Below are 72,089 nucleotides of genomic sequence, written 5' to 3' on the forward strand. Positions count from 1 at the left end.
CTACTCAATTTAAACTCAGAAGTCCTAAGTTTGTACAGAGCCTATGGTGCAGATCTAGAAATTAGTGGACAGGTCTGAGAACACATATGTTCTTGGAATGGTCCTGCTTTCACACATATAACTCATCCCTTCAGTAAGACAGCAAGGACTGTGCCATCCTTTTCCACATTTCCTAAATCTTTGATGGAGTTGTTACCCACTAAATTATTAATTTGAGCCTTTGAATGATTGCAGATGTACACAGCACCATCAGGAGACCCAGAGAAATTTGAAAAGAATTCCTGGCCACTGTAAGAGTTTACTTCCATCTCAGCTATTTGTTGCTGCATAAAAATCATCCCCAAAATTTGTGGTTTAAATTAACTACAAACAACTGTTTATTACTTCTCATGATTCTGTGACTGTGTTCAGCTGAGTTGGGAGGAGTGGTTCTGTTGTGTATGTTATGGACTGAGATCACACTGGTATTGATGGACTGCATTCCATCTGTACCAGGATGGAGCTGGAACATCCAAGATGGCCTTTCAGCCTCTAGATAACCTCTTCCCTTGGCCCCACAGTGCTTGGGATTTTAAGAGCCCTGCCCAAATTCCTGATGCTCATAATAATGAGAAATAATAACTCAGGTGGTTTGTTAGCTAGTAATAAATTGAGACAATTCTCCACTTTCCTTTTCTTCTTTTCTATTTTCCACCCTACTCATTCTATCCTCAGGAACTGTGTTTGTTACTATCTCCTCCACCACCCTCCTTGCAAAAGGTTTCAATTCTATTTTCCTTAACTGGCGACTTTACAGATTGCAGAACTGTCAGTATATATTGCTTATTAGATATTTTTAAAAGGTATGTAGAGGACCTGTAGGAATCAGTGGAAATTTGGCATCATGACTCTTAAAAAAGAATGAGAAGCATGATGTCTCTCTGCAGTATCTGCTGATCTTTTTACCATATCACATTGCAGCAATTCCATGGTTTCCTTGTGTTCATCCATTTGTCTGAATTGCCTCCACAACTAGATGGACACTGTTTAAAGTATGGCCCATGGAATCTACAGTTGGAACAGAAGCATGTAGAAATGTCATTTTTTTTCCTTTTAACACTATTTCTATTAAGATATAACTGAAATGCAAGAAACCATATATATTCAAACTGGTTTGATTATTTTCAGATAAATACAGCAGTGAAACTTTTACTGCAATCAAGTAAATAAACACTTAAGTGTCTTCATGCCCTTCTGTAATTCCCCCTCCAGGTATCTACTCATACACTTGCTATCACTCTATATCAGTTGCACTATCTAGGATTCTACAAAAGTGAGTATACATTTTAAAATATGGCTCCTGTCACTCAGCATAGTTGAGATTCATTCATGTGGTAGTTACTCGGAATGAATTAAAATGTTGCTGTGGCTTCTTTAAAGAGATGATAAGTTCTCATCCAGTGACCACATGTAGACAGGTAGTGAGGAGATGGCCTGGCAGCAGATCTGTGAGCCCATGAAGAAGGATTTTTGACAGTATAGAGAAACATCATCACAAAATCAATCTCTCTGGACAAGATGACAGACATGAGTGTTAGCACCCCATGCTTTGTACCCAGTGATTCATGCACCTGCCCAGAGTGATGTGCCAACAGTTCACCTCAGTGTGTGATTTTTCATTCAGAGAAAATCCCTTCTGGATAGTCCATTACTCATTAGGCCATTTCTCAATTTCATCCATCAAACCTGCACTGGAACATCTGTGGACAGTTAATAACGTGTGGATTGTTTCCTTGGAGCCTTTGATGGAGCCTTTTCAAAGTTCCAGCAACTCTAGCAAGGCTTGCTTATTGATTAATATAATATCAGAGATCTGTCTGGCTGACTCAAGGGCATTTTGGCTACATGAGGGAATGTCCATAACTGCCCATGTGACCCCAGAATGTGCTCTTCTTGGGGCCAAAGTAGACTGAGGTAGTTCACTCTATATCAGGGCAGCATTATTATAAACTAGAATCCTATTTAAGTTATCTTTCCAGAGTCATCACAACACTGCTTACTTTATTTTATTTTAATTTTTTGGAGATAAAAATGTTTTATTGTCTGTGACACACATTTCTTCTTGCTATTGTTTTATTTTTAAGAAATACTATAAATATCTTACCCAAATCTTTTTTAGTTTGATTAATTTTTTTAAATGTGTTTTGTTCATTATATGCAAATGGGGTACAACATTCATGTCTCTGGTTGTACAGTAAATAGATGCATACCATTTGCATAATGATACATGTATATAGGGTAATGATGTTTGTCTAATTCTATTATTTTTCCATCCACCCACCATCTCCCCACCACTCATTTTTTTCTAGACAATCCATCCTTCTTCCATTCTTGCTTCCCTCCCACCACCGCCCATTAGGTATCACCAACCACTGATCAGAGATATCATTCGGCCTATGGCTTTTTTGGGAAGAGCTCATTTCACTTAGTATAATATTCTGCAACTGCATCCATTTACTTGCAAATGCTATTATTTTATTTTTCTTTATGCCTGAATAATATTTCACTGTGTATACATAGCACAATTTCTTTATCATTCATCTACTGAAGGGCATCTATGTTGGTTCCACAGTCTAGTTATTGGGAACTGAGCTGCTATAAACATTTATGTAGCTGCATTACTGCAGTATGCTCATTTTAAGTCCTTTAGATATAAATTGAGGAGTGGGATAGCTGGGTCAAATGGTGGTTCCATTCCAAGTTTTCTAAGGAATCTCCACACTGCTTTCCAGAGTGGCTGTACCAATTTGCAACCCCACCATCAATGTATGCATGTACCTTTTTCCCCACATCCTTGCCAACACCTATTGTTGCTTGTATTCTTGGTAGCAGTCATTCTAATTGGGGTGAGACGGAATCTGAGGGTCATTGTGATTTACATTTCTCTTATTACTACAGATGTTGAACATTTTTTCATATATCTGTTGACTGCTTTTAGATCTTCTGTGAAGTGTCTGCTCAATTCCATAGCCAATTTATTGATTGGTTTATCTGTATTCTTGGTGTAAAGTTTTTTGGGTTCTTGAGAGATTCTGGACATTAATGCTGTATCTGAAGTGTGTGTGGCAAAGATTTTCTCCCACTCTGTAGACAATCTCTTCACATTTTTAATAGTTTCCTTTGCTGATAAAAAGCTTTTTAGTTTGACTCCATTCCACTTATTGATTCCTCCTTTTATTTCTTGTGCTTTGGGAGTCATGATAAGGAAGTCTGGTCCTCAACTGACACGATAAAGATTTGGAACTACTTTTTCTTCTATTAGTTGTAGGGTCTCTGCTCTAATTTCTAGGTCCTTAATTCATTTTGAATTGAGGTTTGTGCAGGCTGAGAGATAGGGGTTTAGTATACTCTTGGCAGTTTTGCAGTGTAGGATGCATTTTTATCTGGCAGTCACCCCTCTTGCAATGGATCACCATCCTGTCATTGTTTGTTTTTTCCTAATCTCTACTGTAATGACTCAAACTGATTCCAGCTTAAAAGATAAGCACCAGGGATCATCTCTGTTTTTTAGGATTTCTTTTAATGTTGAGAGGCTTCCAAGTTGGTTAACCTTACCACATTCCCTTGCACTGTTGTCCTATTCACACATAATATCCTGGTGCCAGATTGTCAGTTAATTATGTCACGAGCAATCAGCTAGCAAAGCACAGTCATTCTCGCCTGAAGAATGAACTTTGTTTCAGAGCTACTCCAAGGAAAAAATAGGCCCTTTTCATTAAAGAAATCTGGAGTGAGGGTTTTATTTAACTCTGCATTCCATTTCAGCACTGCTGTTGCCTTGATGTAGGCAGGTCGATTGCTGGTTATTTCTTAGGTAGCTGCATGGGGGAACACCCTGTGTCTCCCTGGAGCCCCTTGCTCATTACAGACTAAGTGGGAAGACACACAACTATTTGGTAAACCTCTATTCTGCAGACTTGTGAAATAAAATCCAGTAAGCTGTCTTCCTCCAAAAGGTCATTTTTTTGGGGTAAATTTCTTTGAAGAGTTATCATAGTTTTCTTCTCTAAAGACCAAATGAAGAATAAAAATATAGCAAATTTTCAGAGATCTGTTTTTAATGATGATGTGATTATCATAGATTGCACATCAAAAAATTACCCTGAGATCATTGAAAGTAGGAAGGTGAATTTGTGACAACAGAAGTGTTGAGCTATCAGAATAGGTTTTCAGTAGTAGGTGAAATGTCTAAGTGCCTCACAGAACTCCACATGGTGTTGGCACTCAATAAAGACTACTTCCCCCTTGTATGCAGGTAAAAAATTCATTCCTAAATTTTGAATACACACCCAGTAAGAGGTGCTAGAAAGAACTAGCCAAGGAAGGTACAGTAGCACAGGCCTGTAATTCCAGTGGATCCTAAGGCTGAGGCAGGAGGATCCCAAGTTCAAAGCCATACTCAACAACCTAGGGAGGCCCTAAGCAACTCAGTGAGATCCTGTGTCGAAACAAAAAATAAAATGGGCTGAGATGTGACTCAGTGGTACCCTGTCCTCTGCAAACAACAACAACAACAACAACAAAAAAAAAAAAAAAAACGCAAAGAGTAGCCACATGATAAGGAAATAAGGCAATGAAGAACCTGCTTGGATAAAGCATTTACTAAGAAGAAATGAGTTACATAGGTACTCTTCATTTGTCTATTAAGGCTTTAATTAGGTATTCATCACCTACTTATATATAATGATCATAACTTTATGATGACTCTATCTTAAACTGATACTGGGGTGGGAGAACTAACACACAGAAAGAAACTGGATGGAACATTACCATACACAATAAAGTAATATATTTTATAGCATGAATAATGAAGGAAACAGGAATTTGGAAAATAGAGAGATTTGCTAATGGTTTCTTCTGAAGTTTCTTGGGTTGTTTCTTAGAGTTGAGAAGCCAGGAAGATCATCAGGCTTCCTGGTGATTTTCAGACTAGACAATAATCTCTTGAAATGTTGATTAGCAAGATATTTTGCTCCAATAATGAGGCTTAAAACTTCAAACCCTGGTAATGAGGATTAGAATAAAAATGGAATTGTTTTAAAAATTTATTTTTATTGTAAAAAAATGGGATAATGTTGTTTCTGTTTGTGCATGGAATAACAGCATGCCATTTGCATAATCATACATTCACATAGGGTAATGAGGTTTGATTCATTCTGTTATTTTTTCCTTCCCCCCACCCCTCCCACCCCTCTTTTGCCTCTATAGAGTCTCTCCTTCCTCCATTCTTGCCCCCATCCCACCCTCCATTATGTGTCATCATCTGCTTATCAGTGAGATCTCTCAATTTTGGATTTTTGAGATTGGCTTATCTCACTTAACATGATATTCTCCAATTTTATCCATTTGCCTGCAAATGCCATAATTTTATTATTCTTCATAGCTGAGTAATATGGAATATTACTCAGCTATGAAGAATAATAAAATTATTATAACTGTGATATATATATATATATATACATATATATATATGTATATATATATATCACAGTTTCTTTATCCATTCATCAATCAAAGGACATCTAGGTTGGTTCCACAGTCTGGCTATTGTGAATTGAGCAGCTATGAACATTGATATGGCTGTATCTCTGCACTATGCTAATTTTAAGTCCTTTGGGTATAGGCCGAGGAGTGGGATAGCTGGGTCAAATGGTGGATCCATTTCAAGTTTTCTAAGGAATCTCTACACTGCTTTCCAGAGTGGCTGCACTAATTTGCAGCCCCACCAGCAAGGTATGAGTGTACATTTTTCCCCACATCCTTGCCAACACCTATCGTTGCTTGTATTCTTGATAATTGCCATTCTAATTGGGGTGAGATGAAATCTTAGTGTAGTTTTGATTTGAATTTCTCTTATTACTAAAGATGGTGAACATTTTTTCATATGTTGGTTGATTGCTTGTAGATCTTTTTCTGTGAAGCATCTGTTCATATCCTTAGTCCATTTGTTGATTGAGTATTAGTATTCTTGGTGTCGAGTTTTTTGAGTTCTTTATATATTCTGGAAATTAGTGCTCTATCTGAAGTATGAGTGGCAAAGATATTCTCCCACTCTGTAGGTTCTCTCCTTGCATTGCTGATAGTTTCCGTTGCTGAGAGAAAGCTATTTAGTTTGAATCTATCCCAGTAGTTGATTCTTGAATTTATTTCTTGTGCTATGGGAGTCCTGTTAAGGAAGTCTGATCCTAAGCCAACAAGTTGAAGGTTTGGACCTACTTTTTCTTCTGTAAGATGCAGGGTCTCTGGTCTGATTTCAAGGTCCTTGATCCATTATCAGTTGATTTTTGTGCAGGGTGAGAGACAGGGGTTTAATTTCATTCTGTTGCATATGGTTTTCCTGTTTTCCCAGCAACATTTGTTGAAGAGGTTATCTTTTCTCCATTGCATATTTTTGGCCCCTTTGTCTAGTATGAGAAAATTGTATTTATTTGGGTTTGTGTCCGTGTCTCTATTCTGTACCATTGATCTACCTGTCTATTTTGGTACCAATACCATGCCATTTTTGTTACTATTGCTTTGTAGTATAGTTGAAGTTCTGGTATTGCAATACCCCCTGTTTCATTCTTCCTGCTAAGGATTGCTTTAGCCATTTTGGGTTTCTTATTCTTCCAGATGAATTTCATGATTGCTTGCTGTATTTCTGTAAGGTATGTCATTGGGATTTTAATTGGAATTGCATTGAAACTGTATAATACTTTTGGTAGTATGGCCATTTTGACAATATTAATTTGACTTATCCAAGAACATGTGAGATTTTTCCATCTTCTAAGGTCTTCCTCACTTTCTTTCTTCAACGTTTTGTAGTTTTCCTTGTAGAGATCATTTACCTCTTTGGTTAGATTGATTCCCAAGTATTTTTTTTTTCTTTCGGCTATTGCAAATGGAGTTGTTTTCCTTATTTCCCTTTCAAATATTTTGTCACTTGCATATAAAAATGCTTTAGATTTATGTGTGTTGATTTTATAGCCTGCTATTTTGCTGAATTCATTGATGAGGCCTAGAAGTTTTCTGGAGGAGATTTTTGGATCCTCTAAATATAGAATCATGTCATCAGTAAATAGTGACAGCTTAAGTTCCTCTTTTCCTACATGTATCCCATTAATTTCTTTGGTCTGCCTAATTACTCTGGCTAGAGTTTTGAGGACAATGTTGGATAGAAGTGGTGAAAGTGGACATCCCTGTCTTGTTCCAGTTTTTAAAGGGAATGGTTTCAGTTTTTCTCCATTAAGAATGATGTTGGCCATGGGCTTAGCATAAATAGCCTTCACAATGTTCAGGTATGTTCCTACTATCCCTATTTTTTCTAGTGTTTTGAGCATGAAGGGGTATTGTATTTTGTTGAATGCTTTTTCTGCATCAATTGAAATAACCATATGATTCTTATACTTAAGCCTATTGACATGATGGATTACGTTTATTGATTTATGGATGTTAAACCATCCTTGCATTCCAGGAATGAACCCCACTTGATTGTGCTGCACAATTTTCTTAATATGTTTTTGGATACGGTTTGCCAATGTTTTGTTAAGGATCTTTGCATCTATATTCATCAATGATATTGGTCTAAAATTTTCTTTCCTTGATGTGTCTTTTCCTGGTTTGGGTGTGAGGGTGATATTAGCTTCACAGAATGAGTTTGGTAGGGTACCCTCAATTTCTATTTCCTGGAATACTTTGAGAAGTATTGGAATGAGTTCTTCTGTGACGGTCTTGTACAACTCGGCTGAGAATTCATCTGGTCCTGGGCTTTTCTTTGATGGTAGGTTTTTAATGACTTCTTCTATTTCATTGCTTGATATTGATCTGTTTTAATTGTGTATGTCGGGGGGTTTCAAGATGGTGGACTAGAGGGTGTCTGCATTTCATGTTCCTCCAGGACTCAAGATTCAAATGAGGAAATATTGAGAGACTTGGGACCAACTCAAAGCCACTGGGTGAGTCTCTCCCATTGGGGAGGCGTCCCAGATGGGGCAGTAGTTCCAGAACGCAGGGAACTTTGTGAAATAGAGTTGCCCAATGAGATGCCCCTCCTCACTGGAGAAGTGAACTTGGACAACTGGGTGCATCATGGAGGAGGCCGCTCAGCACAGCGCTTGGACTCGAAGCAACCCATGGGACTCTGCATGGTTGCCCAGAGGAGGAGCTTCGCTGTGAGCTGTTTGGACTCAGAGCAACCACTCCTGAACACCGGGGAACTGCACGGAAGAGGAGGAGGAGCGCGGTGGGTCGCTTGGACTAGGAGTGACTGCACCAGAGCTACAGGCAGTTGCCAGAAGAGGAGCTGCGCAGTTAACTGTTTGGACTCAGAACGACCACTCCTGAACACTGGGGGGGCTGTGTGGAGGAGTAGCATGGTGGGTCGCTTGGTCTTGGAGTGGCCGCACCACAGCTCCAGGCAGCTCCCCGGTGGAGGCTTGTGGCGGGTCACGTTGACTCAGAGTGACTGCTCCTGAACACCCCGGGGGCTGCCCAGATGAGGAGGAGGAATGGAGTGGGTCACGTGGACTCGGAGAGACTCTCCAGGGCTACAGGTGGTTGGTGGGAGGAGGAGGCATGCAGTGAGTTTCTTGGACTCCTAGTGACTGCACCAGCTCACTGGATGGCTGTCCGGAGGAAGAGGCGTGAGGTGGGTTGCTGGGACTCAGAGCCACTGTACGGCGATCCAGGTTGCTGCTCAGAGGAGGGGCTCCATAGCCAGGTGATTAGATGCAGAGCAGGGTCCCAGGACCTAGGCGGCTTCTTGGTGGAAGAACCGCACAGAGACACGCTTAGGGTGGAGTGAAGGTTCCAGGACTGCGGGCAGATTCTCTGAGGAGAGGAGCCTAAGGAGACTTCTCTGTGAAGGGTGAGGCTCCCAGGCCCAGGAAGTAGGTCCGAGCCCCTGGGAATGTTGAAGAGGAAGGCAGCCCAGCCCAGGTGGTAGTTGTAGGTTGAGGGGAACCTCTAGGAGGAGAACAGACCAGCGATACCACCCCACCGGGTGAGTCTTCCATGCCGGGTGAGTTTTCCCCACAAAGATGGTAAAACCAGAGACACAGGCCCAAACAGGCCTTGCCTCAGCCCACAGCCTAGTTTCCCTTTGAATGACCATTGGTCAACAAGTGGAGACAACTCTGCCCACTAGAAGGGAATATACCCCACCTGAAGGCCAACACCCCTAGAGAGGCAGCTTCCTTGTGGAGCACTGCATTATCAACGTCCTCCAAGACTTCAGGCTACTGAAGGCTAAGAGGGGATATACTAGAAATCTTCAGGGACATTATAAATCAATAGAGGAAATCTGCAATACCTTAGCGGTCCACAGACACCTGAACAATATGAGAAAACAAGAGAAGAAAATGCCCCAAACAAATCTAGATGTTACATCAATAAAATCCAATGACAGCATTGCCAAAGGAATGACAGAAAGGGAATTCAGAATGTACATAATTAAAATGCTCAGGGAAGCAAATGAGGAGATGAAAGAGCAAATGCATGCATTGAAGGAGGAGATGAAAGAGCAAATGCAGGCATTGAATGATAGCATCAATCGACAGTTAAAAGAGCAAATACAGGAAGCAAAAGATCATTTCAATAAAGAGTTAGAGATATTGAAAAAAAAACAGAAATCCTTGAAATGAAGGAAACAATAAACCAAATTAAGAACTCCATAGAAAGCACAACCAATAGGATAGAACACCTGGAAGACAGAACCTCAGATATTGAAGAAAAAATAATTAACCTTGAAAACAAAGTTGACCAAACAGAGAAGATGGTAAGAAATCATGCACAGAATCTGCAAGAACTATGGGATATCATGAAAAGGCCAAATTTAAGAATTATTGGGATTAAGGAAGGCTTAGAGAAACAAACCAAAGGAATGAACAAACTATTTAATGAAATAATATCAGAAAATTTCCCAAATCTGAAGAATGAAATGGAAAATCAATTTCAAGAGGCTTATTGACTCCCAATACACAAAATTACAACAGACCCACACCAAGGCACATTATAATGAAAAAACCTAACATACAAAATAAAGACAGAATTCTAAGGCTGTGAGAGAAAAGAAGAAAACTACATTCAGGGGGAAACCAATATGGATATCAACAGATTTTTCAATCCAGACCCTAAAAGCTAGAAGGGCCTGGAACATTTTTTATGCCCCGAAAGAAAATGGATGCCAACCAAGAATTTTATACCATCAAAACTTACCTTCAAATTTGACGATGAAATAAAATCCTTCCATAATAAACAGAAGCTAAAAGAATTTACTAAAAGAAAGCCAGCATTACAGAACATTCTCAGCAAAATATTCCATGAGGAAGAGATGAAAAACAAAGAAGCAAATCAGCAAAGGGTGGAATTTTCCTAAAGGAATTGTCAAATAAAGGAGGAACCAAATCGTGTTAAAAAATAAATAAATAAATAAAATAAAATAAATGAACCAAATGACTGGGAATACAAATCATATCTCAATAATAACCCTGAATGTTAATGACCTGAATTCATCAATCAAAAGACATAGACTGGCAGATTGGATTAAAAACAAAGATCCAACAATATGTTGCCTGCAAGAGACTCAATGAATAGATAAAGATACCCATAGACTAAAGGTGAAAGAATGGGAAAAACCATACCATCCATATGGACTCAGCAAAAAAACTGGAGTATCCATCCTCATTTCAGATAATGTGGACTTCAAGCCAAAGTTAGTCAGAAGGGATAAAGAAGGACATTTCATACTGCTTAAGGGAAGCATAAATCAGCAAGACATAACAATCATAAACATCTATGCCCCAAACAGTGGCTTATCCATGTATGTCAAACAAATTTCAGAAACCAAATAGACCATAACACAATAATACTAGGTGATTTTAACACGTCTCTCTCACCACTGGACAAATCTTTCAAACAAAAATTGAACAAAGAAATGATAGATCTCAATAACACAATCAATAATTTAGACTTAACAGACATTTATAGAATATACCTTCCAACCAAGAGTGAATACACTTTCGTCTCAGTAGCACATGATCCTTCTCTAAAACAGACCATATATTATGCCACAAAGCTAATGTTAGAAAATACAAGAAGATAGAGACACTACCTTGTATTCTATCAGATCATAATGGATTGAAGTTAGAAATAAATGGAGGAGTAAAAAACAGAAACTACTCCAACACCTGGAGATTAAACAAAATGCTATTATATGATGAATGGATAACAGAAGATATTAGGAAGGAAATTAAAAAATTCTTAGAGGTAAATGAGAACAAAGAAACATCATATCAAAATCTCTGGGACACTATGAAAGCAGTACTTAGAGGAAAATTTATTTCATGGAGCACATTCAATAAAAGAAGTAAAATTCAACAAATAAACGACCTAACACTACAGCTCAAAGCCCTAGAAAAAGAAGAACAGACTAACACCAAAAGTAGTAGAAGACAGGAAATAGTGAAACTCAGAGCTGAAATCAACGAAATTGAAACAAAAGAAACAATACAAAATATTGACAAAATAAATAGTTGGTTATTAAAAAAATAAACAAAATTGATAAACCTTCAGCCACACTAACAAAGAGATGGCAAGAGAAAACCCAAATCACTAAAATTCAGAATGAACAAGGAAATATCACAACAGACACGATTGAAATACAAAACATAATTAGAAGCTATTTTGAAAATCTATGCTCCATCACAATAGAACATTTGGAAGAAATCATTAGGTTTCTAGAGATATATGAATTACCTAAACTGAATGAGGAGTACATACACAATTTAAATAGACTAATTTCAAGTAATGAAATAGAAGAAGTCATCAAAAACCTACCAACAAAGAAAAGTCCAGGACCAGATGCGTTCTCAGCCAAGTTCTACAAAACCATTAAAGAAGAACTCATTCGAAATCTTCCCAAAGTATTCCATGAAATAGAAGAGGAGGTAACCTTCCCAAACTCATTCTATGAAGCCAATATTATCCTAATACCTAAACCAGACAGGGACACATCGAGGAAAGAAAATTTCAGACCAATATCCTTAATGAACATCGATGCAAAAATTCTCAACAAAATTTTAGCAAATCGCATACAAAAATGTATTAAAAAGATAGTGCACTATGATCAAGTGGGTTTTACCCCAGGGATGCAAGGTTGGTTCAACATCAGGAAATCAATAAATGTAATTCACCATATCAATAGACTTAAAGTCAAGAATCACATGATTATTTCAATAGATGCAGAAAAAGCATTTGATAAAATACAGCACCCCTTCATGCTCAACACACTAGAAAAAATAGGGATAGTGGGAACATTCCCTAACATGCCTTTAACACTCCTTAAAGGCCATCTACGCTAAGCCCATGGCTAATATCATTCTAAATGGTGACAAACTGAAAGCATACCCCCTAAAAGCTGGAACAAGGCAGGGATGTCCTCTTTCACCACTTCTATTCAATATCATCCTTAAAACTCTAGCCAGAGCTATTAGACAGACCAAAGAAATTAAAGGGATACGAATAAGAAAAGAACTCAAACTATCCCTATTTGCTGATAATATGAGTATATACTAGAGGAACCAGGAAATTCCACCAGAAAACTATTAGAACTCATAAGTGAATTCAGTAAAGTAGTGGAATATAAGACCAATGCACATAAATCTAATGCATTTTTATACATAAGTGATGAATGTTTGGAAAGAATAATTAGGAAAACTACCCCAATTCACAATAGCCTCGAAAAAATTAAAATATTTGGGAATCAATCTCACAAAAGAGGTGAAAGAACTCTATAATGAGAACTACAGAACATTAATGAAAGAAATTAAAGATAACCTTAGAAGATGGAAAGATCTCCTATGTTCTTCGATAGGAAGAATTAATATTGTCAAAATAGCCATAGTACCTAAAGTGCTGTACAGATTCACTGGAATTCCAATTAAAATCCCAATGACGTACCTTACAGAAATAGAGCAAGCAATTATGAAATTCATCTGGAAGAATAAAAAGCCCAGAATAGCTAAAGCAATCCTTAGCAGAAAGAGTGAAGCAGGGGATATAGCAATACCAGATCTTAATTCTACTACAAAGCAATAGTAACAAAAATGGCATGGTATTGGTACCAAAATGGAAAGGTAGATCAATGGTAAAGAATAGAGGACACAGACACAAACCCAAATAAATACAATTTTCTCCTACTAGACAAAGGGGCCAAAAATATGTAATGGAGGAAAGATAGCCTCTTCAACAAATGGTGCTGGGAGAATTGGAAATCCATATGCAACAGAATGAAACTAAATCCATGCACGAAACTAAAATCAAAATGAATTAAGGACCTCGGAATCAGACCAGAGACCCTGCAGATTATAGAAGAAAAAGTAGGTCCAGATCTTCAACATTTCAGCTTAGGACCAGACTTCCTCAACAGAACTCCCATAGCACAAGAAATAAAAGCAAGAATCAATAACTGGGATAGATTCAAACGAAATAACTTTCTCTCAGGAAAGGAAACTATCATCAATGCGAAGAAAGTGCGTACAGAGTGGGAGAAAATCTTTGCCAATCATACTTCAGATAGAGCTCTAATCTTCAGAATCTATAAAGAACTCAAAAAACTCTACACCAAGAACACAAATAATCCAATCGACAAATGGGCTAAGGAAATGAATAGACACTTCACAGAAGAAGATCTATAAGCAATCAACAAACATATGGAAAAATGTTCAACATCTCTAGTAATAAGAGAAATGCAAATCAAAACCACTCTAAGACTCCATCTCACCCCAATTAGATTGGCGATTATCAAGAATTCAAGCAACAACAGGTGTTGGCGAGGATGTGGGGAGAAAGGTACACTCATACATTGTTGGTGGGTCTGCAAATTAGTACAGCCACTCTGGAAAGCAGCGTGGAGATTCCTTAGAAAACTTAGAATGGAACCACCATTTGACCCAGCTATCCCATTTCTTGGCCTATACCCAAAGGACTTAAAATCAGCATACTACATAATTACAGCTACATCCATGTTCATAGCTGCTCAATTCACAATAGCCAGATTGTAGAACCAACGTAGATGTCCTTCAATTGATGAATGGATAAAGAAACTGTGATATATATATATATATATATATATATATATATACACAATGGAATATTACTCAGCCATAAAGAGTGATAAAATTATGGCATTGCTGGCAAATGGATGAAATTGGAGAATATCATGCTAAGTGAGATAAGCCAATCTCAAATAACCAAAGGACAAATGATATCGCTAATAAGTGGATGATGACACATAATGGGGGGTGGGAGGGATTAGTGTTAGGGTTATAGTTAGGGTTAGGGAGGGGGGCAAGAATGGAGGAAGGAAGGACTGTATAGAGGGAAATGAGGGGTGGTAAGGGTGGGGGCAAGGAAAAAAATAACAGAATGAATCAAACAACATTACCCTATATAAATTTATGATTACACAAATGGTACGCCTTTACGCCATGTACAAACAGAGAAACATGTATCCCATTTGTTCACAATAAAAAAAAAGAGAAAAAAAAAAAAGAAATTCTGCCTCAAGAATGAATAAATGGGAGGGGGGAGGAAAATGAGGCTATAGTGTGAATCTTCCTGGTTCCCAATGAGTCATCTCTACAGAAGGTCATGGCTACTCTTTTTTTTTTTTTTGGTAAAAATATTTTACTCTAGTTATATCAATTTGAAGTACTTTGTAAGCATTGTTAATTTAAAATATCTAATAGAATTATATAATAGTTGATTTGTATATATACTTATATATGCCTATTATATTAAGACATACATACTATAATTATATATTTAGATACATATTAAGACTAGTAGTTATATATAGGCTAATATTTTATAATTATATGTTAAGTCTGATTTAGTTTATATTAAGACATAATAAGTATGTATATACTAAAGATGTTAATAAGTAAAAATCGTCTATGGAGTTGCTAATGACAATGATAAAACAGACTTTTTCAATAAAATCATACATGTTTACTTTAGGCAAGCCCTCTACCACTGAGCTACATTACACCCAGCTTTTTTTTTATTGTAAACAAAAGGGATACATGTTGTTTCTCTGTTTATACATGGAGTAAAGGTGTACCATTTGTGTAATCATAAATTTACATAGAGAAATGTTGCTTGATTCATTCTGTTATTTTTTCACTTCCCCCCACCCCTCCCAACCCTCTTTTCCCTCTATAGGGTCCTTTCTTCCTCCATTCTTGCCCCCCTCCCTAACACTAACTTTAACCCTAACACTAACCCCTCCCACCCCCCATTATGTGTGATCATCCACTTATCAGCGAGATCATTCATCCTTTAGTTTTTTGAGATTGGCTTATCTCGCTTAGCATGATATTCTCCAATTTCATCCATTTGCCTGCAAATGCCATAATTTTATCATTCTTTATGACTGAGTAATATTCCATTGTATATATATACCACAGTTTCTTTATACATTCATCCACTGAAGGGCATCTATGTTGATTCCACAATCTGGCTATTGTGAATTGAGCAGCTATAAACATTGATGCGGCTGTATCTCTGTAATATGCTGATTTTAAGTCCTTTGGGTATAGGCTGAGGAGTGGGATAGCTGGGTCAAATGGTGGGGTTCCATTCCAAGTTTTCCAAGGAGTCTCCACACTGCTTTCCAGAGTGGCTGCACTAATTTGCAGCCCTACCAGCAATGTATGAGTGTACCTTTCTCCCCACATCCTCACAACACCTGTTGTTGCTTGTATTCTTGATAATCACCATTCTAATTGGGGTGAGATGGACTCTTAGGGTGGTTTTGATTTGCATTTCTCTTGTTACTAGAGATGTTGAACATCTTTTCATGTTTGTTGATTGCTTGTAGATCTTCTTCTGTGAAGTGTCTGTTCATTTCCTTAGCCCATTTGTCAATTGGGTTATTTGCATTCTTGGTGTAGAGTTTTTTGAGTTCTTTAGAGATTCTGGAGATTAGTGCTCTATCTGAAGTATGATTGACAAAAATTTTTTCCCACTTTGTAGGCTCTTTCTTCGCATTGCTGATAGTTTCCTTTGCTGAGAGAAAGCTTTTTAGTTTGAATCTATCCCAGTTATTGATTCTTGCTTTTATTTCTTGTGCTATGGGAGTCCTGTTGAGGAAGTCTGGTCCTTAGCCGACATGTTGAAGATCTAGACCTACTTTTTCTTCTATAATCTGCAGGTTCTCTGGTCTGATTCTGAGGTCCTTAATCCATTTTGAGTTTAGTTTCGTGCATGGTGAGAGATATGGGTTTAGTTTCATTTGTTGCATATGGATTTCCAATACTCCCAGCACCATTTGTCGAAGAGGCTATCTTTTCCCCATTGCATATTTTTGGAACCTTTGTCTAGTATGAGAAAATTGTATTTATTTGGGTTTGTGCCCATGTACTCTATTCTGTACCATTGATCTACCTTTCTACTTTGGTACTAATACCATGCCATTTTTGTTACTATTGCTTTGTAGTAGAGTTGAAGATCTGGTATTGCGATACCCCCTACTTCACTCTTTCTGCTAAGGATTGCTTTAGTTATTCTGGGTTTCTTATTCTTCCAGATGTATTTCATAATTGCTTGTTCTATTTCTGTAAGATATGTCATTGGGATTTTAATTGGAATTGCATTGAGTCTGTATAGCACTTTTGGTAGTATGGCCATTTTGACAATATTAATTCTTCTTATCCAAGAACATGGGAGATCTTTCCATCTTCTAAGGTTTTCTTTAATTTCTTTCTTTAGTGTTCTGTAGTTCTCATTGTACAGGTCTTTCACCTCTTTTGTGAGATAGATTCCCAAGTATTTTATTTTTTTGAGGCTATTGTGAATGTGGTAGCTTTCCTAATTATTGTTTCCAAAGATTCATCACTTATGTATAAAAATGCATTAGATTTATGTGCATTGATCTTATATCCTGCTACTTTACTGAATTCACTTATGAGTTCTAAAAGTTTTCTGGTGGAGTTTCCTGGTTCCTCTAAATATATAATCATATCATCAGCAAATAGGGATAGTTTGAGTTCTTCTTTTCCTATTCATATCCCTTTAATTTCTTTGGTCTGTCTAATACCTCTGGCTAGAGTTTCAAGGACAATATTGAATAGAAGTGGTGAAAGAGTGCATCCCTGCCTTGTTCCAGTTTTTAGGGGGAATGCTTTCAATTTTTCACGATTTAGAATGATATTAGCCATCTTAGCATAGATGGCCTTTACAATGTTAAGAGATGTTTCCACTATCCCTATTTTTTCTAGTGTTTTGAGCAGGAAGGGGTACTGAATTTTATCAAATGCTTTTTCTGCATCTATTAAAATAATCACGTGATTCTTGACGTGAGGCCAGAGGGACAAGTGGCAAAATAAGGTATACATGTGACCCGGAAGGCAATGTTATTTTACTAAAATTATATTGTTGAGAACAGGGTGCCATCCGTGCAGCCCTCTTGTATAAATAAGCTATTTCGTGAACTGGGCCCCCAGGAAAAGGGTGTACAAGCACCAGGATGCCAGCAGCTGCAGCGCCGCCTTCGAGGGCCAATACAGGTCAAATGGGATGTGCTGGGCCCCAGGTTTATCAAGGCTGTTCAGAGATATCTATCTGAGGAATGTGCAGCTGTCCAGAGACCCCATCTATCAAGGACAGGGGAACCTAGCTCTGACCCCTCTCCCTCATAATTCACTTCTTCCCTCCTCCCTGCTCCCTCCAGGACCGTTCAGTTTTGGCAGGACCCAATAAGATTCAAATAAAGTGGAGGGACCAAACCAAAAGAGGACAAATATTTAGCTATCTGAATTTTAACCAATAATGTACAGGTCCTTGTGTATGAATGCTGAAAAAGCTCTTAAATAGAGCGCTTTCACGCCACTTGGGGCTGCTTCCTCCCGCAGTCATTGTATTGGTCTGAGGGGCTGGTTGTGGTCCAGGCTCGAGCTTGCTTTAATAAAACCTCATTCTGTGATTTGCATTATTGTGTGTTCACTTTGACTGTCTGGGGATTAGTCAGAACAGGACCCTAACATTTGGGGGCTCGCCCGGGATGGATTCATCCAACTCCAGCCCAGGAGAGACAAACGGCCCATGGTCCCGAAGTTTCTAAGGAAATTTGCCACGCAAGGAGGATTGGCCACCTCCTGGTAGGACGTAAGTCCTGGTTAGAGTTTGGGTGAGAATTCTTATTTGGTGGAAGGAAAGGATTGCAAGTTACTCTGGAGGTTCCACTGTTGAAAGTCATGGGAGACGTCCCCAACAATCAGGAGTCACGCCAACGTCCCCAGTGGATGCTGGTTGGGTGACTGTTTGGTAAGGATCCTTGGTCTGATTCTGGTAGTGTGAATGAGAAGGGCATTGTGCCTGTGAGAGTGGTGTGGCTGACCAGCACACCACTGGTCATGTTGGAGAGTCCTGTGAGAATTTGTTTTACTACGTGTATTGCCTCCCTTGTTCTCTTCGGTCTGCTTGGTCTGTTTCTCCTTACTATGAGACAGGCTCAGGTAACTCCTAAGACTTTCCTCCTGAGTCATTTCTCTGAGGTCTGCGCCAAAGGATGGAACTTTGGTGTGGACCACCTGAAGAAAGGTAAGTTTGCGACACTCTGCTCCACGGAATGGTCAACCTTCAATGTTGGCTGGCCACCTGAGGGCACTTTCTCATTGGAAGTCATCAAAAGAGTCCGGGATGTTATCAATAGGCCCGGCTTGAAGGGGCACCTGGACCAGTATTCCTACATATTAGTATGGCAGGCTCTGGTGGAAGACCCCCATCATGGCTCAGTCCTTTTCTCCATGGGTCACCAAAAGCTCCAGTCAAAGCTTTTACAATGACTACCCAGGTGCCATCGCCACCCACATCCTCTCCTGAGACTCCTGCCTCTTCCCCTGAGAAACCTGGGAAACCAGTCCTCTAAGAAGGGTCTGGTCCCTACCCATCCCTTTTAGATCTGGATTTGGAGGAAAATCCTCCACCTTACACCCAACAGCAGCCCCAGGTCCTACCGCAGGGGGCTAATTCTTCCACTTCCCTGCCAACACCCCGACCTAGGGTTGTAGGGCTTTCGAGGGGACTATGTGCTCGTAGACATCGGGAGGAGAACAATGACGAGGAACCCTCCTCATCTTTGATGGGAACTCTGATTTTACCTGTCCAGACCTTAGGCAGGGGAGGGGAAGGAGGGGAACGCACCTATCAGTACTGGTCCTTCTCCTCCAGTGATTTGTATAACTGGAAGGCCCAGAACCCCCTTTTTTCTGAGGACCCCAGGGGTTTAACTGAATTGCCTAAGTCCATTTTGCATAACCACAGTCCCACCTGGGATGACTGTCAGCAGCTCCTCAGAACTCTATTCACAACCAAGGAACGTGAGAGAATCCAGATGGAAGCCAGAAAGTTGGTCCCAGGGGACGACGGACAACCCACTGTAAACCCTGACTTAATTAATGCTTCTTTCCCCTTGTCCAGGCCTTCATAAGATGAATGGGACTACAATACAGCTGAAGGTAGGGAGAGGCTCTGGGTTTATCACCAGACTCTAATGGGGGGTCTCTGGGCAGCAGCTCTTAAGCCCACTAATTTGGCCAAGGTGTATTCAGTCATGCAAGAAAGGCAGGAATCACCCTCAGCTTATTTAGAAAGATTAATGGAGGCATTTAGACAGTACACTCCTATGAATCCAGAGTCACCTGAGAATCAGGCAGCAGTAGTAATGAGCTTTGTTAACTAGGCAGCACCGGATATAGGGTGTAAGTTACAGAGAATAGAGGAATTAGAAGGGAAAAGTATTCAAGACTTAATGAGAATAGCCCAGCAGGTATTCAATAACAGATGCACCAGAAGAAAAACAGCTTAGGGTTATTAGGGAAATGACTAAAGCATTAGCAGTAGCAGTGCAGGGCGGAAGGACAGAAAAAGAAAGAAACAGACTCCTGGGCAATCGACCACCACCTGGGAACTCCAGGGCACATGATCTGGGTCAGAATCAGTGTGCCTACTGTGAGGAGGAAGGTCATTGGACTAGAGAATGCCCTAAAAATGAAACCATAGATCCAGAGATGGTAAATGGACGACTAGGAGACCATCGGTCCTGGTCACCCAAGATGAAATGCACAATTAGGGGCGACGGGGTTTGGAACCCCTCCCCGAACCTAGGGTAACTCTGAAAGTGGAGGGGACTCCAGTGCAATTTTTGGTGGATACAGGAGCTCAATATTCATCTTTGACTGACCCTCAAGGAAAGATTTCAACAAGCACCTCATGGGTGCAAGGGGCTACAGGGATTAAAAAGTGCCCTTGGACGACCAAAAGAACAATAGACTTGGGAACAGGAAAAGTGTCCCACTAGTTCTTAGTCATACCCGACAGCCCCTATCCCTTGTTGGGAAGAGATTTATTAACCAAAATCGGGGCCCAAATTCATTTTCACCCTGAAAGCACTCAGGTAACAGATGGACAAGGAAAATTGTTACCTATGCTAACTCTTACTTTGGAGGATGAATATCGGCTACACCAGCAGCCCCAATCCCCTGATAAAAACATTGAAGACTGGGTACAGCGGTTCCCAGATGCTTGGGCAGAGACTGGGGGAATTGGTTAACTAAACATTGGCCCGCCCTCTATATAGAAACAAACAAGGAGCTAACCCCGTTAGCTTTAAACAATACCTCATGACCAGGGAGGCTTGAACAGGAATAACCCCCCACATCAGGCTACTGCTGAACCAAGGGGTACTATGACCTTGCAGGTCTGCATGGAACACCCCCCTGCTTCCAATATGGAAGCCCAACTCAGACGAGTACCGCCCAGTACAGGACCTAAGAGAGGTAAACAAAAGGGTGGCGGACATACACCCTACTGTGCCTAATCCATATACACTTCTGAGTGCGCTTCCTCCTTACAGACAATGGTATATGGTGCTGGATTTAAAAGATGCCTTTTTCAGTTTGTCTCTAGTTCCAAAGAGCCAAGAGCTATTTGCCTTTGAATGGGCAGACATTGATAAGGGTATCAATGGACAACTTACCTGGACAAGATTACCAAAGGGATTCAAAAATTCTCCCACCTTGTTTGATGAAGCTCTACATGAGGACTTGGGCACCCTCAGCTCTCAATCCTGCTATGCTGCTACCTGATACTGACCTGGACACACCCATACATGACTGCTCAGAAGTCCTAGCAGGTTCATGGGCTTAGAAGAAGACCTGCAAGATCATCCTCTGCTCGATGCAGATGCAATGTGGTTCACGGATGGGAGCAGCTTTTTACATCAGGATCCATCTCTTTATCATTACTTTGTGTTTGGAGCCTTTGAGATCCTCCGAAAAGAGATTTTTGAGGATTCTCACCAAAACCATGGTCATTTCAGCTAGTCCTCACCAGCCGAGTTCATGGTCCCAGAAACCCATTGTGCTCATAAAGTTCTGGTTTTGTTTTGTTTTCTTCTGTGGTGCTGAGGATTAAACCCAGGCCCTTGCACATGTTAGACCAGTTCTTTACCACTGGGCTACATTCCCCAACACTTTTTAATTTTTGTTTTGAGTTAGGGTCTCACTGAGTTGCTGGGCTGGCATTGAATGTAGAATACTCCAGCTTCAGCCTCCTGAATAGATGTGATTGCAAGCATGTGTCATGGTTGTGAAGTTTTGAACGGTGGCGTGCTTTCATCTCTGACTGCTCATCACCATAAAGTCAGCATGCTATGTCCCTTGCCCCTGTGATGGTTCTCAAATGGCCACAGGAACAGATGTGTCCTAACCATGCCTGCCTCTCCAGATGTGCTTCACCAAGGACTCCAGGCTGAGGGACTATCATCTTTTCTTGCCAGAGGTTATAAGTTCAGTGGAGCATTTGTGTCCAGGGTAGGAGGGGGAAAGTATCTTTGAAGGTCCTTTCCTTTAGACTTCTCTCTCTTTTTTCCATCTGCCAACAGCAATGAAAAAATTTCAGCATCCTGCTAACCCTGTGCCCCTTATAACTGTTTAGGTGTGATTTTCAAAGCGTTGAAAGTATGACTGTCATTAAATACAAAATGAACATGGGGGCTGGGAGATAGTTCAGTCAGTATAGTGCTTGCCTTGTAAGCACAAGGCCCTGGGTTTGATTCCCAGCACCAAAAAACAAACAAACAAACAAACAAGGGTGAGAGATTTTCTCAAGTTCTTTGTTGATAAGGAAACCACTAATATGTTCAGAAGAATTCAAAGGAGAATATGAAGAACAGATATATACACATAAATATGAATATTAGAAGAAATTTATTATAATAGTTATTTCATTTCTGGAACATTGTTTTATAATGTACACAAATTTTACATATACATTCATAGTAATTCAAGAATATTAATCTTCTAATCATATCAGGGGTATCTATATGGGCCCAAGGTTTTGCTATGGACAATAAACACTTCCAAAACTATCAGCTTTCTCCAAGTAGATTTTAAAGTGTTGAGTGGTTTTCATTGTACTCACAGTATATTCATAACACATTTTCCAAAATATTTTTACCACTCCAATATGTAATATATTAAATTATGGATCCCAGGTGAGCATATGCATATTTGTAAATATGGCTAAATCCAATCTTACACTTCACCCTTCTTGGTGGAACACTCTAGAATTCACTCCCCTACCTGGTCCTCAGCTGATTCCCAATATACACAGGTGGGCAAGATCCAAGTGGCTCAGGATATGATCTACTTCTACTTCCCCATCCCCTGGCTACCTTCAATTCTGCTGCTGGGCTCTGCTGGGAGTTCTCTTATGCTGCTCCTGGAGTCAGTGAGGTGCATGGGGGAAGGTCTGGACAATAGGCATTCATGCAAAGTCCCTGGTGAAGCCGCATTACAGATTCCTGTAATAAAGGGAAATTTCCTCCAGTGGCAAAGAGAAGCTACCTTGTAAGCAAAGAAAGCTGAGATTTGGCAGTCCAGCTTTGTCTGCATCTGACCAAATAATCTCTTCACAAATCTAAGGTCCTACTTCTTCCCCATCAGTGTCCCCATCTTTGCAGAGGAACTGCTGAGGTTCAGCATGTCCCCCTTGAAATGATTTTCGGTAGGATCTGAAGAAGTTCTGTGTGTTCTGCGATTATGAAGACAAGGGATTCTTTGAATCTTGCCATTTGGTGACATTCACATGAGAATTAATAGTTCATGTTCACTTGTTTCTCTGTAACACTTCCACGGCACACAGGAACAGCCATCTAACTCCACAATCTTATGTGATGTTCACTGTTGCCACAGAGATCACGCTGAACAGCAACAGGGACCCTGAGGCCTCGTCCTTTCTCCACTGCTCCTCCTGCCATCAGTGCTAACAGGGTCCTCCTGCTGCTGTGAAATTGCATGGGCTACTAGCATTTCTTCTGTTCCCTATACGGGCACAGACAGGTGCAAAACCCAGCCAGAACACCACATTGAGGAACTGTGGTCCCTCTTGCTATCAGCCAGCACCGGGCAGCAAATAGAATCTTTCTCTGAATGTTGGAACTGATGTACTGCTGAACAGCTGTGAGCAGGATTCAGGAAGCATCTGTATACTTTTGCTAGGACAGCCCTATCAACGTCCCACAAACCGGGAGGTTTCAACACAGAAGCAGCATTAGAACAGGCTGGACATCTGAGATCCAGGTTGGTTCCTTGTGAGGGTGCTAGGTAAGAACTGCTCCAGGCCTTTCTCTTAGCTTCTGGCAACCCTTGGCCATATCTCCAATCTGCACGTGGTATTCTTCCTGTAAGGTCTGGCTGTTCAAATGTCCCCTTTTTGTGAGAACCCCTATCATACAGAATTAAAACCCACCCTAATAACCTCATTTTCAACTAATTACATCTGTAATGACTCTGTTTCCATTAGGTCACACTCTGAGGAACTGGGGTTTAGGACTTTCACACATGGATTTTGGGGGACAAAATGCAATTATACCGTCAAGGGGTGGTGAGCTCTTGCAAAGGAGTGACAACAGGAAGTTGTCAGCACCTGTGCTAGATGCTCTCCATCCCCTGCTCCAGCTACCCTCTCCAACACTCTCCACCTTGCTCTGTGCTGGAAGACTGACCTCTGAAAACTGCATCCTGGAGCATCCTGACCTCCCATGAGCTTCTGTCAGACTTGAGTAATGGGAGACATGGGCAGGAGCCTGGTGGGTGGGAAGAGAGGAGTCAGGCTGTACTACCCCAAGCTCCTCTTCCCATCCCCTCCCAACTAATTTTCAAATTCCTGTCTTTCCATGCGTCTTTCCTATTGAATATTTGACAGATAAAACTGAATAATATTGAAAGTAGGGTGAATGTGTATGGATTGCATCAGAAGCACATTCAGGAATATGAGCTGATGTTCATGAGCGCCTTTCCTGCAGCTTAGGTGGTTCACTTGGGAGAGCTTCCCAAATGTGCCTTCAAAGAAATGATGTTTGAGGTGATGGATATGTCAGTTATCCTGAGAGGTTCAGTACCCATCATATAAATGTAGTGGAATGTCATTCATTGCCCCATAAATATGGAAAAGTGTGATGTGTGAATTAAAATAAATCTTTAAGAAAGTGTGCTAACAAGTCCGAACATAATTGTTTTTATTTTTCATGCTATTTTTGGGAGATCTCCAAAATGTTCTTTAAAATCCAAACACACTTGCTTTAGTGGTTTCCATTAGTGCATTCCATCCTTCCTGAGATAAAGGGCTCTGGGCTGGTCAACCCGCAGCTTGAAGAGCAAGAGGTCTCTTCCCCAGGTCCTTTCTCCACCTCTTGGAATGAGGCGTGTGGGGGCGGCTCCCGCCACCCTGAGTTCTTTCCCAGGAGCCGCCAAACCGGGGGTTGGAGCCGCACTGCTGCCCAGGCGCTCCCGGAGATCTGTGCGGGCACGAGAGGGAGGGGACCTGGCAGCGGGATGGGACCTCCTTCCTCCATTTGGGAACCATGAGTCAGGCCGCTGGGACGCAGAAACCCGCCCCCCCCCCAAGGCGCAGCGGGAGTCGGCCTCCGACCGGGCCCCAGCGAGGCTGGGCGGGATAGGGTTGGGGCAGAGCGCGGCTGCAGCGGGGTGCTCAGGGCGAGCTCCTCCCACTGCGCTCCCGGAACTGCCAGCGCTGGGCACCTGCAAGTGTGCAGTTCCCCCGCTACTGCTGCCGGGGCCTCCTGCCCAGCGAAGTGGGCCTGGTGCTGCTGGTGTCCGGGCGATGTGAAGCGGCTCCCCACAGTGCATCCGGATCCCCGAAGCCCGAGGAGGTGCTGGTAAGAACCCTGAAGCTCTGGGTGGCCCAGAGTAGCAGCAGGTACTTCTTGCTACAGCGGCGCCGCGGGCACGGCGAGTGGATGGGTCACCTCACCGGTAAGGGGGTGGCGGGGGTGGGCCGGGCCTGGGGTCTCGCTCCCTGCAGCACCCGCCGTTCCCAGCCCGGGGTTGGGACCCGGAAATCTGGGAGGCGCCTCTGCAGTCGGCGGGGCTGAGAGGGACTCCGGGTTGCTGCGGACGCTGCCTGGGCGGTCGGGCGCGCTGCCCCGGGTGTGCAGGGCTGGCGGGTTCGGGCTGCGCGGGGTTGGCCGGGAGCGCTCCTCCTGCTGAGCTTGCGGAAGTGCAAGCGCTGGGCACTCGCCGGTCTGCGTTTCTCGCGTAGCTGCTGCCGCCGCCTCCTCCTGAGCGAGTTGGGCTACGTGAAGCGGGGCACCAGAAGAAAGGGAAACAAGCCCCACGAGGTGCTGCTGAAGGACGCCCTGAAGCTCTGGGTGAACCAGTGGAACAGCGGCCCCTTCATCCTAGGGCGGCGCGGCGGGCAGGGCGAGGGGGGCGGTGGCCTCAGCGGTAAGGTGCTCTCGGGGGGTGGCCGGCCTCAGCTCCCAACCCTAGGCTGAGTCGCAGGTGGATGGACTTGCCTCGGGTTTGTTCGCCTTTCTTCTGCATTTCTCTGTCTTGTCAATGGTGTCTACAACGCCCCCCCCCCCCCCCCCGCCCAAGTTACAGCTAGCCTTTGCTGGAGTGTTGGAAAGCAATTGACATGTCAGAGCATTCAGCCCTGCAGCTCTGCTATGCTTCTTAGTTCCTTAAGTTTTTCATGATTCTTTCCTTTGTTTTTCTAAAGAAAAGCATGTCATCTTTGAACAAAGTTTTATTTCTTTCTCTCTCTGTATACCTTGTTTCCTCTTTTTGTCTTACCATATTAGCTGGATCTTTCAGTGTGATGTTGAATAGGTGTGATAGGAGAAGTTGTCTTTACCTTGTTCCTGGTTATCAGGAAAGTGTTGAGTTTCTCCAAAAGTATGATGTTAATTGTAGGGTTTTGGGGCGAGAGGGTAATTGATATTATCAAGTTAGACAAGTTCTTGATTCCTCGTTTGCTATATTTTTTTCCCTTTAATCATGAATGGGTGTTCCATTTTTGTCGAATGCTTTGTGTATCAATTGGAATAAGTTTGTGTGTGATTCACACCCCCCCCACTTCTATATTGATGAATTTTCGAATGCTGGACCATTGTTGCATACTTGGAGCAAGTCCCACTTGGTCATGAGGTATAATTTCTTTTATATGTTGGTAGATCCTGTTTGCTGGTGGAATTTTTTGTGGTGTGAACAATTGAAGTCAGGGAATTGGGCATACTAGGCAAACACTCTGCCACTGAGCTACATCCCTAGCCCCACCCCTTTCCTTTTCCTTTGTGTGACTGTGACATGGGTTTCTTGTGGGCCTTGATTTTCTTTTCTTCCTTCTTTTTTTCCTTAAATCCATTCTGAAAATCCCTGGGTGATTTTGGTTGGTGTATTTAGGCCATTCACATGTAAAGTGATTGTTGGCATTGTTAGATGAATCTCTACCAGGTTGGTAACTGTTTTCTATTCCTTGTTCTATTCTTTTTGAACCTCCTTTCCTGACTTCTTTCACAGTTGAATGCTTGGTGATGCCCTTTATCTCTTAGGTTGCCAACAGTAGGTTGAAAAGAATTTGTAGTATATATTTCTGGTTTGGAACATAATTTCTGGATTAGTCTGTGTCTACCTTCAAATATTATGCTGTTTCACATGAAATGTAGATTTTCTTTTTTTTTTTTTCCTGTATTTGGGATTGAACCCAGGGACGCTTAAGCACTGTGCCATATCCCCAGTCCATTTGTAGCTCTATTTTGAGACAAGGTCTCAGAATTGCTGAGGCTGGCCTTAAACTTGTGATCCTCCTGCCTCAGCCTCTTGAGACATTGGGATTGTAGGTGTGCACCACCATGCTTGACCGAGATGCAGATATACTAGTATTCCCAGATCCTGTCTCATCTTTTCTGACATTGTCATCCATTTCACTTATTTATATAGTGTGATCACTCAATAAATTTTTTTTAAACCTTCAAACATTTCTTTTAGATTACTTAGGAATAGGAAAAATAAGAAATTTGAATCTATCCTTATTTATTTCCTGAGACACACTTCTTCTTTTTACATAGCTCAGAACTACTGATCTATGTGTTTTCCTTCTGATGAATTTGATGGTGAGGTCTGCTGGAAATGGACATCCTGTTCTTTTTCAAGAAAATCATTCTTTTTCAATTTTCAAGGATAATTTCACTGGACACAGCCTGGTATGGTGATCCTTGCTGGTAATCCTACCAATTTGGTAAAGGAGGCAGGAGGATCACATCTTTGAGGTCAGCCTCAGCAATTTGTTGAATCCCTGTCTGTAAACAAACAATAAAACAACTGGGGATGTGGTTGAGTGGTAGAGCACCCCTAGATTCAATACAAAGTATCCCCCCCGCAAAAAAAAAATCCTCACTTCATTTAGATATTGGTTTGTGATTCATTTCTTTCAGCACCTTATTTCAACTCCCTTGATTGCATGCTTGGAGAAGTCTGCTATAATTACCGTGTTCTTCCTAGGCTGTCTGCTTCACACGCCAACTTCTTTTTTTTTTTTCTTTCTTTTTTTTATTGTAAACAAATGGGATACATGTTGTTTCTCTGTTTGTACATAGAGTAAAGGCATACCATTTGTGTAATCATAAATTTACATAGGGTAATGTTGGTTGATTCATTCTGTTATTTTTTCCGTTCCACGCACCACTCCCATCCCTCTTTTCCCTCTATACAGTCCTTCCTTCCTCCATTCTTGCCACCCTCCCTAACCCTAACTCTAACCCTAAAATTAACCCCTCCCATGCCCCATTATGTATCATCATCTACATATCAGCGAGATCATTCTTCCTTTGGTTTTTCGAGACTGGCTTATCTCACTTAGCATGATATTCTCCAATTTCATCCATTTGCCTGAAAATGCCATAATTTTATCATTCTTTATGGCTGAGTAATATTCCATTGTATATATATATATATGCCACAGTTTCTTTATCCATTCATCAACTGAAGGGCATCTAGGTTGGTTCCACAATCTGGCTATGGTGAATTGAGCAGCAATGAGCATTGATGTGGCTGTATCTCTGTAGTATGCTGATTGTAAGTCCTTTGGGTATAGGCCAAGGAGTGGGATAGCTGGGTCAAATGGTGTTTCCATTCCAAGTTTTCTAAGGAATCTCCATACTGCTTTCCAGAGTGGCTGCACTAATTTGCAACCCCACCAGCAATGTATGAGTGTACCTTTTTCCCTACATCCTCGCCAACACCTGTTGTTGCTTGTATTCTTGATAATCGCCATTCTAATTGGGGTGACATGGAATCTTAGGGTTGTTTTGATTTGCATTTCTCTTATTACTAGAGATGTTGAACATTTTTCCATATGTTTGTTGATTGCTTGTAGGTCTGCTTCTGTGAAGTGTCTGTTCATTTCCTTAGACCATTTGTCAATTGGGTTATTTGTAGTCTTGGTGTTGAGTTTTTTGAGTTCTTTATAGATTCTGGAGATTAGTGCTCTATCTGAAGTATGATTGGCAAAGATTTTCTCCCACTCTGTAGGCTCTTTCTTCACATTGCTGATAGTTTCCTTTGCTGAGAGAAAGCTTTTTAGTTTGCATCTATCCCAGTTGTTGATTCTTGCTTTTATTTCTTGTGATATGGGAGTCCTGTTGAGGAAGACTGGTCCTAAGCCGACATGTTGAAGCTCTGGACCTACTTTTTCTTCTATAAGATGCAGGGTCTCTGGTCTGATTCCGAGGTCCTTAATCCATTTTGAGTTTAGTTTCGTGCACAGTGAGAGATATGGGTTTAGTTTCATTCTGTTGCATATGGATTTCCAATTCTCCCAGCACCATTTGTTGAAGAGGCTATCTTTTCTCATTGCATATTTTTGGCACCTTTGTCTAGTATGTGAAAATTATATTTATTTGGGTTTGTGTCTGAGTCCTCTATTCTGTACTATTGATCTACCTGTCTATTTTGGTACCAATACTATGCCGTTTTTGTTACTATTGCTTTGTAGTATAGTTGAAGTTGTAGTATTGCAATACCCCCTGCTTCACTCTTTCTGCCAAGGATTGCTTTAGCTATTCTGGGTTTCTTATTCTTCCAGATGAATTTCATAATTACTTGCTCTATTTCAGTAAGTTACATCATTGGGATTTTAATTGGAATTGCATTGAATCTGTATAGCACTTTTGGTAGTATGGCCATGTTGACAATATTAATTCTGCCTATCCAGGAACATGGGAGATCTTTCCATGTTCTAAGGTGTTCTTTAATTTCTTTCTTTAGTGTTCTGTAGTTCTCATTGTAGAGGTCTTTCACCTCTTTTGTGAGATTGATTCCCAAGTATTTTATTTTTTTCGAGGCTATTGTGAATGGGGTAGTTTTCCTAATTTTTCTTTCTGAAGATTCATCACTTACGTATAAAAATGCATTAGATTTATGAGCATTGATCTTATATCCCACTACTTTACTAAATTCACTTATGAGTTCTAAGAGTTTTCTGGCGGAATTTCCTGGTTCCTCTAAGTATATAATCATATCATCAGCAAATAGGGATAGCTTCAGTTCTTCTTTTCCTTTTCATATCCCTTTAATTTCTTTGGTCAGTTTAATTGCTCTGGCTAGAATTTCAAGGACGATATTGAATAGGAGTGGTGAAAGAGGGCATCCCTGCCTTGTTCCAGTTTTTAGGGGGAATGCTTTCAGTTTTTCACCATTTAGAAAGATATTAGCCATGGGCTTAGCATAGATGGCCTTTACAATGTTAAGGAATGTTCCCACTATCCCCATTTTTTCTAGTGTTTGGAGCATGAAGGGGTGCTGTATTTTATCAAATGCTTTTTCTGCATCTATTGAAATAATCAAGTGATTCCTGAATTTAAGTCTGTCGATATGGTGAAGTACATTTATTGATTTCCTGATGTTGAACCAACCTTGCATCCCTGGGATGAAACCCACTTGATCATGGTGCACTATCTTTTTAATATGTTTTTGTATGCGATTTGCTAAAATTTTGTTGAGAATTTTTGCGTCAATGTTCATTAAGGATATTGGTCTAAAATTTTCTTTCCTCGAGGTGTCTCTGTCTAGTTTAGGTATCAGGGTGATATTGGCTTCATAGAATGAGTTTGGGAGATTTCCCTCCTCTTCTATTTCATAGAATACTTTCAAAAGTATTGGAATGAGCTCTTCTTTAAATATTTTGTAGAACTCGACTGAGAACCCATCCGGTCCTGGACTTTTCTTTGTTGGTAGGCTTTTGATGACTTCTTCTATTTCATTACTTGAAATTGGTCTATTTAAATTGTGTATGTCCTCCTCGTTCAGTTTAGGCAATTCATATGTCTCTAGAAACTTGTTGATATCTTTGAAATTTTCTATTTTGTTTGAGTATAGATTTTCAAAATAGCTTCTAATTATGTTTTGTATTTCAATCGTGTCTGTTGTGATATTTCCTTGTTCATTCCGAATTTTGGTGATTTGGGTATTCTCTCGTCTTCTCTTTGTTAGTGTGGCCAAGGGTTTATCAAATTTGTTAATTTTTTCGAAGAACCAACTATTTATTTTGTCAATTTTTTGTATTGTTTCTTTTGTTTCAATTTCATTGATTTCAGCTCTGAGTTTAACTATTTCCTGTCTTCTACTACTTTTGGTGTTGGTCTCTTCTTCTTTTTCTAGGGCTTTGAACTGTAGTGTTATGTTGTTTATTTGTTGAGTTTTACTTCTTTTATTAAATGCGCTCCATGAAATAAATTTTCCTCTAAGTACTGCTTTCATAGTGTCCCAGAGATTTTGATATGATGTTTCTTTGTTCTCATTTACCTGTAAGAATTTTTTAATTTCCTTCCTAATATCTTCTGTTATCCATTTATCATATAATAGCATATTGTTTAATCTCCAGGTGTTGGAGTAATATCTGTTTTTTACTCTTTCATTTATTTCTAATTTCAATCCATTATGATCTGATAGAATACAAGGAATTGTCTCTATCTTCTTGTATTTGCTAACATTAGCTTTGTGGCATAATATATGGTCTATTTTGGAGAAGGATCCATGTGCTGCTGGGAAGAAAGTGTATTCACTCTTTGTTGGATTTTATATTCTACAAATGTCTGTTAAGTCTAAATTATTGATTGTGTTATTGAGTTCTATGGTTTCTTTGTTCAATTTTTGTTTGGAAGATCTGTCCAGTGGTGAAGGAGGCGTGTTAAAATCACCTAGTATTTGGTTTCTGAGATTGAGAAGGATTTGTTTGACATACATGGGTGAGCCACTGTTTGGGGCATAGATATTTATGATTGTTATGTCTTGCTGATTTACATTTCCCTTAAGCAGTATGAAATGTCTTTCTTTATCCCTTCTGACTAACTTTGGCTTGAAGTCCACATTATCTGAAATGAGGATGGATACATCAGCTTTTTTGCTGAGTCCATGTGCATGGTATGTTTTTTCCCATCCTTTCACCTTTAGTCTATGGGTATCTCTTTCTGTGAGGTGAATCTCTTGCAGGCAACATATTGTTGGAATTTTCTTTTTAATCCAATCTGCCAGTCTATGTCTTTTGATTGATGAATTCAGGTCATTAGTATTCAGGGTTATTATTGAGATATGATTTGTATTCCCGGTCATTTGACTCATTTTATTCATTTATTTTTTTATTTTTGACACGACTTGGTTCCTCTTTATTTGAGAGTTCCTTTAGGATAGCTCCTCCCTTTGCTGATTTGCTTCTTTGTTTTTCATCTCTTCCTCATGGAATATTTTGCTGAGAATGTTCTGTAATGCTGGCTTTCTTTTTGTATATTCTTTTAGCTTTTGTTTATCATGGAATGATTTTATTTCATCGTAAATCTGAAGGTAAGTTTTGCTGGGTATAAGATTCTTGGTTGGCATCCATTTTCTTTTAGGGCTTGAAAAATATTATTCCAGGCCCTTTTAGCTTTTAAGGTCTGTATTGAAAACTCTGCTGATATCTGTATTGGTTTCCCCCTGAGTGTAATTTGGTTCTTTTCTCTCACAGCCTTTAAGATTCTGTCTTTATTTTGTATGTCAGGTATTTTCATTATAATGTGCCTTGGTGTGGGTCTGTTGTAATTTTGTGTATTTGGAGTCCTGTAAGCCTCTTGAACTTGATTTTCCATTTCATTCTTCAGATTTGGGAAATTTTCTGATATTATTTCTTCAAATAGATTGTTCATTCCTTTGGTTTGTTTCTCTAAGCCTTTCTCAATCCCAATAATTCTCAAATTTGGCCTTTTCATGATATCCCATAGTTCTTGGAGATTCTGTTCATGATTTCTTACCATCTTCTCTGTTTGTTCAACTTTGTGTTCAAGGTTAAATATTTTGTCTTCAATGTCTGAGGTTCTGTCTTCCAGGTGTTCTATCCTATTGGTTGTGCTTTCTATGGAGTTCTTAATTTGGTTTATTGTTTCCTTCATTTTAAGGATTTCTGTTTGGTTTTTTTTCAATATCTCTAACTCTTTATTGAAATGGACTTTTGCTTCCTGTATTTGCTCTTTCAACTGTAGATTGGTGCGTTCATTCAATGCCTGCATTTGCTCTTTCATTTCATCGTTTGCTTCCCTTATCATGTTAATTATCTACATTCTGAACTCCTTTTATGACATTTCTTCTGCCATGCTGTCATTGGATTTTATTGATGTAGTATCCAGATGTTTGAGACATTTTCTTCTCTTGTTTTCTCATGTCGTTCAGGTATCAGTGGACTGCTGAGATGTTGCAGATTTCCTCTATTGACTTATAATGTCCCTGAAGATTGCTAGTGTATCCCCTGTTATCCTTTAGTAGCCTGAAGTCTTGGAGGAAGTTGATAATGCGGTGCTCTACAAGGAAGCTGCCTCTCTAGGGATGGTGGTCTTCAGGTGGGGTATATTCCCTGGTAGTGGGCAGAGGTGCCTCCACTTGTTGACCAATGGTCATCCAAAGGGGAAGTAGGCTGCGGGCTGAGGCAATGCCTGTTTGGGCCTGTGTCTCTGGTTTTACCGTCCTTGTGGAAAACCTCACCCAGCGGGGAATACTCACCCAATGGGGAGGTCTCGCTGGTCAGTTCCTCTCCTAGAGGTTCCCCTCAGTCCACAACTACTGCCTGGGCAGGGCAGCCTTCCCAGGCAACGTTCCCAGGGGCCCGGACCTACCTCCTGGGTCTGGGAGCCTCACCCTTCGCAGACGAGTCTCCTTAGGTTGCTCCTCCTCAGAGAAGCTGCCCGCAGTCCTGGAACCTTCGCTCTGCCCCTCTGCTTGTCTCTGCAGCTCTTCCACCGAAAAGCCGCCTAGGACCTGGGACCCTGTTCTGCACCTAATCGCCTGCCTATGCAGGCCGTCCTCTGGGCAGCTGCCGAAGCCCGCAGTTTACTCTGAATCCAAGCGCTGTGCTGAGCAGCTTCCTCTGCAAAGTTCCCAGTGGTCCCTGTTTACCACTCCAGCCGGGGGGAGGGTTGTCTCGCTGGGCAACTCTACTTCACAAAGTTCCCTGCGTTCCGGGAACACCGGCCCATCCAGGATGCCTCCCCAACGGGAAAGACTCACCCGGCGGCTTTGAGTTGGTCCCAAGTCACTCACTATCTCCTCTTTTGAATCCTGAGTCCTGGAGCAACATGAAATGCAGCCACCCTCTAGTCCGCCATCTTGAAAAAACACACGCCAACTTCTTTAAAGATTTTCTTTTTGTTTCTGCAATTTGAATATGATATACCTCAGTGTAGATTTGTAAATATTTTTCCTTTGTTTTTTTGTTTATAATTTTCTGTGTAATGTTCTCTGTACTTCTTAGATCTGTGATCTGAAGTGTGATCTTGGAAAATTCTTGGTCATTATTGCTTCACATGTTTGCTTTCATCTTTCCCTGTTTTTGCAGTATGGTGTCCTTGTATCTTTGGGAATTATCCCCAGCAGTCATATATTTTGTACTTCCTGTGTCTCTGTCTCTCTCTCTTGGCTTTTCAGTGGGTTTGGGGGTTTCTGCTGATCTGTCTTCAAGTTCACTGATTGTTTTCTTGACCGTCCCATCTACTGATGAGCCATGAAGGGCAGTCTTCATTTTGTTTATTTCTATTTGTTTTGTTTTTCATTTCTTAGAGTTTCCATCTGTCTCCTTTCATGACCTAGTCTTCCATACTCTCTACATTTTCTTTAGAGCCCTTCATCTATAATTCATACTTATTTTAAAAGTTCTCTCAAAGTACCAAGATCTGTCATACCTGCGTGTCATTCTGATGCATGCTTTATCTTTTAATCCTGTGTATTTTCTTGCTACTGCCATGTTTTTCTATATCTGTAGAGAAAGAAAACATTATGGTATATAAACAACTTATAATTTATACATGTATGTAAATAATAACAAGTGAGGAAATCATCTTCCATGTGTGTTTTGCTACTCTGCTGGGACTTGGCTCTTTGCAGTTTCCTGTAGCTAAAGATACCAGAGGCCTCACATTCCTCCATGTCTCTGGTTGTGTCTCTTCACTGTCCCTGGGTTAAGAACTTCCCAGTCTCGCTGCTCTTTGAGCTGTCACGTACTCTCATTTATCCTGGAGCTTTTGCTGTTGGCAAGAGGGAAGGTCCTAGAATCATCAATCTCAGTCATCAGTGGACGTGTGACCCTAGCCTGTGACCTTCCCAAGTGTTTTCTAGCCACTTCCTCCTACCCCTTTGGGGACAGGAAAGCCAGAGGGGACACAGGAGCCAGAGAAGGCCTTTCCCCAGCTGGAATGATGCCCTGAGGATGCCTCATGGCCTTGTTCTTCCCTTGTCCAGAGAGCTGGGCAGGTGTCCCTGGGGTCTTTCAGTTGGAACTGGTGGGGTTCTGGTGAGAACACCTGTGCTGCCTTGGGGTTCCTTAAGATTGCAGCACCAGGCCTTTCTTATTCTCTTTTAATCAGGATCCCGCACAGTCAGACTCACTACTCAAGTGCCCTGCAGTTCATGACCTCAGCACTGGGGGTGCAGGTCCCAGCTGTGTCCCTCGGATTACCTGTGCCGCTTTAGCTTTGGGGGTTATGTTTCGACCCGTGACCTCAGTTCTCTGATGAGTCCTAGAAAAACCTGTGATTTGCAGTCTGCTTGGCCTCTGCTTGTATTTATGGGACGGGTGCTTCCCAAGCTCTTTGCATGGTGGAACTGAAGATGGAAGTCCCCTTGTAGCTTTTTGATTGCTGCCCTGCCCACCTGCCCGCCAGTTGAAGGGTCCGGGTTGACACAGACCTCCTGACCTTTTCAGAAGCACGTGAGAGAAATCCCCACTCTGCCTCAAAACTCGGCACCCCTCTGTGGCTGTTCAGATGCTGCACACCCTCCCTGTTTTCTTCTTTCCATGTCACCTAGAGTCCCCCAGGCTGCTGTTACAAAGTCTGCATGGGTTCTGTCAGAGATATCTGAGAAGCGCCTCCTGGGATGAGCTCCTTTCTAGTCTTCCTCGGTGTCTCCACCAGGATTTTTTATCTTTGCTAGACAAACATGGCGTTTCACCGGTCTTTTGAAAACACAGCCTTAAGTGCCCTTACCCCAGCCTGCTGTTTTCTTCCACTGAGCTCTGCTAAGCTGCCTGTGGGTTCTGTGTTAAGTGTCAGCTCTCCATCTAGCAGACAGGACAACCTTCCTGTCCCCCGCTCCGTTATCTGACACCAAATAACAAACCCTTAAAGGGTCAGGGTACTAACCAAAGAATAATTGGTGTAAAAAGACACATGTCCTTCCTTCTGCTGGGGAAAGTCATCCCAAAGGGCAGGTGAGGGTGGTGTAGGTGCCGGTCATCTAGGAAGAGGTTGCACAGGGTGAGCAGGGTGTGTCTTGGGTGTGGAGGTTGGCAGCAATAGAGGGTTGATGTGCAAGTAAATATATCAAGGGTGGTGGAGGCTAGGCTTGTCTGTTGGAGAAGAGAGCTGTGAATAAGCAAAGAAGTAAGAATGAACACGGGGAGTGGGTGGCAGGAGGCATCTGTGTGAACTCAGTTTTTCTGTATGTAGATTTTGTATACATACACACATTGCATTAGAAATGTGTATGCCTGTGTGCAAATACACAAGTCATACGTATACACACAGACCCCGTTACCAATGAGCTTCTAGATACCAGCTTTTTATTTTCATTTTATAGCAGGGATGGAACCTAGGGCCACATACCCACTGATCCACATCCCCAGCCCTTTTTATTTTTTAATTTTGAGGCACTGTTGTGGTAAGTTGCATAGGGCCTCACTAAGTTGCTGAGACAGTCGTTGAACTCACAATCCTCCTGCCTTAGCCTCCCAAGCCACCGGAATGCCAAGTGGCTTTTGTGTAGAAATCTTCATGATAAGAAATAGAATTTCTGGGAAAAATGTTCCATTTCAGGGCTGGTGCAGGGAAAGTACAAGACGATGTTGGAATATTTTGTTGTGGCAGAGACTATGAATAACCATGAGTACCTGTCCAAAGGTCACAGAACCCAGCTTGAAGGGATTCCTATCTGCCAAACCTGGGACAATTAAATCATCCGAGTAAATAATAGTGATGAATTCTTACTCTTTGAAGAAAAGCAGGAAAGATGAGACCATACCGTTAAACATGAATAAATTGAAAGTTTGAGGAATGGGAAATTTCCATAAATTCATTATTTGTCTGTAGGAGCCTTGTGAGTTACAAGGGAAAAAGGAATAAGTTCATGGTGCAGAGCCCAAGCAGCCACTAACTTAAGAGACCAAGTGAACATCACCAGGAGTGGAACAAGTTGAAATTGTGTGCACCTGAGAGGATGTGATGCATAGCATTCCTTCTGTGAGGCTGGCCAGAGACTTTAACCTGAATCTAATCAGCTTCAGGCAAGCCAAAACTGGGATTTTCTGCTGAAGAACTGGCCAGGAATCTTTAAAACGGTCAAGCTCACGAAAGTCAAAGGTGTGTTGGGAGATGTGACGGCTCAAGGCAGTGGGTGATTCTGAACAGGTCCAATGTGGTAGAGTCACAAGACAAGCAGTTCTCAACTCCTGTGGGCTGGATTATTGCCTTTGTTTCTACAGTGGTGCAAAAGCAACCTGTGTTCAGTAGAAACCATACAAGCATTTTTTTTTAAATAATTTTTTTGGATGTTAATAGATCTTTATTTGATTTGTTCACTTTCATAGGGTGTTGAGGATGCAACCCAGTGCCTCCGACATGCCAGACAGGTTCTGTGTCACTGATCCCCAGCCCGAGGCCCCATATATGCAGTTTTGAAATTGATCTTTTCCTGGGGATATGCCCTAGTCCTCTCTGATGTGGGGCAGACCCCAACCAGTCTGGGATCATGAGGGCCGCCCAGTGACAGAGTGCCCTGTTGCCAAGGTGGGATGAACAAGTGGATACATCCCATGCATTTCCGAATCTCAGTATGTTTGTTCCCCTTAGGACGGGTTTGTGAGGCACTTGGAAACTGGTGGGATCTGAGGAGCAGAGGGTAGGAATGTCCCAGCGTTAACTTTCTGAATTGTGGGGTACACTGTTATGTCAGCACACGTCCTTCCTGGTGTGAAACATGCTGCACACTCTGGAGTGAGGGGGTGGCAGGTCAGTGACATACTCCTTAATGATTCAACTTCCTTTAACATTGGGGTCTTAAACCAAAATGAACTCCTCATGCCACTCAGGGCCCTCTCGGGGTCTAGTAGTGAAGGAGCATGGGCAAAGGAAGGTGTAGGGCTTCAGCTGCTCCAGGGAGGAGGGAGTGAGTTTGTTCACCTGCCATTGATTCAGGATGCCATTCATCATAGCAGAATGCCAGTCCTTCACCTGCTACCTGTGCCTTCTGTCCTGCGGGGTCTTGGGTGTGTTGTCATATTTCTCAGGGTACCTTTCTGGAGTGGAAAGGGATTATTCTTCCATGTGAGATGTGGATATGATGAGGATCCTAACGGGCAACACTTACCTGGTGCTTGAAGGGCCTGGCAATAGTCTAGGTACTTTGAATGATGACTTAATTTCCATAATTACCTTGGAGGCATATCGTGGTTGCTTTATCTTCCAAAGAGACCAGGGCACAGAGAAATCAGGTAACTTTCCTAAGGCCACACAGCTTGAAAGTGGTAGAGCTGGGGTTCCAGTCGGGCAGTCTGACTCCAACAGCAGATGCTGGGGAAATGGGTGTGAGGAAGTTAAAGCTCTGGGCCCCATGGAGCTCTGACTGCAGGATGTCGGATTGTGCCTGGGCTCTCAGCAGTGACCATGCTGCCTGCGCATGTGGGAGTGGCAGCTGCACACTGGCTGGGGCTCTTCACGTCCCTGAGCTCACAGGTGTGTTAGATTCTCTTTTGCCTTGTAGGTGGCCTTGTGGGTGCTCTAGAGGCAGTGCTGGATTCCAACACTGAGGTCGCTCCCTTTCGAGTTCTGCTTTCAAGTTCCTGGCTCACAGGTGTACTCTCCTATAGCATGTGGAGAGTTACTGGATGGATGCAACGTTCACTGGGCCATAGCCACTGGTGAGTCTTGTTCCTGTAGGAATGTTCCAGACCCTGAGGTCTGAGCATGCAGAGCATCTGCTTGTTGGTGAGCCTGCAGGTAACGCGCAGGGATCCTCACCTGCCTTCAGGATCTCTGTGCTCTCCTCCACATGTCTGTCTCTTTCTTAGTGATCGGAAGCACACAACTGTGAGCGTGAGTGAGCCAGGCTTCTGAGGGGTGTATTTCAGGACACTAACATGTTGTTGGGTATGAAGTGGCCGTTTCCTTTACGGTCTTGATGTCTGATTAACAGGGTTTTCCCAGGTGTGTGCTTGTGTGGTTATAGCCGGGGGCAAAGTACAAGGGCTGTGTCCAACTTAGGCAGTCTCTGCCACATTTTGCCTGTCTGTACCAAGAGACTGCATCACTGGGCTTCGGGTCCTGAGAATCTTTTCCTTAGGCTGACACAGATCAGGTTTGCCAGTGGCTTGTTTTCTACATTGTCCTGCCCTCAGAAGGTCCTGAATAGTGAATTGTTCTTTTCAGGGTTCTCTTGTGGAGAGTGAGGATGGGAGGCATGGGTATGTTCTGGTGTGGGGATTGTGCTGTTGACTGAGATACTTGTGCAGGCATTACTTAGGCGTCTTGCATGTTGTTGACTCGCCTTCATACTTCATTTTGTGCTGAGCATTGAGAAAGGATCCCTGCCCAGGAGGCTAAGCTGTGATACTTGGTGGATTCAGTATTAAATACGGGTTTTTTTGATAGCAATCTCAACCTCACGATGAGTTTATTAGGATGCAACCTGGTTGTCAGTTGAGGAGCATGGGTAGTTACAATTAAGATTTCTTGGGTCCTTTGTGAAAAGGCAGGGAACAGGCCTACTCATGAACATTGAGCAGTCAGACAACTTCAAGATAGAGGTTGTGTTTTTTGCTTTCAAAACAAATTTTTTCTTCTCAACGGTACAATACAAAATTTACTATCCTAATTATTTTATTTTTAGTTAGTTGCATAAAGTACTTTCACAATGATATGTGGGCATCACCACCATCCACCTCCAGAACACTCCTCAAGTTCTCAAAATGAATCTCTGCACCCATTAAAGTCTCTGCTCCTCTCTTCCCTGGCAGCTTCCATTGCACTTCCTCCCTCTGCATTTGGCGAGGAACCTTATATGGCGGACTCATACTGCCTTATCCTGTGACTGACTCGGTTCACATGGCAGTCTTCAAGTTTCATCCATGTTGCTGTATATGTCAGAATTTCCTTCCTTGTTAAGACTGGACGAGACTCCATTGTACGTCTGCCTGCATTTTAGAATCATATATAATGGTTGTCCCGTGAGTAGAGTTCAGGACACTGTACTTGGGAAGCAGGAGGGCCGAATACCAGGAGGTAATCCCCATTCAGTTTGGGGCCAGGGGAAGAAGGTGGAGAGGAGCAGGAGTGATGAGAGGACCCGAACACTGCTGAATTGACCCTAAGCCGTGACAAATTCTCTGGGAGCCCTGGGAGGTCAAGGAGGCTTTGCTCCTGGTTCTGTGTGCCTGGTGGTCTTGGTTAGTCATGGTCCTGTTCTGCTTTTGAGAAGTCCAGGCCATGGCAGGACTTATAAGTTCCCTTGTGAGACATAGCTGGTTCTCAGTGGTAGTGCTGTGTTGTTGAAACAGTCGCTGTATTCTTCACCATGACCCGGAGCACTAAACACCTTGTTGTCTCTACCTGTTTTCCAGGAAGCAGAAATAACATTGGCAGGAACTGCAGGAGTTTGAGTTATCTGCTTAGAATCATTCCAAGAATGGATTTGCTTATGTAGTCATTTGATTCCTGTTGCTGTAGATTGAAGGCTTAGGTGGACTTTTCTGATTCCCAAAAGAGGACTTAGAGGCACAGCCAGGAGAAGAGTCCTCCATGGAACATGGCTGAAGGTTGAAAGGCTCTGAGAAACTCGCCAGACCTTTTGTATTGATAATAACACTCATGCCTTTACAGAGCTGAGTTTGGGTTTCTGATTCAAAGTAGTTTTGAATTTGCTTGTAGCAGCCTAAGTGCAGGGTTTTCCCTTTGCTAGAAGGATCTGTGGCATGGACTGGAGGCAAATGAGAGAAACAGGAAAAGAGGGAAAAAGGAAGGAACTCTATTTTCGTGGGAGGGTCAGGAGCTGGAGTTCATGGGCTGGTGTGCAGGATGTTCAAGCAGAGGAGATGTGATTGTGACTTGGTGTGCAGAGCATGTCTGCATAGTGGGAGGTGGTATGTGTCCTCAGCCTGGGTATCTGGGGTTCACCTTCTGCAGAGTCAATGAACTGCATATCAAAACTATTCAGAAAAAATTGCTTCTATACTCAACATGTAGTTTCCTGTTCTTGTCATTATTCCCCACATAAGATAGCATAAGAGCTGTTTATGTATCATTTACATTGTACTAGGTTAATGGGTAATCTAGAGATAACTGGAAGTGTACGGGTGGATGGGCCCAGGTCATACTTCAATATTACATACCATTTTATCATAGGAGCCTGACCATCCTTGGATTCTGGTATCTTTGAAGGGTTCAAAAACCCATCCCTTACAGATATTGAGGAACCACCTACAATAGTTTGAAGAAAGCTTACCTAGTAGTTGAAGAAGATCCTCACCACTCACCCCAGTGGTAGCTCCTTCTAAGTTTCAAGTGGGTTGCCGCTTAGGCTTCTGGATTCTTAAAGAACAAGATGGGAGGTGAGAAGGTCTCTGGTCATGTCCTCTTGGTTACCTGGGAACAGAGACATGAGTGGAGAGAGGGACAGCCTCCCAGTCCTGACAGACTGGCTTTGGTGGTGACCCAAAGATGTCACCTTAGGCCATCCTGTGCCTCAGCATTGGGAGATCACAAAGGAACCAAGTTCTGTTGTCTTGAGCTTTTCTTTTTCCTTTCGAGGTACTTCTGGGTACTTCTTTTAATTCCATCCCAAGTGCCCACTCAGAAGAGCAGTCCTAATACAGATGTTCTTCTTTCTCACAGACCTTAATCTGCAAGTTCAAAGTGAGCCTTCTGGCACTTTCCCTCTGAGGTACAGGTTGCATATCCCTTATTCAAAATCCTGGGGAACCAGAAGAGTTTTGGATTTTCTAGGATGATGGGATATTTGCATGTACATAATACCATGCTGCCCAACTAAAACATGAAAGTCATTTGTTTCATATGCACCTTGTGCCCATAGCTGGAAGGTACTTTTATATAGTATTTTCAGTCCTGTACATGAAGTAGTTTGTGTCCTTTGAACCAGAAATCAGGTATGGGGTTTTCCACCTCTGACATGATGTTGGACCTGCAAAGTTGCAGACTTTGGAACATTTTAGAAATTGGATTTCCAGATTGGATTGCTCAACCTGTGTTACACAATATTCACATGAATCTGTAGTGTAGGAGAGGAAGGTTGCAGGTGGGATAGAGTGGGAAAGGAAGTTCAGTTTTGAAAACACACATCTGGCATTTGGGTATTATGACTCCAGTGGCCTTTGTGCCTTACAGTGGCTCAGTTATTGTATACTATTTTCTGGTATCCTTTAACTTCTCTGAGTTTAGAATATATCCCATGTTCCATTTGGAAATCCAGCTGAGCCACATTGCCTGGTCCTCACATGCCTTTTCTTGTTTAGGATTGTGCTTGCTTTACTGAGCACTTCACTGAGTATCTGCTATGTGTGGGACCCTGCACTGGAAGCTGAGCATGTGCTCTCCTATGCTGGAGTAGCCATCATGCAATAGTGATGACTAGAAACCTCCTTGTAAAGAAAGATATGACTGAAATGATCGTGCCTTTGGTTAATGGTGTTGTTCAATGCTCCAAAAATATGGTGAAGTTTCTTAGTTGCCTTTGAAAGGAATTAACTTACTGTAGTTGCCTTCATGCTATTTTGTTTTTTAATGTATACCTCATCTTATAGTTTTTAGAGATATTGCTGTAAATGGTATGAAGTGTCCATTTTTAAACCTGTGAAATTCCTGGCTATTGCTTGTCAGTTGACCAGTGCCTGTTACAGCGACAACATCCTTGTGAGGAGCTTCCCAGGAGGTTCTTCCCCTGTGAACGTGACTTTGGTACTTCTCCATGGGCCTCTCTTCTCCTGGGAGACACTAAGTGAGACTGTTGAGAATCGTCTGCTACTTGGTCTGTGTTCCATTCTGGAACAGCTGTACCATTGCAAAGGCTTCTGACACTTGAGTGGTAGGTGCTCTGCACATGATTGAGGTGTGCAGGGTGGTCACAGGACAGTTCCAAGACTTTCCTGCTTGGTGAGCTGGCCTAAGTGGCCATGGGACTGAAGTTTATAAGTCCCAGTGCACTGGCATGAGAGACCGTTGCACAAGTGGAGAGTGCCAGCTTTCAGTGACAAACAGTGGCTCGGGGTGTGAGAACCCTGGCATGGGACGTTTGCGGAACATTAACACAGGGTCTTAATGTTGGCAAAATGATGACTCTTGTTTTTCACTCTCTTTCTTTCTATTCTGATAAAGGTTCCACATTAGAGGAAATCAACCAGCACTGGAACTCGCTGGGACAGAATCTCCTCCATACTCTGTCTGTGTTTGATAATAAAGTTGACATGGCCAGCTTTGTCAAGGGGAAGGTGAAGGTAGGCCCTTTGTTCTTGACCTTTCTCCCCATCTCGGGTAACCCTTCATGACATTTTGAACTCTGCCACATACCCACAGTCTTCACCAGTCCAATTACACTTTTTGGATTAATGCGCAAAGGGAAATTAGTTCTATTTGTCACCTGTCAGTCTTTGTGGCACATAAAGATACACCTGAAATTTAGGAAAAAAAGGGGGTGGTGCTTCATCCTCAGGCCTAATTCCTGTTATCTTTTACAGATATAATCATCCTTTTTTTTTTCTCGTGGGATACCATAATGTTAAGATTTCTGTTTTTGCAGAAGCAACATATAATTGTCTTCCTCAAAGTAGTTATTCGTGACTTATTTTCTCTTTAGCTGTAACATTTGTCACCACGTTGGACCTAGTGCTCTGGTCCCACTAATAGTGGATGTTTGTTCTGCAGATGTTAATTAAATGGAGTTACAGCCAGTTAAGGTGTGAGAAGGCAGGAGAGGAATCTTGGGAGGTATTTGTCCATACATCCTGCCAGTTACATTGTTACATAACTGGTATCCTTACAAGGACATGATGGTGACTGGTGCTTTAAGATCCTGTTGGGGAGGGACATGTTTCCTTGTTCTACAGAGAACTCTCCTTACACACTTGAACACAGAAACCTGCAGTACAGTTTTCTTGCCTTGGGATAAAACCTCCCCAGAGCAATCCATCATTCCTCCCTCTTCCTGTTCCTCCTTCCTCCCCCTCAGTTCATTTCCTCTATTCAAAGGATCCCCAGTGTGGAAAGAAATAGTCAAAATAGTGCTGTATACATATATGAATATACAAGAGTGAATTCCATCTTCGATGCATACCTATAAAGCACTAATTAAAGACCAAATACGTAGTAGAGAGCCCACTAAAGTAGGAAGCCCAGGGGAGGGAAATGGAGCTCATTCTATTCCATGCCTGTATGATGATGTCAGAGTGAACCCCACTACTGTGTATAAGTAGAATGCACTAATAGAAATGTGAATCTCCCAGACCATGGATTTTGTTTTATTGAAAACAAACCTGAAGAGTTCCAGCTTTTCGTAAGGGGTGTCAAAGTGAATTTTTGGTTTTAGAGGAAGCAAGAGAATCACTCTTTTCCATTTGGGGACTAGGGATGTGAGCAGGATCAGTGAAGAGCAGGAGTGATGGAGGCCATCCAGTGCTTGGCATGACCTCTTACCTGTGGGGTCAGAGCTGATCAGGGCTATAGTAAAAGACACAGTTCTCGGGACACCCCTCATCATTGCCGATGGACTGAGCCTCGGTGTCCTGTGTCAGATGGGACTGAGCATCAGCGACACTTGACCTGCTTCTCTTGGCCTAACGTGAACTGTAGTGGTTCTTTTCTGGAGGTATTGCCCTTGTGTGGGGCAAAGGAAAATGATTTCTGCTATGCTGCTTCCTGAAACCCTTCTGTAGGAGAAGGAAAAAATGTCCTCTCCCTAGGTTCTGTAGTTGAGACCCTGAAAATGACATCGCTTTGCAGCAGATGAGCAAGAGAGAAAGAGTTATTTGAATGCACGCAGAGTGTATACACGTGGCAGAAACTCAGCCATGTAACTGATAGGGTGGTTAAAATCGACCTTGCACAGCACCTTAAGGGAAAGCAACCAGTTGACTGAGGACTGAGGTGACAGGAAAAGGACTCCATCTTTTGGGGTGGCGCAGGGTCAGGGAGGTAAACATGGGGGAAACTAATGGCAGTGGAGGGCTGTCTTCGTGAGGCTGTGTGAGCCCCTCATGCTGCCGAGATCAAGAGGTCATAGGTGTCTTCCCAGGACAGAGGGTGACACACCTGTGCAGATGGAGAGTCCCTCCTGACTCGAGGCAGATGGGGCAGGGCAGACAGCCTTTCTGGTACCCCATCTTTTTTGTTTCTCAGTTATCTTTGGCTCAGTTATCCTTATGCTGAAGTGGCATGTTTGGGGGTGACAGATTTGATCCGTGACACTTCAAAGGTAGTATGTCCTAAAAAAAGGAAGGAAGGAAGGAAACCTGAGGAGGCAGTGCTGGGGAGCAAGAGCACATCGTGGCATTTGTTCTCCCCACTCCTCGGGCCAGATCCACAGGGAGTGAGAGTTGTACCTTTCCAACTTGGAAACCTTTCCCTTGGCTGCTCCATAAACTTGAAGAATCCCTCTGCTTCAGCTCTTCCTGGGACCAGACATGCAGCCATGACAGTTGGGAGGCCCTATGGCTACCATCATGTTTGCTTGGAGCCACTGAATCCTGTTCTCCGCCATGCCAGTTGGCTCTAGAGCCTGATAAGTAATGAAGAAAACAGTACACTTCACCAGCACTGAGGTTTATTTTATAGTAATTAGGATTAGATTATTTTAACGTGAGTGCCCAGGTTTCATTTCTAAAATGACTTATACAGTGAGGATTTGGTAACACCCCCGAGAAAACAGCCTCATCTTAAGAAACATAGGCTCTCATAAGACAGTCATATAAAACACAAATGAAAATGTTAAGAAAAACAACAGAACTGTTAACGACAGACTGTCACCCTTGAGAAATGGACCACACCTTTTATTCTAGACTCTTCTCTCACCAGCGCAGATCACAAAGGTCCCTTCTTGTTGATGGTGGTTGGCAAAAGAGTTGCAGTGTCAGATTGTGCCCTCTGCTGTTTCCGGCACTCCCCAGGGACTTAGGAGTACTTCCAGCCTCTGGAAGCTTGACCAGGGTCCTCCCTTCCACCTTCAAAAAGTATAGAGTGGATGGTGGTGGTGCACGGCATTAGTCTTGTCCAGATCCTGCAGTTGGCTTTATACTGACCTTTTGAACCTAATGAAGACATTTGTTCATGTTTTAAAGAGACTCTTAGGTCCTAGTTGCGTAGTTCTTCGGGGCTGATGTGAGTTCCCACACCAGAGCCAGTCACTGGGTTTTGTATCTCTTGTGTTGGTTCGCTTTTCATCACTGTCACAAATACCTGAGATGACTGACTTAGGGAAGGTTGGTTTGGCTCCCAGTTCTGGAGGCTGCATCTTTGACTGGTTGGCCCCCTTTTTTGTGAGCCTGTGATGGGACAGCACATCAAGGCAGCGGCTTATGGCAGAGGAAAAATGTTCAACTCATGGCGAGCCAGGGGGCAGAGAGGAAGGGGCTAGGGTCCCACTGTCCTCTTCAAGGGCACACCCCTAGTCATCCAAGGACCTCCCGCCCGACCCCACCTTGTGCAGTTCCATCACCTCCCAGTACACTAGCTGTGAATCAGGCCTTTAACACATGGACCTTGGGGAGGCATGGAAGATCCAAACTGTAGCAAGAGTGTAGGGAGGATTTAGGAAATAATTGTGAATTAAAATTCTCAACACCTTAGAAGTCAGCTGATTCAGCCACAGCTTCATGGTCAGTAAGTGACTGAGAGACTTTTCTTTGTGTTTTGCAACCTTGTGATGGTTAATCGATCTCTGTCTTTTTTTTCCCCCCTCTGGCTGTGACTGTTTCAGGGTAGTGGACAGGAGTGGTTGTCGTGGAAGCAACAGAGATTCCTCAAGTGCCTGGGTGCATCTGTCCTTCCTGCTTCCTGTCGCTTGTGCTCTCTTCCTTCCCTTTGCCCAACTCCCTGGATGAAGGCCCTGTCTCTTGTATGTCAGGGTCTGATTGCTTAAGAGAGCAGCAGCAGGCTTACTGAGCAGAAAGGGGAGCCCAGGAAGTTCTGAGAAGCGGTGGTGATGTTGGAGGCCAGGTTTATCCTCCTCGAGGCAGAGAAGGTGGTCACCTACTGCTCTTGCTGCTGCTGTAAGGGCTGGATGCCCCGCCAAGGCTGTCTGTACATCAGCATCAACCACCTCTGCTTCTACCCCTTCTCCTGGTCAATGAAGTCATGTGAGGCCAGTGCCAGCATCTGCAGTATTTGGTCCTTCAAGATAAAGTTGGCCCTGGGGTTGATTGGCATGGCTCCCTAGAGAAGCCAATAAAGGTTAAATCCCACAGCAAAAGATTTAAGTGGGTGGTTGAGATGACAGCAGGTGATACTGGATTAGTTTCCAAATGATTTGTGCAGATAATTAAGTTGAAGTATACATGCTACAACGAAGGAGCTTGATTTTTTTTTTTTTTGCTTGTTTTCTGGAGACAATTCATTTTTCTGCAACCTTCAGAAGCATATCTGTGTAACTTAATTAAATAGCTACTCAAGACCTTTTACTACCATAGATCATGTTGAAGATACAGTATCATATCTGATGGGTGACTATTTCTAAAGGAGTAGCATGTACTTCTGCTTCTTAATGCAGAAGGACATCTTTTAAAACACCCGTCCTTGAACATCATGACTGTTGTATATGCAGAACACTTTACCTGGGTCCACTTCAAATCCAGAAAGAATTTATGAGATCGCACCAGCAGTGGGCTCTGTCCTCAGTACTGGCATTCCCACAGGAAAAGGCAAGGCCACAGGTGTCAGTTGTGTGTTCAAGGTTTCAAAAGCCATTGCCATTGAAAGCACTTTCAGAAGCCATTTCAAAAGCACGTGCTCGGTGGCACGGGAGACGCACACGTATGTGTGGTTTTCTTCATTTATTCTCCAAGTACAGCCAGTGGGAGGCCTCCTCCTGAATATCTCCTGTGACCAGCCTCTTTCACATGCTATTTTCTCTTTCAGTCTCACCAGACTCCCTTCTGATGCCTCAGTATCCTGCCCTGTGTGCCCAGTCCTCTCCTGACCTTGCTTGGAATGGGCCCCAGCCTAACCTTGGCCATCCTTCTTTCTGAAATGCTTTCCCAAATGAACACTATTCCAAATGCTTTTCCTTCTCTCCTTAGCTTCTTTAGAAACTCCTGTTTGTCCTTCAATACCCAGTTCAGATTGGTCACGTCCACCATGCCTTCCTTGTCCCCTTATAATGTACACCATGTCTGTTTCTGGGCTGTGTCCTGCCAAGTTGGTGTTGCTTATTTGCTTGTAGTTTAGTTTTTCCTATTTGTGCTGCTTAAGTGCAGGGCGTTTCCACAGAGCAGTCACTTAATGAACTCAAGTAGGCAGTGTAGATGAAACTAGTGTGGGCAGAAGAGCTGGCATAGCTGGAAAAGAGTAGTCCCAGGCCTGACATAGAAATGAGGCTGTTTACAATTCTAAAGGCATCGAAAATGCTATGGCTAAATAAGTGGAAGGAAATGTTAAAATATGACATTCATTCTCTGATGTGAAAAAGAAATGATTTAATTCTGGACACTAAGGATTGTCACTAAACCTAATTGTGTTAGGATGATGATATTTGGAAAAAATTATTGCTACTATTCTATCATGTTTTTCCACTTGTTATCTGTATGATGAATCAGCTAACAGATACGACTTTATCTTCTGCCCCTTTCCTCTGCATTAGCATACTGCCTATCACTGTATCCACAATAATTCTCGGATGGGTATTGTGGTGCACACCTGCAATTCCAGCATCCCAGGAGACTGAGACAGAAGGATAGCTAGTTGAAAGGCAGCCTCAGCAAAGGGGAGGCACTAAGCAACTCAGTGAGATCTGTCTCTAAATAAAATACAAAATTGGGCTGGGGATGAGGCTCAGTAGCCACGTGCCCCTGACTTTAATCCCTGGTACATACCCCTCAAAAAATCTGGGACTAGCATGTTTGTTTAAAAATGTATCACCTCCACTACTTTACATTATCTTTATTAGTAGTAGTATTACTGAGGATTGAAGCCAGAGCTCTTAACTGTTGAGCACTTCCCCCCACCCCAACCTTGCTTTTTGAGACAAGGACTAGCTAAGTTACCTCCCTAGCAAGGAGGGATCCTCCAGCCTCCTGGGTCACTGGTATGAAAGGCGTGTGCCACAGCACCTGGCTGTCTTTCTGGCAGTGCTGGGAATCAAACCCAGGGCTTCACACATGCTAGGCAAGTGCTCTACTACTGAGCTGTGTCCCAGCACCTGCTTTCTTTTTCTAAAGTGAAAGTCCTGCTTTGTTGCCCAGGCTGGACCTAAAACTCTGGGATCAAGACACCCACCTGCCTCAGGCTTGCAGGTAGCTGGGAGGTGCACATACGCTGTGCCTGACTGTACTGTATTACCTTAACATTTCATAGAATCTGCTTGTAGTGTCTTCTAAGCATAAGAGTCATGTGACACAGACTCGATGCTCAGCCCGCTATTGTGAACAAGAAATGAATAACGCTCTTGCACACTCCTTTTTTCCTCTACCTTGAGGTGTGAGTGCTGTGTTTGAAAGAATGTTTTGTGTGATTCAGAAATGTTTGCATGAGTGTTGAAGTATTCATGAAGATGTATTCCGATGGATTGCAAAATGATGGTCCTTGAAAGTATGCAGTAGCCAGCAACCTGGGAGATGACACTTCAATCTTTAAGAAAACCCTTGGCCCATGAATTGGGTTTCACCAGCAGCTGTCAGGCAGTTGTGTGCTCTTCCCCTGCACAGGCTTTGAGACTTTTGCATTTTAGCTTAAAAGAAACAAATAGAACTTTGGATTGTTGTTTGCTGATGCTTGAAGTCTGGCTCCCACTTTATGGGGGATCTGAGTTTGCATCTTTTCTCTTTCAGTTAAAATTTTAATCCCTTGGGTTGATATCTAGAATTTGGAAAGGACAGCCAACGTCTTTGTGGCGGACACCATCCGAATCACCACACAGAATAAAGAGCATGACTCCTCTATGTTTCTGATCCTAGATGCAGTCTTGAAGATCATGGAGCAGCTGGTAGATGTGATGCTGCGGAGGCTGCTGGATAATGAGGTCTGGAGCCAGATGTGCAGGAGTCAAACCAAATCACCGAGAGGTAGAGCTTCAGTTCCCTGGCGACCCTCAGCTGCTTGACCATTTCATGTGCTTTGCTTAGCACCTTCTGATTGTGAGGTCTTCACTGTGTCCCTGGGCATTGGTTCGAGGGCCTGTGTGCATAGCAAACCCCATGAATGCTCAAGTTTCTTTCATAAAATGGCATGGTATTTGTATAGAAACCTTGTTTTGTTTTTCTGGTGGTGCTGGGGTTGAACCCAGGTCCTTATGCATGCTAGACCAGGTCTCTACCACCATACTACAACAAGTCCTTATCTTTTCATCTTAAATCACATGGTAGAGAATGTTTTCAGGGTAGCTGAACTGATTTCGATACGTTTGTCATCAATAGAGTAAGTCAGTATGTTGAATAATTTGGCCCACAGTGACACCAGTCAGGAAGACTATCAGGTTAGTTGCTTGCAATGTCACTAAGGAATTCAGCTTTATCATCTGAAGTTCAAACACGGTGTTTGAGCTGGACTTTGATTTCAGGTTTGCAGATCATAACTGGGTAACTAACCACAACACTGATGTCAAGGTAAACCATTATGAAAGATCCTATGAGAGACCATAGACTACTGTCCTGGATTCAATTTTTGACATACTTACAGAATCAGGACTGATCGAATACTACTAGTCATTAAACAGAGTTTTTTTTTTTTTTTTAACTGTGAAATATAACACAGACCCACCATTTTCAGGCATGCAGTTCAGTGGCATTAAGTACGTTCACACTGATACATGACCATCCTCACTGCCCTTTCCAGAACTCTTCTGACTTGATTAAACAAGAAGTCTACCTACTAGACACTACCACCCTGTTCAATCTTGCCTGACAAACGCCATTCTGCTGTCTCTGTGAAATCAACTGGATTCCTCACACAAGTAGACAGCAGTTAATATTTTGCCTTGGGTTTATTTCACTTACTATAATGTTGTCAATGCTCATCTTTGTCACAGCATGTGTCAGAATGTCCTTCCTTTTCAGGGTTGAATCATAATCCATCGTATGTACATACCCCACTGTGTTTATCCACTCGTCTGTCCGTGCACGCTTAGTTTGCTTTCACCTTCTGGCTATTGTGAACAATACTGTCGTGAACTGGGCACACTAATTTCTCTGATACCTACTTTCGATTCTATCCAGTTTTTTTACCAAGAAGTGTAATAGCCAAATCATATAATACTATGTTTAATTTTAAAAAGAGCCTTAGTCTTTTACTTTAAAATTGTTTATCTGTTTTAACATTCCTTAATTTTTTTTGATTGATGTTTCTTTAAAATATCCAAGGAGATGAGTAAACCATAGCTATAATGCCTTTGCTCATGAGGCAGTTTAGTACCTCAGCATCTGAAACTCTTGTTTTGTAACTGAATTTTGGAGCAGTTTTTATTTAGATTTTTTGAATTAGAATGCTCAATTGCTAAAGCTTACATGGATCTTGTAAAATCTGAAAAACTCTGAAATTTGCATCTCTTCTGGTCCCAAGCATTTTGAATAAGGCCAACTCAACCTGTAGTGAATTCATTCAAAGCCATGAGGTCTAGTGTGCAGTGCTAATACAAAGAAAGTCATTTTGAAAACAGCAGATCTCTTCCTCCTTAACACATGCACTTTCTTCTGACTGTCTGGTGGGGGTGCATCCTTCTCAGTGGTGGTCCTTGAACAGCAACATGTTTGGGGTTTTCATGTATTCAGAATGACTTCCCATCCCTTCCAGCTGTATGCATGTACTTCAAAGTGGTCACATGTTGCCACAAAAGGCACAAAAAAAAAAAAAAAGAAAGAAAGAAAAAGAAAAGAAATGCTCTTTGTATGTTTTCTTTTTTCTTTTTTCCCAAATTCAACTCCATGTGGCATTGCGTCACCTCTGAAGTGTGATAGAACTTTTGGAAGATGGATGGTGCTTATCTATTCCTTAGGAAAGAGACTCTTGGGGCTGTGATCATTGTTTTTGTTTCCTGGTCCCTAAATCCTTTCATCTAGCAATCTGAAGTATTCTGTGTGGCATTGGCACCGGTAGTCACTTGCTCTGTGGCAGCACCCCGGAACTTCATACTCCTTCTCTCACTGGCTCAGAGCCCCTGAGCCAACCTCTTTGGCCTCAGGTTTCCACCATTCTACTCTCAATGCTATGACAGCAACATTTTTAGAGTTAAATGTTAGTGCATTGGGCATTGTTGACTCTCAGGGACCTTGTGGTTCCCCTGAGGGACCTCACCTTCCATTCTTGCAGTATGTGAACTTCTTTTTCTTTCTTCTTTGTAGATGTACTTGACCGTCATGTGTACTTTGACATGTCCTACATCCATGGAGTACAGCTTCCCTTCTTGTGGTTGTACAAGATGTGGAGCTACACCAGGCGTATATTCCTATACGAACGTAGGAAATTGTGTGTGATTCAGTGTGAGAACTTGTGCAGTGCACTTGGCTTCCCCCGGCTCCCTGGTCCTCCTCTGGAGAAAAGTCAGGCTCCTTTTTGGTTATTCACATCTGAACAGTTAAGCCTTTCAATGGGTAGTTGAGATTTTAAATATTCACAGGACCACACAATGATCACCACAGCCACAGAACCTTTTATTACCCTCCAAAGAAGCCTCACGTTCCTGAGCTGCCACTCCTTATTTTTGTCTGTCATCCTCCTGTGTGGACATTTCATGTAAGTGAACCTGGCACCTTGTGGTCTTTGTGTCTGGCTTCTTTCACTCAGCCTGAGGTTTCCAAGCTCTGTTTATGCACACTTTCTGTTGATGGCTGAGTACTATCTACCCTGCTTGAGGAAATGTGCCACATTTGGTGTGTCCATTGATGAACTGGTGGACATGGGGTAGTTTCCACCTTTGACTATGAATCTGTTTGCTGTGTTTGTGTGCCAGTTAGTGGACGTCAGTTCTCAAGTCTGTAGGGCGCATTCACCCGGGAGGGAATGTCTGGGTAAACACTAGATCCACTTTCAACATTTGAGGGCTTCTGGCTTTTTGCCAACCTGAGAGTGTCATTTAGCCTTCCACAAGCAGCGTGGGAGGGCTCCACCTTCCCCTTGTCTCACCGATGCTCCCCCGCTTATCATGTAACTTCTCCACACATGGCCTTTGCTGCCATTTTTGGAGTACTTCTCAGTTATTCAAACCAGTATTGAATGCTTATTTGAGTTAATGAGTTTATGAATTTCTTGCTGGTGGGGACAGCGGGCTCTGCTCCTTGCACTTGCTTGGAAGGGCAACTGAACGTCTGGATGGACCGTGGGGCTCATAGGCTCTGGAGGGGCATGACTTGTTTTCATTTCCGTCACTAAAGTATCATGTTGTGCCAGCGAGTTCAAAAGTGTTTACTTTTCAATCTCGTGTCTATTGACCTTTCCATATCTTGACCTCTCCCTACCTCTCACCAGGGACCTTGAATCCCAAGCGCAGAAGGAGCTGTTCCAAATCATTTTCAGGCTACCAAGGAAGGAGAAGCTGCACACTGTGGTGGACTGCTCCTCTGGACGCCTTCAGTCGGTTTCACACTGCAGGACGCATGTTTTCCTCTGACAGCTCCACCTACTTTGCCAGCAGAGAAGATGGCTGCTACAATGTTGTCCTTCTGCTCAGAGAGGTACACCCTGCCTCTCCCCTCTGCTTGACCTGCCGTGCACACTTTGATGCACATTTTCATCTTTTAAACCACGTGGTTGAATCCATTTTCTGTTACTTAAACAAAATCCATGATGCCAGGTTAACTCATTAACCAAAAAAAAAAAAAAAAAAAAAAAAGAAGAAAAGGCTTAATTAACTCCCAGTCCTGAGGCTCAAGAACATGGTGTTGGGTGAGCACCAGTGAGGGCATTGTGGTGGACAGTGTCCCCTTGGCATGAGCATGAGTAGATGGAACCATCATATGTGAAGACAGGAAACCAGAGAATGGGGAGGGACCATTCTTTGTAACAACCCCTGTTGTGGGAACGAACCAGGTCCCATAATCCCTACTGAGGGCTATTCTTTCAGTGACCCATCCATCCCCTACTAGGCCTCACCTCTTAAGGTTCCACCACCGTTTAATGCTGCCACATTGGGGATCAAGTTTTCAACACAAGAACGTTCGGGGGACACACTCCAACTATATCCCAACCAGAGCAACTTGGGCCATCTGATGGCCAGACTCCAGGAGGGAAGCGTGGCCTGAATTACGCCATTACCCCTTCAACCTTCCTTTTTTCTCTTGTTGCTACGGCAACTGAAGGTTGCCTAGAAGCGATGGTAACAACAACATACACTAACCCCACACTGTTGATAAAGGTGTCATTCAAAAGTACATGCCTTGCAATTCAAGCTTTTCCTACAGCTCTTAGGAAGGGATCCTCCACTTTTGTTGCCAAAAATAGACAAAGGAAAAGGCAAACTATAAAAATTTTCCCCTTTAGAAAATATGTGGCAAATTGGCATTTATACTTTTGTGGAACTTGTGAAAGATTTAAAAATGCCTCCTTGTGTTAGGATCAGGTCCCTCCTATAACTCTATGATTCTCTCATTGGAAACGGGAGTGTGGGCAGCCTGAGTTTGCTTCTGAATGCAAGCAGCTCAGTCCTTGATCTCAGGCATCTGTGCTGAGGGGGTACCACAGCTGTTACACATCAAGACTTCTGGGGTCTCGTTTCTCGTAGCATGGGTCCTGAGCCTTATTGTTTAGAAACTCAGTGTTTTTCCTCATATGATTTCCCACCTCCATCCCCTCCTTCTGCAGTAGATGTCTTCATTTTGCAAGCATTATTATCAGTGGAGCAAGAAATCGACATGATGACCTACATACGTAAAAAATTAATTTTGGAATTATGCATAGCATCAAATTTACCTTGTAACCAATTTCTAAGTGGAATCCTACAGCATAGTCATTTTGTGACTTTTTCTTCCACTACACAATGTCCTTAATGTTGATCCACCTTTTATCTGTTAGAATTCCCTTCCTTTGGAAGTCTGAGTAATATTCCATGGTAGCCTGAAGCACAGTTCCCTTATCCATTCATCTGTGCATGGAAGCTTGGGTTACTTCTACCTTTTTGTGATTGTGATTGATGCTCCCTTGCACACTTTTCAACCTTTATGCCAGGTCCTTGTTGCCATTATCCATGTTAGATTAACTTCTGAGCATGTTCGTGGAGGCCTGCCTTCCTTCTTTTTTGTGGTCCTTACTGTGGTTTGAATCTTTTTATTAGTGCCTTGCAATTATACATAACAGTGGGATTCATTGTTCATATTGGAACATGTACAGAACGTAATTAGTCAGTTCCATTCTCCAGCACCTCCCCTTCATGTTCCATCTTTTGCATCAGGTAGTGAGCATGGAGAAGATGGAGGACACCAGTCTGCTGCCCAGCCCCATCCTCATCAGCATCAGGAGCAAGATGGCCTTCCAGTTCATCGAGATCAAGGATAGAGGGACCTTGGTGGAGACCCTGCTTGAGAGACTGAAGCAGGTCCATGCCAACCATCCTGTGCACTATGACACCTCAACCAATGACAAGGACATGGTAGGAGCCTGCAGCATGGTGGCTTTCCATGACGTGACAGTCCCCCTCTCACCACCTCTGTGTCAGAGGGCTCCAGAGGGCATGTGTAGGGTGGTGACCCCCTTGGGTGTGAGCACACAATGTGCTAGAGATGATTGGGACTCCAGTAGTAGGGGGTGTGAGTCTGGTGTCACCTCTGATGGGCTGGGTGTCCCGAGTGGGCATTGAACGCAATAGAGGGACTCTTCGGGAATCACACCACTGCTTGAAGGGGTTGATCTGGTGTCCCCCATGTTCGGGGGGCTGGTGGTGTGCTCCCTGGGTGGGTGTGGACCACACACGCCCCTTCACATCCAGAGGGATTGTTGGGCACCCCCACCTTCCTCACATGCTGGGGTGCTGACACACCCCAAGGTTTCAGGGGTTGATGCCCTTTGGAACAGAAAACGTGCTGAGAGAGATGCTCCCTCATTCTTAGGGTTGGATGGCTGCAGAAAAGGACCTGGGTCTGCCAGAGCCTCACCTTCTAGAACTTTCATTCACATATACTTTTAAAAACACATTTTAAACTGATACTTAATAATGGTGCATATTTTCCTCTCACTTTTTTTTTGTTTGTTTTCTTTTAAAGGCTGGACACACATCACCTGTTTTGTAACTACCAAGCATGTGCAGTGACCACAAGTTTGGGGATCTTGAAATGGTGTCTTGTCACAGCAGAAAGGAGCGTGGAGACAAGAGCCCACCTCTGTACCTCAGACCCCTGACCGTCGTCCTCCAGCCTTTGGGCAGCCAGAACCCTGACTCCCACCTGGTTGGTGAGGCCACTCCTTCCCTGGTGTGCCATGGGCACTGGAGGCTGGGCAATGACCATGGAGAGTGTGGCACCTGAGCACCAGCTCCTCTGGACCTGGGTGGAGAGATGGCCACATACCTTGGGCAGCAAGGGCTCTCTTGAGGGCTCAGAGAGCAGAGGGGGAGCAGGCCTTTCCCCTGTCTGGCTCTCGTGTCATTCCTGCTGTGTGACTTGGGCAGCGGGCGGTGCTGATCCTATGGATTTTCAGGTGTCAACCAAGTGTTCCTCCCACTGGCCGATGGCATCTGTGAGCATCTCAGTGTCAGTTTCCCGCGTGTGTGTCCTGGGACAAAGGGCTGCCTGTCCTCTAGTTTTATGAACCGAAATTATTTTTGCTACATTCATACATTTTTCTCTATGTGGAAAATTTGAGGCGAATAGACTCCAATTTCGTAACTAGACTCTAAGCGGCAGTGAAGAGACTAGTTTTGGCCTTGTCACTACCTTGGGGACGAGGTGTGGCTAGAGACTTTATTACCCCACACTCCTCCTCAGTTACAGTAGCTCCTGCAGCATCAATTGTTACTTTTATTGATCCAGACTGAACCGTTCTTTTCAGATGTGATGTATGCCCACACACACATGGGAGGTATGGATATATATATATATGTGTGTATTTATTATGTGCATATATACATATATATATACACATATACATACATATGTGTAAACATATATATAATTATTTCCTTAATCTATAAGTTGCTAAGTATTGAGCATATATGTATCCTCCCGTTGTTGGAGAATGCAGGTTATTAAATGCATTTCACCATAACCAACTCAAATGTTGTCTCAGCGTGCGTGCTTGTATTTCTGTTGAGTGTGTGCGTGTGCATGTGTGTGCCTTCATGCGTATGAGTGTCATAATATCTAATATTTCATTTCTCCAATTGGAAATTGAGTAAATTCCATTGTAAATTCAGAAAATGCAATCTGCCATACTCCCAATACCAAAATGTCATTTTGACCAAATGAAACATTCTTTCACCTAGGGTTGAATGTTTCCACTAGGAATTACTGGTAAAATGAATAGATTCAAATCATGAAAGCATATCAGAATACACAAACATATTTTAAATAACAAAGACTTAAGGTCAAATTATGTATGGAATTGATGAGTAAACATTTTAGAAATCCATTTCATTGTTCATCTATGATGCAATGCTTTAGCACTGCCCAGAGAGACAGGAGCAGATTCTTGTCCACAGGTTCCAGTGGTGTCCTCGCACCTGAGTTGTCTCATAAGAGGAAGGTTGAGGAGGGATCCAGTCATCATTTTCCTCCTGAGGGTTGGTCCTCTTTCTCAGGACAAAGTCTCTCCTGACATGTGGCTTCATCGCATAAAAGATGTTTGCGTTCTTTGGAATCTTCATTTCTGGGGAGAGAGGGGTAGAGGTTGGATAGGTGGCACTCGATACGTGCCAAACAGGACACCCCAACATCTGACAGCCTCTTCCAGGAAAGGCCTGAACCACAGACCTGAGAGCTGTCCAGATCAGCTCCAATACCACCAGACACATCCTCAACCATCCTCCCGGAGGAAAATCTGGGTCTAGGACTTCACCAGGACTAATGCCTGTTTCCTCCAAAGGCTTTGGGCTCCAGAAGATCACAGTTCCTCTTGATTGTGCCAATGCATACCCCTAGGGATTACATCTGAAATCCTACACAGATGACTTGTGTGCTGAAGGTTTCACCCCCAGTTCAGCAAGGTTTACTGGTGGGTTTTGGGGGAAGCATTCCATGATGAGTGCTCTGATGTGATCATGAAATACTCAGTCAAGATGAAGAGAACACTAAGCAGTGGGAGAAAATGGAAGAAGGTTGGGCATGGTTGCAGGAAGACCTGAAGAGGGAGAGGCCCTCAGCACACATATTTTTGCTGGGGACTCCCCTTTTATTTTATTTATTTATTTTTGTGTGTGTGTGCAGTGCTGGAGATTGAACCCAGGGCCTTGTGCTTGGGAGGCAAGCACTCTACCAACTGAGCTGTATCCCCAGTCCTGGGGGCTCCTCTTAATCCTCATTCTCCTAGTAGTAGTCCTCCTCTTCTTCCTGTCTTTCTCTCCTTTCCTCTCTCAGTCTCCTTATATCCCATTCTATCACCTGGTTGGCAAGTGCTCCATAGGTTGCAGGTGCCACACCCTCTGCCATAATGCACAGTCTCAGTTCAGAACCAAATGGAATGCTATGAAACCCAGAGCCAAAACAGGAGCCCCCTGCTAAGTTATTTTCCCCAAGTATTTGACAGGGAGGAAAGTATGACCAACTGAGACACCTCTTGTTAGCCATGTTCTGCCATTGTTGCTAGCCAACTCCACGTGGACCAGGCATTCCTACAACGGAGGCCACATCCCAAATGCTGCCCTACTGAGATCAATCATTCCAAAGACCAGGAAAGGAACGGCTTCACTCCCACATTTTCCTATGGTCCAGGGATGCAACAATCCCCAGTGGGTTTCAGATGGATAGCGAGTCCCTGGTCTGAATACCTGTCTCCTGCCGCCCACCTCTAAAAAGGGCCTGTTCTCTATTTGGGTTTGGATGGGTGTACCTGTGCTGTGAATTTCCGAGCCTACCAAGGCTTTAGCCTTCTACTTCCATGAACTCTACTCACTTAACAGAATTAGTGGATTTGGATATAAGAGAATGTTTCATAGGCTGGTTTTGGATGCGGTTTTCAGTGTGGACAGAAAGGGGATCATGGCTGCTACAGGGTTTTGGCTCACAGAAAAGAAAACAGCAATGGCATTAATTACAGGTCAGCTTTGTGGCATACGTGCCTAGGAAGCCCTCATCTGATTTTAGTGAGGGAAAATAACCTGGCTCTACTGATTCCATGTAGGCAAGTGGACTCAGGTACAGAAGGCTTGGTCATTTGTGCAGTGTCAGACTGTTGAGGCTGTCTCCCAGTCTGTTCTTTTTTCAGATTTATTCTTGTTCCTGCCTGCTAGAATACTGACAATGTACAGAGGTACAGGGAGTGGATTTCTGGGCATGGAGAAGGCTTTCAATAGTACTGCTTCAGTCCACAAATGCACCAACTGCATCCTTAGCCCCTGTGTTCCCATCTTCCTCTGCAAACCCTCCTCTCAGTGAGCCCTGGGGCCACATGACCCCTGCAAGAATGCTTTCTTCGTCGCTCCTCACTGATGTCAGCATTGAATGCCTGTTGCTGCCCAGGTTTGGACACCTGGTGGGGAGGTGCACTAGCCCCTGGGGCTGATCAGAGAACCTAGAGACCTTTCCAGCAGTGCCAGTGTGGTTTTCTTTGTGCACCAGGCAAACCAGGTCCTGTTTGAGTGTTCTTCTGGGTCAGAATCTACACTTTTAGGCTACGATTTGACCTCAGTGCACTTCCTCAACATGGCTCCCCACCATCTGATTGTCCCACTTACTGTGCTGTTGGGAGATGATTTGTCCCAGCTCATAGTCTTCTGGCTCCTCCTCCATCAGCAAGTGATGTTCCAGGGCACTGCGAATGATGGCAGGAACCCTGTCGTTGCATGTCACCTGCATCAACGTGGGAGATAGGCCTTGAGGAAATGGGCCTTGGGGTGGCTACCCAAGAACAGTGTCAGGGACATTCAGGGGGAAGTTCAGCTCTAAATACAGGGGCACCATCTTTACTCACTACTCCACTACCTGAGGGTAGTCTCCTGGTAATCGCCTGGGGCCTTCCTCAGGGCTATGACACCAATCCGCCTACAATGGTCTGCCTGGTCCTGCCATTGCCCTTTGTGGAACCACTTTTCACTGAGGGTCAAAGGACGCCACAGCCTGGGTAGAGAAACACTCTCATGCCACCATGATGGAAGGAATGGACCAGTGAACTCTCTCCCAGGGCTGTTGCAGAATGCAGGGAAAATTTTGGGGTGGCCCAGGCAGAAACCCAAGAGACTTTTGTTGTGATTGCCAGGGCACAGAACACACTCAGAGGGACGACCAATGATAGCCGTGAGAGCTCCTGGCCTCCAGAGGCTCAGTACTGCCTGGGATGGAGGAGGACACCTCACTCAGCCAGGGTGGCATGGGAACGGGCCCCTGTACAGTGCCTCCCTGGAGGTGGAGTGTGCTCCATCCACATGAATATCGCTTCTACTGCGAGACCCTCGTCGCTCTATTCCAGGGGGAGGAAGAATCTTGTGTTGCTCTCCTCCTCCATGTGCACCAGCATTCTCCATCCCACACAGTGCAGCCTGCATCCTCCATCCTGCATGCTGTCCTTTTCTCACCTCCCACCAAGACCTGCCCCTGCACTTTTGGTCTGCACACTGCCATCCAACACACAGACTCCCTCACAGACGGGGGTGGAAATGGTCGCGCTCTCCCTCAACTCAGGTCAAGCCCTTAACAGTGACCTCTCTCTTCTTCATTCCCATCTCTCTTTCCTGACCATTGAAAAACTCCCAATTCAAGGGGGCAAGAGTAGCCCATGGTATGGGATTTGTGTTTGCTCCCTGCCCTGGGATATACCAGGGGACACCTCTTCCGCCAGGCTTACCAGGATAGTCTTGCCATCCTTTGCACTCTGCTGCTTTAGTCTGACATTTATGAGGCAGCTGTCTTTCACCTGTTTCTTGGACCGGTGCCATGAGGATCTGCCCGTTATGAATCTGATGGCCCTTGATTTCTTCATGTGTTTTGTGGCCATTGTCTTGGGCCTATCCATTTGAGAAGATATGTGACTGGAGGCTGGGCTGATGTTACACTCCATGGCTGAGGCCTCAGAAGTTGATTCTGACAACTGTGGGGGATAGAATGTCAGCAAAGACCGGAAACTGATGACCATCCCCACCTGTGCTCATGCTGGAGACAGCACTGCCAGCAGGCTTACCAGGATGCACTGTGAATCCCTCCTGTTCTGCTCCTCCAGGTGGACCTGTACGAATCTGCTGTCTTCTGCTGCTCATTGTAATGAGGCAGTAGGAAACTGCTGTTGGTGACACTATTGGTACCGGAGTCCTTGCTTTCAGTGGCCTGGGGCAGTGGTGTGGCTGCCACTGAAGAACTGCTGCTCACAGCTAGTGGGATCCTGGGAGTCACTGAAGAAGTGGACTCCAAGAACTGTGGGGGATGGAAACATCAGCAGAGCCCAGAAACTCTCAGCCACCCCCACCTGTCAGGGTGCTCTATGGGCATTCTAGAACATATGTCCAGGAGCTGAGGCTTTTTGTCACCCTGGTGGATGTGAAGGAGCACCAGGGGTAAAGAGTGAGTAAGGTGGGTGTTTACCTCCTTTGTCTTGCTGTTGGCCCACTTCCAGGTGAGTCTTTTTCTGAGGACAAAATCAAAGTCCACGCAGGGATTGATGGCATAGAACACATTGCCATCAGCAGGGATCCTCAGCACTGGAGAGGGTGGGGCAGAGGTTGGAAGGTGAGTGACACTCAAGGAGTACACAAGAGAAACCCCCCACGACTGACAGCCTCTGCCATGTTAGGCTTGAGCTCTAGACCTGAGGGCCTTCCAATCTAGATAATGTTCCACCAAAGGCATCCTCAGGGATTTTACTGAGGAAAGAGTATGCAAGGGATCTAGACCAATCTACCAGCTTCCAACAGAAACACCCTGGACCCCAGGACCTCTCTGTTCAGGTAGAACCTACCATGGAGACCATGCTGGAGTTTGCATCATGATTTGCCATCAGTTGCTCCTGTGTTGGAGCTGCAGTGTTCACACAGGGGGTTCAGGAAATCATGTGATGGTGGATGCTTTGACCTTGCAGTGGAATAATCCAGTCATACGTGAAGACACTAATGGGAGGTGGTATAAATTGGAGGTGTGTTGGGCATGGACGGAGGATGTCCACAGGAAGTTTGTGCCTTCAGGAACAATTTTTTTTATTTATTTTTTTTATTTTTATTTATTTATTTATTTATTTTGGTGCTGGGGATCGAACCCAGGGCCTTGTGCTTACAAGGCAAGCACTCTACTGACTGAGCTATCTCCCCAGCCCCTTATTTTTTATTTTTTGAATCAGCTGATTCTTCATTTCCTCCTCCTCATTCTCCTTTGCATTCAGAGTTTTTTCAAACCAAACTCAATGTAAATTTATGGAAGCACAGTGTCTCAGGCAATTAGACTAATATATTTAAATCATCTGATGAAAAAAAGAAATGTGGAACCCAATAATGCAACTCAATGTTTATAAGAGAGAAATCATGAAGTGGGAAGAATAACAGAATTATTCTATCAGCACCTCTTGCTCTTGTAATCATTACTTAGCACAAATGAAGAGGACTCTTCTGACATCAACCAAAATAGCTTCTTGCTTGCATACCCTTACCACCAAATAGTTAATTTTACAATGAAAAAGAATGGAAACACTTGAGAAATTTTCAATTGTGATGACTTAGAACAAGTCTTCATGAGATTACCAACTACTTTTGGGCAACTGATATCAGGAAGGTGAAAGGAAAATAAAATTGTACAGATGCTGTTTGGTAATGTACAGAAATGAGAAATGTACAGAAGTTCATACCATCAATATAAGCTCCTTCAGAGAGGAAAACAATTCATATATTCAATCTGTTTCTTGTTATATTCTTTTTCTCTTTGTGTTTCTCGATCTTGTGTTGTTGTTGTTGTTCTTCTTCTTCTACTTAATGATATTCTCGTTGTTCATCTTCTACCTCTGGTTGTGGTCTTCTTCATGTTCTTCTTCATTTTTCCTTCCTTCAACTCCTTTCCTTTATGTCCACGTACTCCTCTTCTTCTTGCTCCGCGTCCTTCCTTTATGTCTCTCCAGTGCCCGTTTGCCAATCTGTGAAGTGTTCTATTGCTTCACACATGTATGCCAGATATGACCTCTGTCCCAAAACACCTAAGTGGTGTCCATTCACACGAATGGAAAGATTGGAAGCCAGGTGCCTAAAGCAAGATTTCTTCATTCAAGAACTTTTCTTAAGTACTTGTCACTGTCCTGATAGGCTGCCTAAATAGACAGCCAGGCATTGCTTATCTCCTCTGCCCCTCATGGATATGAAGTTTACAAAGCCTGATCAGGCTGGATAGGGAGACCCAGCAGTCCCAGGGTGAACTGATTTACACTCCCATCATTGCACTTTGTTTCTACAAATGACCCACCATGCTCTGGTTGTTTTTCAGGCCACAGCACTCTTTCTTTGGCTGGTGAGTTGTCCTGAGCCCACAGGAAGTCACTTCTCCCCACCATCGGGTGGACCCACTTACTCTTATGCTCCGACACAATCTGAAGCAGCTCAAAGTCCTCTGGATCCTCCTCATTGAGCAACTGTTCTTGTAAGGCCCTACGTATGACCGCGGGTGCCCTATCCTGGCAGGTCACCTGATCAGGGTTGGAGAAACTCATCAGAGAATGAGTTTTGGAGTAGCCACCCAGAGCACAGTGGACAAAGTAATTCAGGAGATAGCTTAACTCTTAAGACAAGGGTACCATGTGTTATCATGCTACCTGGGGCCTTTGGGCTTTCATGTGGGATCTTCCTATGTCCTTCTAGCCCCATCCTGGTACAACAGTCAGGTTGTCCCTGCTATGTCCTTCTGATAAAAGGGTGCAAATGCCTAAAAGTCTTTCTACAGACACACTTGACCCAACAAGATGGGAAGAATGGTCCAGTTTGCTTCTATATCCCATCTCTGCTCTGAGAATCACTATCACTTTGTAGGTGGTCCAGGCAGGAACCCTAGACCCCTTAGTCCTGACAGACAGGATATAAAACAGACTCGGCAACTAGAGTATGCTTGTGACTCTTTTATGATAGCCAGGAGACCTTTGGACTCTATGGCCTCATTCATTGATGTGGTGTAATGCGGTATGGACCCCATTGAGGCAATGTTTGAACAGGGCTCCTCTGTCACTGGACACATGGAAAGTTAGGGTTTAAACCCCACACCTAGAAAAATTCTGCAAAGGGAGCTGCTAGCTCCCTATTTAGGTGTGTACAAAGTATGTTTTCTTGAAAAACCCCAGTTGTCTCTGACCTGCAATAACGTAACATCATCATGCTAAGGAGGATCCCTTCCATTCCACATATGCCTTCCAGCACACAGGAGTTATGACTACTGCATCCTCTGCACAAACCTCCAAGGGTCCAACTCACTCTGGACACCAGGCTTCAGAGAGTGCAGCCTGCACCCTATGCGTTCCTCTGACCTTATCTGAGTACAGCACTTACCCCTGCACTTCCATACTGCAAACCCCACACCCTGCAGGCCCACTCACACCTGGAGCTGGGGCTTGCTGCTGCTCTCCCTCATCTCAGGTCAGCTTCTTAACACTGACCTCTGTCTTCTTCATCCTCTTCAATCTTATTTGACCTTCCAGAAGCTCTAATTCACGAAGGCAGTCCTAGTCCAAGCTATGTTCTCTGCCTTCCCCAGTGAGGGCACCCAGGGCAAACCCTCTGCTGAATGGCTCACCACAATGCTCTTATACTCCATTCACCTTTGATTTTCTAGATGAACATGAATGGAGCAGCTGTCTCCCACTTGCTGGTTGTACAGAGGGACCGTGGACCTCGGAGCAGAGACCTCGGAGGAACCGGACTTGAGCTCTGCCTCTGGCGATGGTCTGCTCATTCACTGGCCACCAGAGCAGCTCCTTGATGAGGCTCTAGCCCTGGGGTGGGCATTGGAAGTGAGCCTGTAGCTAGAGGAGAAAAGATTCCAACATGACAGGCTGGCCGTGAGCTTTGCAAAAACAGACAATCCACAATGTCTGCCACTAAGATCTCAGCCCCTGAGCCCACGCTGGACCTCTTCCCAGACAGGGGCATGGCCTGAGTGGACAATGGCTTCTCCTTGTTCCCAACCCAACAGCATCCATACACATTCCTCCCTCTGGGACCAAATTCTGACCTCTCTAGACCCTTATGTACAAACCCCGGGCATCCTGGAACTCAGGCTCTGCCTTGCTGGACTTGCCATCCTCCAGCTGGGCCAGCAGGTAGTGAGCTTCGAGCTCCAGATTCAAGCCACCCATGTACAGTTGAAGGTAAGGCAGCAGCAGCTGGAGAATCATGAGGACTGGAGGCTGATGGAAAGCCTCGGTGTACTGCTCCATCCAGTTACCTGGGTTGATGGGCATGGCACTGTGAACAAGCAGGTGTGCAGTCAGCAGAAGACTGTACGCTCTCACCCCACAACACCTACCACCAAAACTGGGCTTGTCAGCCTCTGCCTTTTCTGTCTCTTCACAGTCCAGTCCAACACAGCCAAGACACGGTGGCTGTACACAGTGACAGGACAGCTTTCTGTACAAAAATCTTACACCCAAAGATATTTAGCACCATGGCATGACCAGCTCTCCCATTCTCAGGGGAGGCCACACACTCTTCATTGTTTGCTACATGCTCTCCAACCTGACAGGCAACATCCAGAAGGGTCTGTCCTCAGGTTCATTACTAGCAGGGCTCCAGGGATACCTCATTCCCTGGCTTGGACTTCTTTGCTTCCTCATTCTCTGAGAGCTCTCATTGAGCTCCCCTGAGAATCAAGTGATCTGTCCTTTTCAAAGAGTGAGGACTACATCTTTGTGGCCCTGGGATGGGGCAGGGAGGCAACGTCACACTGTGATGAGGTATGGTGGGAACAATTGTACAGGAGATTCCTCTGAGGCTAGAGTTTCCTCTCAGTTCCTTGGGTGATCATGAGTCCACCTAGAGCTCTCTACCTTCCTACTCCTACAGTTGAGGCCCAAGACCTTTGACTGCATGCACCCAACAAAATTGCAATAACCAGGGTTTGCTCAGCCTTCCCAAACCCATTAACCTGGCAGCTTCCTACTCTGGAAACAGCAGCCCTCACTTTTGGCCACAATCCACCTCATGGTGACGATGCTCTCTTGGTATACTATGTTCATCTGGGTAGAAGAAGATGTAGTCCTGTCTCAAGGAGGAACGAACGGTGACACATGCAGAAACCCTAATTCTGATACCATCAAAAGAGACAAGATAGCAGATTTTTACCACATATTCAACTGAATTGTCATCATGTCTTTCAACGTGTCTTCCCACAGTGGGTGCTTTCTGTACGTTCATGCAAGAGTGAGTCCCAAACATTTGCTTCGCACATATCTCACTGGGCATGTGAGCTGCCAATCCCCAACTCCTGTCAGGCTGTAACTAAGAAGGGAAGTTCTGCAGCACTATGGAATCTGGAACATCCTTTCTAATGCAAAAGCACTTTCCCCAAGGCCTAAAGAAAGTCAGGCCCCTAGCACAGAGCTTCTCCATGCAGGAAGGGGACAAGCAACCAGAAAGAAACCCCAGGCCTCAGTGAGCCCACCTGGATTTGAGCTGAGTACACAGCCTCAAACAGCAGACCCCAATGTGTGTAGGCTGCTCCACACACCTCTGTGGACCAGGTGGTGAGAGAGGGTGATTTCATCTGCCTGAGAAGGCGAGGTCACTCCCCACTGCCACCCACTTGGTGCTGGCAGTATACTATGAGCTTGGTCCTCTGATCCCCCTAGGTCTCACAAAGCAATTGGTTCTCTGAGAGATACATGGCTTCCTCAAGACCCAAGAATGAGGTGACGGTACACTTGGTCTCAGAGGTATGGTCTTACCTTGGGAAGAGCAGCTCCAGCACCTGCTGGCTGGTGATGAAACCTGAGTAAATAAATAAATACCTGTGCTATCTCTGAAAACAATAGAATGGATGCATAGGTTATGAAGGCACAAACTTAGAAATGGTACAATCACAAGAAGGGGACAGACAAAGAATGCACCCCAACTCAATCAGGCTTGTGTCCCACATAGGATTCTAGACAAGGTAGGTCCCCTTGGGCTGTTCTTCCCACTCTGCCCCATGACAAGCTGGAGTGGATGGAAATTCAGAGGCGGACCTCTCTGGCACAGACCACCCAAGGTTTGTCATGAGACTTCAAATTGCCCAAGTGCCTCTTCTCAGGCTATGAGGTGGGGGCCTCACAAATACTCTGTGGTACCACAGCACCCTGCTGCCCAAAGGCAGTACAACCTCTCCTGGAGGTGGATCAGACTCTGTCTCTGGATCCATGGGACTAGAATCAGGCAATGATGATGTATATCATCTCCAGGATGGAGTTCTGGGAAGCCTATGTCTTCTGTCTGGATCCCTATCTCCAGTATTGCTTCCCATTCTCACTTTCATTCTTGATCCAGGCAATCAACATTTATCCATCATGAGCTGACCTGTGGACACCGTCCTGTGAGAAAGACATGACAGTGTCCCATCCTGCCATCAGAGAACCACTAAGACTCAGCTAAACTGGATCCTCCCAAGAACACTGTCTTGAGCCCAGAGGCAGGTCCTCTCAGTTGATCCTCAAAGGAGGCTGTAGTCCCAGCCTCCTGAAAACAGGTGTCCAGCTGAGCTCCCTTGGATTCAGGTGCACAGAAACTGACCTCATCAATGCCTGTAGTTGTCAGTCATGACTTAGAGGGTTGGTGTTTCAGAACTGTGGACATCAAGGCAGCCTTCATGCTTTGGGGTGGCCAAACTCAATCCTGTTTCCCAATTTCTATATGGTCACACCTTCCCCAACACACTGCTCCCACAATGAGCAGGGCTGACCCCAAGTGTCATTCTGGTTCCATAGGCAATGCCACCCCACTGAGCTCATCTCCCACTCCCTAGTGACTCCTGCTTTCCTTTTCACACCTGATCCTATTTGGCCTTGGCTGTTGCTCTTTTCTTTCATGTGCATTTGATTTCAGATGTTGCATATCTTCAGCCACCATAGGGTAGAACTCATGGTGGTGACTGAGTCATGTCCATGCTGACAGGACCCTTGGATGGGTAACTGCCAGATCACAGTAATGAGTGAACACAAGAGAATTCATTGGAAAGCCCTGTCTGAGTGGCTTCTTTTACCAAGAAATGCTGGTGATGGGAGGACCCATGACATGGGATGCTGTGGACACAACAAGACCACAGGCTCTCTTTCCTGGGTCCAATTGCTCCACTATAATGGAGAGCAGTAAGTTTTTGGTGCTAAAACCAGGCCTGTACCCCAGAAAGGACACTGTTCTCAAAACCCTGACCTGAGTTGTGTGTCCTAAGGTAATGAGGTTTTAGGTTCCCAGGCGCAAAATTAAATCCTCTCAAATCCAGGGGCAATATCAGTCTCCACTGTCCCTCTTTCCCTCTGCAGGTCCCAGGGTGTCCTCACCATAACCATGGTTAGTACCCTAGCCCATTCCAAAATGAGGACCATTGGGTTCCAAAGAGGACTGCCTCTGAGATTGTGAGTGTACCAAGGCCCTCTGCTGAACACATGTCCCTATTCCCATGAGACCCCAAGATGATTTCTCTTCAGGAAACCCAGGAAAGGGAGAGCACTTTCTAAAGACCCAAGGACATTAGTGGGCAATGGATGGATGGATGAATGGACAACTATGGACACCAGAAAATTCTGGGAACATGTATGTCCTTGGGTCACAGACCTATGCACCTTTTTTCTCCCCACCAATTTTCTTATTTTTTTTAAACAGAAGTGAGGCTTTCTCTTAGAATGCTCTTAAATACAAAGGGGGCCTCATACTTCAACAGAAAAAAGGTGACCAGTGAACCTCTCACTGTATCTAATTATGAACACTCTGTGGCATCTTCCACCTGTGAAGGCTTTGGGAAGCATGGAGACACCCCAGCCACCACCAGCACACCATTTCTAAACCTCAAATCCACCCCTGCCAGAACTCTCCATTCCACTCTGTACTCTGACCTCCCGAGCCATCTGCCTTGATCAATCCTCCCTCTCTGCTTCCTCAGATTTTTGATTGTCCTGATGTGATTTGAACATGGATCCCAGGGTGCTTGTTGCCCACCCCAACTTGCTATGGTCAATTGTTCATGTCCCACAAAGTGATGGTGACACTGTGGAATATGTCTGTGTAGCTCTGGATGATGTGTAGCCTACCCTCCAGGGTTTGATTTTCAAGGGAATGAGTGCAGAGGGAGCCAAGAGGGTTCTGCAAGGTAGAGAAATGTGGCAACGGAATGAGCCTCAAGAAGATGCTCAGGACTCTGGGATCAGATGGTGTGACATGGAATTGCTGGGGTCCCTGAAAAAAGCACATTCACTCTGCAGAGGCAGTGGACCCCCTCAGTGCTCATCCTCCTGCTGTGCTTCTCAGAGCCCGGGGATGTCCCAGGTGTGTGGAGGTGGGGAAGCCACATGCCATTCCAGGCTGCTCCTCAGCAACTCCACCTGGACTTGAAGCACCCATATCTGCCTCAAGTGTCATCACAATAATGTTTCCCTGACCCCAGCACAAAAGTGCTCTTAAAGACACTCAGTTTCCACTGGCTCTGGACTAGCCCTTTCCTCTGGGATTCCTTAGACTTAGTATTTAGGAGGCCACACAAGTTGTCAGCTTCTAGACTGGGCCCAGAGAGACCAGGACAATCTAGGCATTGCTCATACTTCTGGTCTAACAAGACCCACAACACAACACCTGGCTAGAAAAAAGGGTCCTCTCCACCACTGGGATGGCCCCACCTACCACCTCAGGACTCATCATGCAAGCACCTCCTGAACCCACCATGCACACGGCCTTGATGCACATCGGTTTGCAAAGACCTGGAGGATGGGGGAACCCACAGGATGGGATCCAATAGCCTAGATCCTGGGGTCACAGCTGCCCACTGACTTGGACACACAGCTCATGTGCACAATTACCACTGCCTGACACTGAGACCAAGTTTGACACACCTGCAGAATTGGCAGTGGACCTGGATCCCTAGGAGTGTAGGTGAGCTGTACCCTTTAGAAAATGACATTGTCCAAGAAAGACAAATTTTGTAGGATTTAACTCAGATCCCCAATAATCCCATTCATAAAAACATAAAGAAGAATGTTCCTTTCTTGGGCCTGCAGAAGGGACTCAAAGTCAGTCTGGTCAGTATGTCCACCTGAGTTCTGGAGAGGGACAGTGATGATGTCTAGACAGCAACATACCTCTGCTTCAAGCCTCTGAATTAAAAAGGGATGTTTGGTATGTTTTGCCAGAATTTAAAAATAAGGGAATTGCTGATCAACTCTCAAAGAACTGTGTGTGTTGTGAAGGCAGAATACAGGAAACTGGGTAATTTATACCACAAGGTTTATTTCTCAAATTCTGGAGGCTGCAAGTCAGGTACCCACATCTGAAAACCTTCTCGTGTCCTCCTGTGGCAGAAGGTAAAACAGGAGCAAAGATTTCTTTGAGTAGCCTCTTCCCAAAGGAGGAGACTCCATGGCCTGATCATGTCTTCAAGTTCCCACCTGGTAACAAATAATATGGGAGAAAAAACAGAATGAAATCCATGCTTCCCAGATCACCCAAACTGATTGGAATGATTCAGAAGGTGTGCAAAATTTCACAAGACATGATCTTGTTATAAAACAAGAGATAAACTTACAACATGGGGAGAGGGCTCCCTTCTCTACTCCTGGTCGCGGTGTGGGATGTGGTCTTTCAACCCCTCACTGAGGTTCTGCACACCACCTCTGATTGCCCACCTACCGCAATCCCACGGGGTTGATTCACAGTGAAGTCCTGAAGGTTCTCAAGTCTAGAAATCAGAAACATCACAGGAAATACATGGCAGGTCTGTTCCAAGTGCACGGAGAACACCACAGTCCTTACATGCTCAAGTCTCTTTTTAAAAATGCTAGAGTATTTCCATATCTTCTACCTGTAATGATGTTTCTGACACCTAATACAATAAAATCGCAATGTAATACTCCATAACCCTGTATGATCTAGGAAACAATGACAAGCAAATATCGACAGAGATACAATATCTTTCCTGATAGTTTTGATTTTCAGTTGCTGGGTCTGTGGAAGGAGAAGGATGGGAACAGGGCCAACTGCATTTTCTTGCTTTGCATCCAGTTGAGGAACAACTACTACCAAGATGAGGGTTTATAAGAGCAGATATCCTTCAAGTCAACATCTGGACACATCTGGTCTTTAGGCCTGTAAACCTTCAAGGAGAGGATTAAAGCACCTTCCTACTAAAGAAAGAATCCAAAATAATAACTTACATCAAAGGGTATCAAGCATTGGGTTTTCAGGAGGGAGGGGGTCAGTCCACGTTCTAGGACACATTGCACAGTTTAGAGAATAGCTCAAATGCAAAGCTCTGCAGAGCCCATGGGGAACACTGGAGAGTGTTGGTGTTTTCAGAGAGAGTGAATTGCCAGGTCACTAGATCCTCTCAGGAAGTCGAAACCTACCATGACACCAATTAGGACACAGGGTACCAGGAAGCCTCAGTGGAGAGAGTTCTGAAATAAGGCCAGTGTACTTGAGAGAAGAGAGTCACCTGAAAATTCTCATTCGCCCAAAAGTGGGTGCGAGCTTGTGTGGAAACAGTCTTTGCACACTGATCAAGCTAAGGAGAGGTCACATGAAGGAACACAGTTTAAACAGGTTCCAAATCCAATGTCTGTAATTCTTGTAGAAACGGGAGTTTGGAAAAAGAGACCCAGGGAGTCTCGGGTAAACTGGTTGTGTGAGGTTTGAGGCAGAGACTGGATGGCCCAGAAACAAAAAACAGATTGTGGGCATACCAGAAGCGTGGACAAGAGCTGGAAGAATTGTGGAGGACACTCCCTGGGAAAC

The 72,089-nt window shown here is 43.7% G+C and overlaps 1 pseudogene; it reads left to right on the forward strand.

The window, feature by feature from the left end:
* Nucleotides 1–24,777: 24,777 nt before the first annotated feature.
* On the forward strand, nucleotides 24,778–57,277 carry LOC124975114 (TBC1 domain family member 8-like; annotated as a pseudogene).
* The last annotated feature ends 14,812 nt before the right edge of the window (nucleotides 57,278–72,089 follow it).

This window comes from Sciurus carolinensis, unplaced genomic scaffold (assembly GCF_902686445.1).
Source record: "Sciurus carolinensis unplaced genomic scaffold, mSciCar1.2, whole genome shotgun sequence".
Classification (NCBI taxonomy): domain Eukaryota; kingdom Metazoa; phylum Chordata; class Mammalia; order Rodentia; family Sciuridae; genus Sciurus; species Sciurus carolinensis.